This window comes from Lytechinus variegatus, chromosome 6 (genome assembly GCF_018143015.1).
Source record: "Lytechinus variegatus isolate NC3 chromosome 6, Lvar_3.0, whole genome shotgun sequence".
In the NCBI taxonomy this organism is placed as follows: Eukaryota; Metazoa; Echinodermata; class Echinoidea; order Temnopleuroida; family Toxopneustidae; genus Lytechinus; species Lytechinus variegatus.
The window spans coordinates 35326738-35398826 of NC_054745.1; the positions used below are offsets into that span (position 1 = coordinate 35326738).

General features: G+C 36.8%; 3 protein-coding genes across 3 annotated transcripts; 1 reads left to right on the plus strand and 2 right to left on the minus strand.

Moving 5' to 3' along the window:
* Positions 1-4017: 4017 nt before the first annotated feature.
* On the minus strand, positions 4018-5835 carry LOC121417764. Its single transcript, XM_041611497.1, has one exon. It carries the CDS (start codon positions 5833-5835, stop codon positions 4018-4020), a length of 1818 nt encoding a protein of 605 aa, XP_041467431.1.
* Positions 5836-6042: 207 nt separating this feature from the next.
* On the minus strand, positions 6043-8275 carry LOC121417765. The gene is made up of 2 exons (XM_041611498.1): positions 7876-8275; positions 6043-7571 (listed from the first exon to the last, which is right to left on the minus strand). The coding sequence occupies exons 1-2, from the start codon at positions 8273-8275 to the stop codon at positions 6043-6045; spliced, it is 1929 nt and encodes a 642-aa protein (XP_041467432.1).
* Positions 8276-27589: 19314 nt separating this feature from the next.
* LOC121417766 (C4b-binding protein alpha chain-like) lies at positions 27590-45327 on the plus strand. Its single transcript, XM_041611500.1, has 7 exons — positions 27590-27632; positions 30376-30564; positions 34352-34483; positions 35126-35302; positions 36437-36613; positions 44326-44502; positions 45311-45327. Exons 1-7 carry the CDS (start codon positions 27590-27592, stop codon positions 45325-45327), a joined length of 912 nt encoding a protein of 303 aa, XP_041467434.1.
* The last annotated feature ends 26762 nt before the right edge of the window (positions 45328-72089 follow it).

Below are 72089 nucleotides of genomic sequence, written 5' to 3' on the forward strand. Positions count from 1 at the left end.
GCGTAAATTATCGAAACGATGGACTAAGAGATCCCTCCCGAAAGAGATCATCTATTAAAATCGATCGAACTTGATATCCATCTCACCCTTACATGTGACAAAGAAAGAGAAGAAACATGAAAAATACGATTTCCCCCATATTTTCATGTCTAATATCAGGTCTCTATCGAACAAGTTTGACGAATTTGAAACTTTGATTCAAATAAACAAACTGGAAGTGTGCGCCATTACCGAGACATGGTTCACAGCGGATACAGCAAACTCTTTCAATGTGGATGGATTCTTACATTTCTCAAAATGCCGTACTAATCGCAAAGGAGGGGGTGTCTCTTTGTACATTAGTGACGACATGCAGCCGAGAACTGTTTCCATACCCGTCCGGAAGACTTGGAGGTTGTGTGGTGTAAAATCTGCCCTTTTCGGCTTCCATGGTGTATCTCGCTGCTGTATATTCACCTCCCAACAATGACAAAGTTGACATCTCATCATCCAGATGCCGGTTTTGCTATCATTAACCAATTTAAACCGACTTAATACGGATGTGATCTGCTCCAACACGAGTCTTGTCCAGGTTGTTAATTCACCAACGAGGGATGAAGCTATACTCGACAAGATACTGACGAATATGACGAAGTTCTACGATTCACCAGTGATTGCCTCACCTGTTGGCATGAGTGACCATAATTCTACTATTTGGACACCATCGTCAACTAGTGAATATAGGTCAAACAAAATGTCCACACGTGTTGTCAGACCGATGCGTGACTCCGATCTGACATTTTTCGGTCAGTGGATATCGTCGAATGACTGGTCAAGTGTTACAGACGCCTTGACAACATCAGGAAAATGTGAGGCCTTTTATTCATCTCTCTTTTCAGCCATGGATGCTTACAGGCCCTCAAAGATGGTAAAGATTCATGTCAGGGATAAACCTTTGGTTACACCAGAGATAAAATCCCTCATAACAAGACGTCAGCACCTTTTTGCTAGTGGCCCGGAGAAAGACTGGGAAGCCTGCAGAAACAGAGTTATAAGATCCATCAAAGCAGCAAAGGGTCGTTTCTACCATGATCGTATTGCCCAACTTAAGACCGATGACCCTGCTTCTTGGTATAGGCATATCAAGGTCATGACCTCCCAACAAAAGTCCAGTCAAATAATTCAAGCTCCATTGATTATTCAGCTGGAAAACTGTAAAGGTAGCTAACGCCAACAAAAGGCACTTTTCTCAAGTTGCTGCTGATATTCCTGAACTGGATCTTTCGAAAATACCAACCTTCCTCCCATCACAAACGGCGCCCCCTGTTGTCCAACCGTGGGAAGTGTATCGTGAACTTAAACATATCAAACCAGGAAAGTCGTCAGGTCCAGATGGCATTCCTGCCAGATTGATCAAGATGTTTGCCTGTGAACTCAGTTCTCCATTATGTAGCATACTGAACAGTTCGTATATGGAGGGTGTAGTGCCTACTAGATGGAAACAGGCAATAGTAGTGCCAGTTCCTAAAGAACAACCTGCCAGAATCGACAAGCTGAGACCCATAGCTCTCACCGACCACTTCGCGAAGGTTGCAGAATTGTTCATCACGAAGTGGCTAATGACTGATATATCACCAGTCCTTGATGTGAAACAGTTTGAAAGTAGGCCGGGTAGACCAACAACCCACTGTCTTATTGACATTTTGAACTTCCTAGCCAAACATACCGATAAGTTATCAACTTCTGTTACACTAGTCACATGACCGAGTACACATTCTATTGTCATTTCGAAGCTTATGGATCTCTGTTGTCGTCCATGTATCATCCTTTGGATCATAGACTTCCTCACTGGTCGTACCCAGTGCGTCCGCTACCAAGGTGTCATGTCAGACATTACTCCTATGAGCGCAGGTGTACCACAAGGTACACGGCTTGGCCCGGTGCTCTTCCTAGTTCTTATCAACGATGCTCTAGCATCATCCAAAATGGAGTTCTGGAAATATGTAGATGATATGACACTAGGTGAAGTGAAAACGAGGGTGAAGCCAGTGTGGTACAAGACACTCTTGATGAGCTAAATGTATGGTGTAATACAAATAAAATGAACTTGAATGCCAGTAAATGCCAAGTGATGAGAGTGTACTTTTGGAAAAATCCACTCCCACCACTGGTTGTTGAAATAGGAAACCAGACCCCTGAACGATGTAAATATGATGAAAATATTTGGTATCCTTATCCAATCAGACCTGTAATGGAATGACCACATTAGTTCAATGATAGCTAAGGCAGGCTAACAGTCGAATTTAAATGTTGGGGCAGCTCAGACCTTTTGAACTCCAACAAGGTGATCTACTGACCATTTATTATGGTTACGTGAGGCCTTTGGTGGAGTATGCCGTGCCAATTTGGCACCGAGACCTGACTACCCAACAGCGAGCACAAATCGAAAGAATGCAGAAACGATCTTCCTAATCATTCTCGGCCCACTGTACATCACCTATGACAATGCCCTACAAATCACAAACCTGAAATCACTCGAATAAAGACGACGGGACTGGTGTATCAAATTTGCCAAGTCCCTACAAAACTCACCCACCTTCATATCCTGGTTGCCTAATCCTAGACTTAACACAAAATCACTCCGAAAAATTGCTCCCTACGATCAGATTAAATACATAAAAACACAAAGGTATAAACTTAGTCCAATCCCATATGGTTTATGGTTTATGAAGAAAAAAATTCAATCTGTAAAGAACAAACAATTGAACCGGAAATTAGACATATTTTGTCTAAATTAAATCACACTTTGAATTGTACTTTATCAAAATAAATGATGAACCTGAATGAAACATCAAACCATGTCTCTTTGTGTGATTATTGACTTTTGCCAGCTCTATCTTAACTTGAAAAAAAAACATAAAATTATCAGTAGTAATCATAATTATCTTCATGAAATATCTGCATTATTTTCCTAGCAAATATTCAAGAAAAAGCTACACCAGTAATCCTTTTGATGTTTGTACTGGAAAATAAATATCCAGGAAAATACAATAAATTCAACTTGAATTTAAGTATAAAAATTTCACTTGACAAATTGTAAATCCTACTCAAAACAACTCTTTAAAAGTTTGCTTAAATTCTTTTGACTAACCACATTAAATTGCTTTGGTCTAGTTTGATTCATAATACACTCAATTATTTCATAAATCTGAAATGCTTGTATAATATCTCTGTCAATAATATTCCATAGATATACTGTATAAGCTTTTATAACCCTGGACATTGCTACTCATTGCTTTATATGACAGTGCAAATTTAGTGTGCTAACTTCAGTTCTGGTTTCATGTCCCAAATCTACGTAGCTTACATAGGCCTATCCCTCTTTCTATGCAAAGAAACTAATGTTATTTCTTAAATAATTATCATCAAAATAATTTCTCAACTCAATTATTTCTTTCCGTTCTCCTTGTCATTGACAAGTATAACACAATTAATTTTATACCCTTTTTCATACAAGTCTTGTCGCGTTCTGTTATCTATACAGCGACCTCACAATATGCAAAATTTATGCAAATGAACATTTAACCACGTGAACCTGAAGGTTTTCTTCACTTTCATTTTTACATTTTAGATAATTGGTTCAGAAAACCTTTTAAAACAATACCTAAGCACACTTACTTCTTTGGCAGGAACTACGAACTTTGTTTACATAATACTATTTGGACAAGCTTCATCCTAGCCGGAATCTGCTACTTTTCGGAGAAATTTCAGGCCCTCGGTCGAAACTTGTTGCTCGATGTTTTATGACATGTTTCGAAGCTGACATTTTAGACCAAAACCGATTTTTTGCAACAAATAAATAGTTTCGATCATCGAAACATCCTCCCGCCCCACCGGATGAGGAGACTTTTTGAAAACTTGAAATTTCTCAAACAAATATCTATCACATGACATGCAAATGAATAAATACATGTATAACATATCAATAATTTTCAATGAATTGAGCTCAAATGAAAGTTCAGTCTCAAAGTCTTTAATTTAGTCACTATAACCTTCTGTTGGGTAGATAACCGCTAGTTTTGTAATGGGTCTACGATACTCTCCGGAAACAGTTTTTAGCTTCACATTTCGAACTTTACCATCAGGTCCCGGATAAACCTGAATGATTCTTGCTATAGTCCACTTTCCACGGATTGCATTGCTCTCTGCAGTCATTACAACGTCACCAACTCTAACATTCCTTCGATCTGTGTTCCACTTTCTACATGGTACTAACAGTGGTAGGACGTTTTGAGACCACTGCTTCCAAAAAGAATCCACTATTAGCTGAACAAATTCTACGCGATCGCGAGGATTCTTGGTTTGCTTAAATAGACCTTGTGGGACATTTCTAGAAGACCTGCCTAACAACATATCATTTGGACACAAATAATTTCCATCATCTGGGTCATTGCATTTCCGTCCTATCGGTCTCTCATTCATAAGGTTAGCTACTTCAAGAAAGCATGTATACAACTCAAATGGTGTGAGCACTTGCTCACCAATTGCTTTCTTGATTGATATTTTGGCACTTTTAACAAGAGATTCAGCGCACCCATTTTGGTGGGCTGCATTAGGGGTGATGAACTTCCACTGTATCCCCTTATCTGCACAGAAATCTTTGAGCTCATCTTCACTCCATCCCGATATCATCTCGCGAAGTTCGCGTTGAGCTCCCACAAATTGCGTTCCATTGTCGCTAAGGATCTGAGCTGGTCGTCCCCTCACTGATAAGAATCTCCTTAGGACTTGGAGAAATTCCATTGTTGAACAGTCAGTTGCCATTTCCAGATGAACGGCACGCGTATTTAGACATGTAAAGATTACACCATAATGCTTGGCCCTCTTATTACGACCAACCTTTACTTGAAAGGGGCCAAAATAGTCACAGGAGGTGTAATGAAATGGTGGAGTGTGAGGTGCGACACGATTACTAGGTAAATCAGCCATCTTCTGGGTCTCACGCTTGCATTCTGTTGACCTGCATTTAACACAACGATGCTTGACGGTTTTTGCCAAACGATGTCCTTGTAAGATCCAAAACTTGCGTCTCGCCTTGGCGGTTGTCGTCTCAACACCTGGGTGTCCAATCTCATGAACGTGACGTGTGAAAAGTAGAGCTATGTGATGGGAACCTGGGAGTAGAGCTGGATGTCTAGATTCATATGATGTCACTAAGTTCTCAACTCTTCCTCCTACTCTGATTACTCCTTCGTTATCAATGAAAGGAGTAAGGGTTCTGAACTCTCCTCTCTCAAATCTGCTTTTCAGACCCTTTTGCGCTTCCTTTGTCCAATATAGCTCAGCTTTCTCCAACTCTGCTGGGGCTAATGTCACATCAGCTTCTGGCATGGATTCTTTATTGAGCTTTGACTTGAGAATCCGTACAAATCTGAGAACGTAGGCAGTCACTCTGACTAACTTTCGCCAACTTGAGAAATGTTCGGATTCGATGGGGGCAATTGATGTGCTGTTGACAACTAACACTGTCTGATTAATCTTTCGTCTCTCTAGATTCTCAAGACTCTGGTCGATATTCACCTTGTCTACTGGCCACTCTGTTTCGTCGAGATGCAGGAATCTAGGACCGCACTTCCATTCTTTCATAAGGTCGTTTACTGCGATTCCTCTTGACACTTTGTCTGCTGTGTTATCTTCACCAGGTATATGTTTCCAGCTTGAGGGGTCAGTGAGAGTCTGAATCTCCCCTATTCTGCTTGACACAAAAGGCTTATATATCCTGGCCGAAGACTTGATCCACTGTAGAGTTATCATGCTGTCCGTGAAGAACATTACTTTCTCAACTTCTAATCTCATCTCTTCAGTGATCGACTTGTACAGTCTGGCAGCTAACACGGCAGCCTGTAGCTCCAATCTGGGTATTGTCAATGTCTTTAATGGTGCTACCTTTGACTTGGATGCAACAAAGCGAGTCTCGAACTTGCCAACTCCGGTTTGCCACCTTAGATACGCACATGCACCATAAGCATTTTCTGATGCATCAGAGAAAATGCACAACACTCGTTAACCTTGAGCTTCAGGAGGTGTTAGACATCTTTCGAGAGATACTTCATTCAATCCTTTCATTTCCTCGAACAGAAGCCTCCAGTCCGCATCTTCTTCTTCAGTAAGAGGATCGTCCCAGTTGTAGCCTCTTTGCCACAATTTCTGCATCCCTATCTTGGCTCTTACAATCACTGGGGCAGCAAATCCTAGGGGGTCATATATGTGGGCGATTTGACCTAGGATTTTTCTCTTGGTTAATCTTTTTTGACTCTCTCCATCTAATCTTGAATTCAGTACACTGTCTCTCAGCTTTACTTTGTAAGAGAAGGTGTCATTTTCTCTGTCCCAAACTACTCCTAGGACCTTCTCCTCAGCTATGTCATCTAGTAATTTCATCTTTCCTTGGGTGAGGTCTCCCACATCAGATTCATTGGAAATCCACCCTTTGACTTTGAAGCCTCCGTCATTTAACACTTCATCTATCTCTGCACTTAGTTTCCTGGCTTCATCTACAGTCTGTACAGAGTCGCATATGTCATCCATATACACATTCCTTTTCAAAACAGAAGCAGCATGAGGATGTGTACACTCTCCTTGTTCTGCTGTAAGCTTCAGAGCAATCTGGGCGATTGCAGGGGCTGGTTTGTCACCGAAAGTGACAACCTTCATCATGTAGACATCAGGTTCTCTGTTTCCATCCATGTCTCTCCATAAGAACCTATGGACATGTTGATCTCTCTCAGGGATTGACACACGATGGTACATCTTGGAGATATCCCCACACAAGGCCACTTCATTTTCCCTGAATCTCAAGAGCACTCCGACCATACTGTTCAAGAGATCTGGACCTTTCATCCAGTATTCATTTAACCGATGACCTTGGTAAGATGCAGAAGAATTAAAAACAATTCTGATAGGGGTGCTCTTTTTTTCTGGTCTTACAACAGCATGATGTTTTATGTAATGAACTGGTCCTTCATACTTCTCGATGTCTGCTGCTGTGAGTTTCTTAGCAAACCCCATTTCTTCCAGTTCATGGATTTGCTTGTTGTACGCTTCCGCGTGCTCTGGGTTTCTATATAGTCTTTTTTCAGTTGACTCAAGGATTTTCACTGCTTGACTCTTATTATCTGGGAGTTCATTAGGATCCCTTTGCCATGGATAGCCAATTTCCCACTGCTTTCCTTTCTTCTGTGAAGAAGCTCTGATGATCTCTTCCTCTTTCTGTTCATCAATGGTCAATTTAGTCTCTTGGCACTGACAACTTACACCTTGAGATTCCTTTCGCCAAAACTCTGACAAGTCTGGACTCTGAACTGCTACATGAAGGACATGGACACATGTGGTTCGCTTCTCTGTGCCACCAAAGATCACCCATCCTAATGGAGTCTTTCTTGCTATGAAGTTACCTCTCTTCTTTAGTTTACCACCTACTATGTATTTTGGATGATCTATTCCAATCAAGATCTCCACTGGCCCACTATCTCTGTTCAGGTTAGGGATATGAAATTGATCTGCGAGGTCTTTCAGACTAACAGCTTCTTCCTCTGTTATTGAAGGGACGCCGACAACTTCAATAATCTGGTGTTTCTTGGTTGTGTTTGCTTCTCTAATCGGCACTCTATATCTGAAAGTTTCCAACTCTTCTTCAACGTCGCCAAGCTTTTTTGATTGTGATGCTCGTTTTGGTGCCTTTCAACTGGAGTCTCTCGGGAAGTGAATTTTTGATCAAACTAACTTGTGAGCCGCTATCTAACAGGACGTTTGCTCTAGTATCACTGTCAACGTCTATGGATAAGATTGGCAGCAACGATGCTCCGACTGTAGTCGCAACGTTTATGTCATTTTTACCGCTCTCATTTTCCATCTGTTGACTGGCTTCAAAGTGCAACAAAGGATGGTGATAGTAAGTGCACCCTTGCTCTGAACATTTCTGCCTTCTCCTAAAGTTTGTCATGTAGTGGTTTTTCCCTGCTTTCTTTAGGCAGCTAAAGCAGCATCTATTCTCCTTGAAGAATTTCAGTCTTTCTGGGGCAGCCATAGAGATTATACGCTTACACTGATCTACCCAGTGCTCATCAGTCTTGCAATGCCAGCAGCGATGTTGTCTCTGAGCTCTGTCTCGTGGCTGCTCTTCATGGTATCTATCACTATGGTCTGGTTTGCTCTTTTCTTTGTATGACAAATGATGAACATTTGCTGACTTTCCTTCACTTTGCATCTGTGATCTCAATGGTGCTGACGCTCTCATCCTAGCTTTCATTTCCAGGTTCAGCCATGTCAACAAAGTTTCAAAGCTTGCAGCTTGCTTCTCTGATTCTTGGTATCTAAACCTATTCCTTTCTATCAACAGCGCACATTTTTTCTCTCTATGGTTGCTAACATGTGACTGTTGTCCATGTCACCCTTCTTTCCTACTAGCTTAAGGATGTTATAGCTTCTTCTAACAAGGTTGACAAACTCACAAAATTTGTTGTCTTCGTTCTCTTTCAGTGGTTTGAATTTGCTCAGGTCGTTGATTATTGTATCTGCAACAATTCTAGCATCTCCATACATGGAATCTAATAGATCCCAGGCAGCATCATAATCCTGACCTATGCCTTGGATTAAGTCGTGTGCACGGCCAACGAGACAGCTTCTCAGGATTGTCATTGCATCACGTTTTCCATAACGCGAATCAACCATGTGAACGAAGTCTGACTTGAATATCTCATAGTCCCGAACATCTCCAGCAAACTTGGGTAACTTCGGCTTCTCCACCTTAAAATTGCATCTAGCATCTGACATACCTGGATAAGTGTCTGGGTTCTGCAGTGGAGGGGAATACAACATTGCCGATTCTGGAGGTATAGGAGACCCTCCCTGCATTGGCGGCATCTCTAACTGTGGTAGTACTTGTTCTGTTGGCGTCTTGACTCCTGAGCTGGTTTGAGAACAGTAATCTGTAACCTCTATCTGCAGTTTCAGGAATTCTTTCTGGCAATCATTCATCCACTGTTCCTCTATCTCAAACTCAGCATCATCATCAATAGTCATAGTAAAGTTCTCATGGGCTTCTTGTAGGTCTCCATATGCTTGCTCAAACTTGCTGTATGCAGACTGAATTTCTGGCACTTCTCTGTTATTGTTAAGCAAGATCTGAAGACCGTTACTGTGCCTGGTAAGCCTGGCCTTCGCTCCCCTTCTCTTGAGTTTCAGCGACTTCTTGTCCTCCGCCATCGTAGTAACAACTCAGCGAAGTTCCACCAGAAATTGAATAGTATGGTTTATGGTTTATGAAGAAAAATCAATCTGTAAAGAACAAACAATTGAACCGGAAATTAGACATATTTTGTCTAAATTAAATCACACTTTGAATTGTACTTTATCAAAATAAATGATGAACCTGAATGAAACATCAAACCATGTCTCTTTGTGTGCTCTATCTTAAATTGAAAAAAAAACATAAAATTATCAGTAGTAATCATAATTATCTTCATGAAATATCTGCATTATTTTCCTAGCAAATATTCAAGAAAAAGCTACACCAGTAATCCTTTTGATGTTTGTACTGGAAAATAAATATCCAGGAAAATACAATAAATTCAACTTGAATTTAAGTATAAAAATTTCACTTGACAAATTGTAAATCCTACTCAAAACAACTCTTTAAAAGTTTGCTTAAATTCCTTTGACTAACCACATTAAATTGCTTTGGTCTAGTTTGATTCATAATACACTCAATTATTTCATAAATCTGAAATGCTTGTATAATATCTCTGTCAATAATATTCCATAGATATATAAGCTTTCATAACCCTGGACATTGCTACTCATTGCTTTATCTAACAATGCAAATTTAGTGTGCTAACTTCAGTTCTGGTTTCATGTCCCAAATCTACGTAGCTTACATAGGCCTATCCCTCTTTCTATGCAAAGAAAATAATGTTATTTCTTAAATAATTATCATCAAAATAATTTCTCAACTCAATTATTTCTTTCCGTTCTCCTCGTCATTGACAAGTATAACACAATTAATTGTATACCCTTTTTTCATACAAGCCTTGTCGCGTTCTGTTATCTATACAGCGACCTCACAATATGCAAAATTTATGCAAATGAACATTTAACCACGTGAACCTGAAGGTTTTCTTCACTTTCATTTTTACATTTTAGATAATTGGTTCAGAAAACCTTTTAAAACAATACCTAAGCACACTTACTTCTTTGGCAGGAACTACGAACTTTGTTTACATAATACTATTTGGACAAGCTTCATCCTAGCCGGAATCTGCTACTTTTCGGAGAAATTTCAGGCCCTCGGTCGAAACTTGTTGCTCGATGATTTATGACATGTTTCGAAGCTGAAATTTTAGGCCCAAACCGATTTTTACCTATAAACATATATTATGGTATCTGCAACAAATAAATAGTTTCGATCATCGAAACACCATATCTAATTAGCTTATTGGATGAATCCTAGATAAAAAAGACAATCTGTTTGTTATGATCTGTATTATGACCTCTTCCTATTTTTTTTCTCCTCTCTCTCTCTCTTTCTTCCTTTTCTATCTCACCCTCCATCTCTTTATCTCTTCCTCTCTCTCTCTCTCTTTCCCTCCTCCATCATTCTCTCCAAATCTTTCTCTATCTTCACCATGCAATGTGACTTTTTATTATTATTATAAAATTAGAATAATCAGCGACTATCTGTAATGTTTCAATAGACGAAATAAGTATACAAAACTCTCTGTATATAAAACTTTATTCTAATTACTAACCCATTGTTACCCACTTCCGTTTCTCTTTAAACTCTGAATACTTCACTAATTCAAAATCTCTATATCCTCAAGTCAAATTTATCCAATCCAATTCACTTACATCATAAATCCTTCCAATTCGCTTTCTCGTATACATGTACTATATCTCAAGCAAACTTTGAAAGCTCTGCAATTACTTATATTTGAAAATATTCTGTTGATTCATATTAACCCCCAAAGTACAATGATAGTACATTTGTTCATGCTTTGTTTATTTTTATAATTCTAATTTGATACTGTTATGTTTTATGTTGTTTTTATGTAAAAGTTCTGTACAATTCAGCTTTTGCTGCGAACAGTCTTCAAATAAAATACCATTATTAGTATTATTATTATAAAATGCTTTCATCAGTAGCGTAATGACCCTTACATTATGAGGTTGCTGCATATGACAAATATTTAAAAAGTTTTAAGCAAGCAAAGCGAGCAAGCAAAAATTTCAACATTTTCATTACAGATTTCCAATTTTGTGATAAATTCTTTGCCCGCCACATACAGAATAACTCCTGCGCCACATTAATTTCAGAGTGCAACCTTAAGGGGGATTTGCATGGACTTGGCTAATTCAGCTCATAATATTTTATTGGTTTATTGTCACAAAAATCTTTGTGTGTACACAATACAATGCGATGCATTCATCAATATTGTTTATGTGTGCATGAACAACAGACTTAGCACATTCTGTGTGTATTGTGAATGGACTGTGACTTGAGTCGAAGTTGGCAGCCTCCTGTATGTGAATCTAGTCGAACAAAGCGAGCAAAGAGTTAATATTGACAAAATAATATCATACTTCTACCTTCTCTCTTTCCTTTTCTTTGGTGTTCTCTTTTTTGCATAGTCGTGTTTCTGGGGGGGGGGGGTAGGGAAAGCGCCCTCAAGCCCTCCTCGATCTTAAAGCCACTGCCTTTCATAGAAGGACCACAATAATTACCAAATAATAGCCCTAAAATGAATGAATCCTGATGAGTGTTTAATGAAAGGGCTTGCTATCCGACAGTTACTATAATAATGGTCGATCGATTGTGCCTCTATGCCATCTTATAAAGTTTCGATAAACAAAGGTTCATGAAATGATTCCCAGTCGGGGGTTAGACCAAGATCAGTACAATATATCATAAAATACATGACATAATTTATCATATTCATTACAGTCATGCTTTACTTGAGATGCGACTTTGGGGGATTTTTTTTATCACAAAAATTAAATGTCTCTTGACATTCAAAGCATGAACACCTGGTCTCTAAATAATGTCAAAGAAGATATTTATTCTTGACAGTGAGTTAATGAATTTAATTTTTCTATACATATTTCATATTTCCTTTGTGTCTCTGATTTATTTCACTGATTGTCTGGTTTTCCTTCCCTTTTCCTTTCGAGGACTTTATCAATTTCAAGTTCTAAGCCTAAATGGAGCTCTCTCACATTTCAAAATTTATTATTTCGATATATGTATTTATATTTTTCTGCTTTTTGTTTTAATAATTAAAAGAAGAAATTTAACAGGTATAAATATATTTCAACTAGAGTGTTAGAATGTATGTATGGGTATGTTATTCATTATGTCATTTGCTTATTGTTACGTTATGCTGAGAAAAAAATATTACACTGGTATTTACTTTTGTTATTGGAATGTGGAAATACACCCTCGCTCGCTCAAATTAACTTGCAACTATGTTAAAAAAATCTATAACAAGCGTTTCACTATCTAGCCCTACATGCAGAAAGTAGCTTGCTCTCATGTAATAAAACAGGTTAAACCTTTTTGTGAGCATGATGTAAGCTAATTTTGTATCTAAAATTATCTAAATATCTCAAATTTAAATATTTTTTTGCAAACTAGCTTATCGCAAGCAAGTACGTTGCAAGATGATTATGTACCAAGTTAGTTTTACGATGGCAGCTATACTGCAGAACGAAGGACTATTAGTTTCTCAACAAAACTCACGCTTTATAAGACTGTGATAAGCTAGTAAATCCAGGGGCTTGTTGGAAGAAAAGTCAGGCCTACGGTTATAAACGCTGGAATGGTCGCTTTTGACTTTGAAGTTTCGTAAAATATAGAGTATCGTTTAATCAGCCGTCTCTGCAACAAGTCCTGCATGTGACGAATAATAGTTAGTTTTCAAAGGCGATTATAAAAACTTCCAAGAATTAATGTGACCTGATTGTATACATAAATGATTTAATTTCTTTTTCTTTTAATTTCTGCAGCAGTTGCCTCACAATGTAGCCCTAATGGTAAGTGTTATTCTTTCGTTTTCGTAATGACAGTAGTTATGTTACATATATATATACATATATATATGCATAGAGATATACATATGAAGACCTCACTTGCAAAAGGGGTTAGTTGCATTTTTCATCAAATTTGATTTTTTGGTCTCAATGTATAGATTTTTAGTAGCTCTATAAGATGACACCAAAGAAAAGTTGAAATTCCTATTCAAAAGTGATCAAAAATGGCAAAGAAAAGATCACGTTTTTTCAAAAGGGTTAGGTCCATTTCAGTTTAATGGCAAAATGGGTATGGTCCACACCGATTTTTTTTGGGGGTAAAGAATATTACAAAAATGATGAATAAAGGTAGATTTCTTTTATACCCAATTGTATGTTCACATGATAGGGTAGTACTCATGACAATTTAGTTTCTCATAAGAATATTGCAGTAAGTGAGAATAAAAAAACATGTTTTTTCTCAGAATGGTCAAAAGTGGACCTTACCCCGTTTGCAACTAAACACACACACACACACACATATATATATGGGTGTGTGTGTGTGTGTATATAGATATATATATATCCATATATTATATAAATAGTGTATACTCTATTGTACAATATGCTGGATTATATGTACGACAAATATAAAATTATCCCGAGTGCAGGTTTATTTCACCGAGGCTTGCACGAGGGATAATTTTATATTTGGAGTTCATATAGTCCAGTAATATTGTATGATAGAACGTTCTATATTTATCATAGTAAATAGATCCCTCAATCTAAGCTCCCTATCATGGATTTTACCATAGTCTAGATCTAGATGGCATACGTTCTTCCTACCTTATATCTGTGAAATTCCAATTGAACACGATGAACTCCTAATTACAATTAGCAACAAACGAACTCCAAACAGTCGATGAACTCCTATAGGCCAGTTGAATGAACTCCAAACAATTAACTTAAAACAAGAATTCCAAAATAATGAACTCCAAATAGACAGTCTAGATCCATAGATTCCAATCTAAAAGTTTAGAATGACAGAAATATTTACACAAGTCTTGGTCTAACTTAAAGAGTTTAGGCCTAGACCTAGTCTAGTAAGTATGTTGAAAGTTAGTTATTTTTGATTACATACAATTTTGACCTTACAATTGTTGAAGTGGAGGTGCATTTTAGAAGAAACTGAAGAGTTGATATTGATAGGGGAGGAAGTCGGCTGACTGTTTACCACAAGTTGTGATGACTGTGCATGTTCCTGTGGTGGTGAAGGCGATCGAGGAACGTTGCTAGTAGTGGCAGTGCTAGAGAACCTGACAAACTTAGAAGATCTAAGTACCTCTCTGGCAGAGTCAGAGGTTGAAGAACATGTTGCTATCTCTTCATTGTTACTGGCGATGGTTAAACTCATTCTCCTCTTTTGACTCTCTCCAACTCTTGAGTAATGTTTGATGCTGTTCTCGGAGCGATGGCCAGAAATTGCCATTATGTGGCGAGCTTTGTGCTTGTTTCGATATCACTGACATCTTGTTTCCAAGTGTATGTAAACCCACAGGTACATTGTCATACCAAGGGCTAGCTGACTGAGCAGGCCTTCTTGCCTTTGGTCGCTGCCATAGTGCATCACAGTTTTCATTCAGGTGAGAGAGATATTCAAGAAACGAGTTTACAGGGCAGTCAGACTTACCAGTTGCATACATCCGTCCACCCTGGCTTTCTTCATCGTGATTAAGTTCGCCGCGATGGTTCTTGGTAATCATATCTCAAACAACATGGACATATCGTTGATTAGCTGAATCTGTCTGTACAGCGAAATCATCTTCATTTGGCGAAGATTCTCCTTGCCCCGGTTGCAGAGATGTAACATGAGGTCTAAGAACACCTTATTCTGCAAATCCCTGATTTTATTCATGTCCTCAGGTGTAACCGGGTCCTTCTGTCAAATTGCACCTTTTCCCCAGCCTTCAATTTGTGGAGTACGGCTTTGAACATTTCATTACATCCATCTAATGCAGCATCTTTACAGATAACTAACTGACGGTGCTTCAAAAAGAGTGATCATCGACCTCTTCGCATAAGACTCCCCGTTACCTTGGAGGAGCTCAGCGTAGAAAGACCGTAGACCGTAGAAAATCGTTCAGTTCTGGGGCACTGCATCGCTCAGTTAGTACTGCAAAATCCATTGCTTTCTGCCTACAATACGACCTCACGAAGTTCAAAGAGTAGCTTATTACTCCTTTTGTCCGCGTGGAATCCTTGTCATCCATAATGGAAGCAAGATCCTCTTCCGTAAGGGAAGGAAATCGGCAATTATTATCCATTTTGCATTTCTTCGCGAAATTGTTCGCCGGTGAAGAATTGACAGAAAAAGTGTCCGATATTTTTAACCTATATACGATAGGCATGATAGCTATCGATACTCAAAATTTGTCGTCTGCTGCAACGGGTTAAACCACGTAAATTTGTATTTCTATCTGTGATCGGAAATTATAAAAATGCTACTTTGGGAAATCGATATACAAATATATCGATTGAACACAAATTAATCGATATTCTCCCTATTCATTTAACACGGGTTTTGCCATCCCAAAATCGAAAGTTATATTGTACATATGTACAATATAACTTTTTGAAGGGAGGTCACGTGGTACCAATCCAGCCAATCACAGCTCGTATTTTACTACCACTATTGACTATATATATATATATATATATATATATATATATATATATATATATATATATATATATATATATATATATATATATATACAGTATATGACATCCTTGCCCTCGCTCACAGGTACTATTCCGTATTTACTATGTTTTCTAATTATATGTTCTGTAATTTGTATTTCTTAGATAAGTTACCGACCCATGCTGCATTATCTTCATATATTCCTTGTGCAGAAAAAGATTGATATATTGTCTATAACAGGTCGGTGCACCATATCATGGAGGTAGTAAACATGAATGTATTATATATATATATACCACGCGTTATAAACGCAATTAGAAACTACCTTTTTAAGGCACACCTCGTTTCAACCGACTATCATTTGCTCTGTTATAATAAGTTCTATTGTTAGATATGTTGACTACTATGCACATACAATCTTTTATTATAAATCTCTATAAATATTTATCTCTGTATATATACAATTATACGGCAATTGTTAAAATAAGTCTCTTATCATAAAACATGTTTTCTGTCTGCATTTCTTTAAATATCATGGTGGCACCTATACATGTATACATTTATAACAAATCTATATATAATTACATAAATATCTCTTTCTATAAATATGTATCATTATCTGGCATTTGTCAAAATAAGACCTTTTTATATCATGTAATATGTTCTCTTGTTTATAATTCCTCAGATATGTTGACTCCTACACGTGTATACATTTATAATAAATCTCTGTATATATATATACATATATATATATATGACAATTGTAGTAATATAATTACATCAAATTAATATCTCTTTCTATAAATACATATCTTTATCTGGCAATTGTCAAAATAAGTCTTTTTATATCATATAACATGTTCTCCTGTTTATATAGTGTAAAATAATTAATAATTATAAGTAACCATGAAGCATGTTTAGATTATTTTAGAGGCCATCATATTGTATTATTTTATTATTGTATTGTATTTGTACTTTGTTTATATATTTATAGTCCTGAAGAAGATCATGCATTGATCGAAAGCTTGATTAAATGGAGAAGCAAGGAGCAACGACCACTTCGTAGTCATTTTTTCCTCTATATTGACCCTCACCACTATGAATGACCACCAGTGTTACGAGGCTTTTGGAAAATTTCTTCCGATGTATATATATATATATATATATATATATATATATATATATATATATATATATATATATATATATATATATATATATATATACATACACACACATGACAATGTTTGACCATTTTCAATTTCATTACAGAGTGCAGCTACGATTCTTTACCTGCCATCGGCGGTGAAGGCCAATCCACATATGATCCAGTAAAGGAATGCTACATAAATGGGGAACATGTAGATATCACGTGTTCCGGAGGTCTGATCGGGCCATTGGATAATGTATGTGTCTCAGGGGCTTGGCTTTATAGCTTTGGATCAACTTGTGAAGGTATGCTTGACAATAAATTGCTTTCAATAAAAGCAGAACAATATTTGCGAAGGTTTTAAGAAAATCAATCAAAGAATTATACATAATTTCCATTGCATTGACGCCATTTATGGCGACAATGCCTTGTTGTTCTTCCGTATTCCTATTTCGTCGTCTTCTTCTGTTCCTTTTCCACAAAATCCCATTCGCTTGACAGGTGGTTCTCCCAAATTTGTCCATGACCCGTTGTTGTGCACCTCTTATTTCATTTTCCAAAAATCACTCGGGAATGACCGTGCAGGTGCCATTTTGTCCATTTCAAGTCCATTTGCGTACCATTCTTTATTCTTTCATATCTCCATTATCCTGGATGCTACATACTTCTAACAAACTGCTATAGATTAGCAAAGACATGCTCTATCACTCTTTATGCCCTAAATTCAAATCCAAAATAGTTTTCTCTCTAAAACTTCATATTTATTGAAATGTAATGTCAGAAAATCGAAAATGGCACTGACTTTCTTGTGTATATTTATTTCGATCTCATATTTACAAAAATTGTTTATTGCATTATACCATACATGTACATGTTATTCAGTTTTTACGCATCAGTGACTATCATCTTGAGTAATAACGCCCTTTATTGCAAAGATGGAAAATAGCTAAATGGACTTAAAGGTCAAGTCCACCACAGAAAAATGTTGATTTGAATCAATAGAGAAAGATAAGACAAGCACAATGCTGAAAATTTCATCAAAATCGGATGTAGAATAAGAAAGTTATGACATTTCAAAGTTTCGCTTATTTTCAACAAAATATATGAAATAATATGAACGAGCCAGTTACATCCAAATGAGAGAGCCGATGATGTCACTCACTCACTATTTCTGTTGTTTTTTATTGTTTAAATTATGCAGTATTTCAATTTTTACGAATTTGACGATTAGGACCTCCTTGCCTGAAGCACAAAATGTTAAAATAATAGAACTCGATGTGTTCAGGGAGGATTGAAATTTTATTTTACATGACAATGACGAGAAGATAAAATATCTCATATTTCATATAATAAAATATAAAAGAAATAGTGAGTGAGTGATATCATCAACTCTCTCATTTGGATGTTACTGGCTCGTTAGGGAGCTTGTCAAAAGTCCATGCACCGTTCTTGATCGTTCTTCCCGCATCCGGGTTTTCGCTTCGGCTTTCCCGCCCAACGTTCCCTTCTCTTCAAAGGAACGGCCGCCATCAAAGGCCCTTTGATGCCACCGTTCTTTTGTTCGTCTTTCCTGCAAGTCTTAATTTCTGTCGAAAGGCCGAAGAATCTATTCTAAATAGCTCCCTCTACGACCAAAACAAATGGGCGCCTTCATCATGTTCATATTGACTGTCGGATCGAGAGTTCGCGTCACTGTTCTGAACTGTGGTTCGCATCTATAATGGAAGTTCGGGTGCATTCATAAAACCACGGTAGCTTAATCAAAAATCACGCACATGTCATAAATCGTTACTGATCTTACGAATTTGCTGCAATAACCATGAAAACCTCTTTTTTTGCAATTGGAAGAGAGTCAATTCATGATGTTTTAGGTGGGAAAATAAGATTCCACATATTTTCGTTTCGTATATAGGCCCAAGCCATTTGTAGAATTCACGTCGACTTAGAATATTAATTTATTATCGCATCTCAAACAAGTGTCGAGAGCCCCCCCCCCCCTCAAAAAAAAACCAGAAGGAAATAGAATGATAAAATAAATATGAATTAAAGATAAATACCAATTGTGGTAACGATCAGAAAATTAGTTCGATCAGAATCCAATGAATTTTATCAACGAAGTGTTTGTATAAATGAAAAATATTTGCCAAATAGCCCTGTGAAAGAAAATCGTAAAAGTGCTGAGAAATGAGCGATATAAGCACAGAATTCCATCAAATGTCAGGTATTTTTGAGGCAATATTATAACACATTGTACCACGTATGCTTTTATGTTTTAGCGATCATCAGAATTATCGATATTGAGCGGCGATTTCATTATTCTACAAAGATAAGTGCAGGCGCGGATCCAGGAGGGGCCGAGCCGGCCCCCCTATTTTTTGACAACCTGCAGAAAAAAGTGTTTCTTGATAGAAACTACGAAAAGCAGGAAGAAAAGTAAGAAAGAGCTATTATACCCATGATGTGTAATTTACAGCCTCGTAACGGCCGGCCCGACCCCGAAAGGAAACAAGAAAAAGATGAGGGGAAGAATTGGAAAACAGACTTTATATTAAAAATTTCGCTCGCGCATCGCGCTCGCATTACCTGTGTAATGAATCCCATTCTAGAGGATTAAATGGCACTTTATATATCCAGTTCTGAAATCAATTTGCACACAATATTTTAGCTCACGCATCATGCTTTCATTTTTTTGTTTGATTTACACAAATTGTTATATCAAAATTTTCAGCTCGCGCTGCGCGCTCGCATTGTTTTATTTGTGAGATACCTATCCTCTTTGGAAATTCTTTCCAAAATTTGTCGAAATGCTCCTGTATCATGTCAGTATATCAAAAAATAAGCTCGTGCTTCGCGCTTGCATTTAATTGTTTGAGACATGCAAACAAGCTTGTTCTTTAATTTTGAATAAAAACGCGCTTAGACCGTCCAGTTTTCAGGTCGGAATATCACTCTCATTATTTAATTGGTGATACTTTTATTGGTGATTCACTAATCACTAAAAACAGTCCTAATTGAGTCCCTTAATTTTCACGTTTCGGCTCGCGCTTCGCGCTCGCATTGTTTAGTTGGATACTTATCTTTGTTCATAATTATAAAAACTGCTCAGAATCTTCAGTTCTAAGGACATAAAATATCAAAGAATTTTTGCACGCGCTTCGCGCTCGCATTATATATTATGACCACATGAGATACCTTATCTTGTTTATAACAATAAAAACTAACATTTACTTAAAACTTCAGTCTTCAGTTAGGACTACCCCCTGAAAAACCAACAAAAAATAGAATTATGGCGGCCAATCGAGAAAAATGTTGCTGAAAATATTTTTCGGCCCCCCTATTGCTATAGCTGGATCCGCCCCTGAAGTGTACATTAATGTACTAGATCTAGATTTATGATAAATATTTCGTATCGAAATCGTCATGTAATCATATTTAAAATTGCTCCTGATATCTTGTGCTGTACATGGTCTATAACCTCCCATAGTTATCGATATCGTCATCACCGCTGTTACTATCGCAATCATCTTCATTTCTCTATTATAAGTATTATCTTCGTTAACATTTCTATTATTTCATTATAATTTTATCTTCATGAATCGATGGGGTGGGAGAAGGAGGAGAAGACTGAGAATTACCAAGGATCGAGAAGCAGACGTACATGTAGAATGGGGGAGCAGTAAACAGGGATGAGAATAGTAATGAGGGATGAGGAAGGATACGGAGAGGAAAAACAAAGATAGAGAAAAAAAGGAGATGCAAGAAGAAAAAGAAGAACGAAGGAAAAGCAGTAGGAGACGTATAAGAAGGGCAGGTGGGCAGAAGAACAAGAAGAGAGGAGACGTAGAAAGAGAGGGGGAAAAAGAAAGAAGCAGCAGAAAAGAATGAGGTGGAGAAAAAAAGAATAATGAGAGACGACTAAGGATATGAAGAAGAAAAAAAAGGAGGAGTAAGAAGAGTAGATGAAGAAGGGGGCGAAGGATGAGAACAAGAAGAATAATAAGGTGGAAAAGAAGAATAACGACGGAGAAACAGAAGAAATAGAAGAGGGGGGGGGGGTGGAGTTCGTTCTAATAAAATCAATGTGAGTAGAATTAAATTTATGTTTTTATCTATATTGCAGTGATTACATCATTACAATACTAGGATGCCATTATGTTCAATAATTTAAGCTTCAAAATTCTGTACTTCACGGGTGAAGATATGGGGCCGTAAGCTGCAGGGAGATATGTAGAGTGATATATTAGCATTAGATCATTACTCTTAAATAGATGGAACGTGATTATTTATTTATAACTAATATTAGTTAGTACACTTACTGGCCTAAAAGCCAAAGCAAATAGGGCCATGATATAAGCTTCTCCATCAAGATAATTGAACTTTATTGACCTTTCAGGATTGCTTGGCATTGATACTCATCGAACTGTTCTTAGTCATTGCCCAGGCCTATGATCATGAAAGAGCAAGATCACTCACCCGTATAGTAGAGAATCATTGACAATAGCATGCTCAGCGGGTTCGCCACAGAAAACAATGGGAGAGCTAGACGCTCGCAGTCTTTAATTCCCCATATCCGCTGTCGTGATTATTGTCGTAATTTCAATAGATAAACCTACTTCAAAAGACCGTTGGCCCGCCCGATGGGGAATCTTTTGTAATAATGTAGTGTATTAAAGTACGTGTATGCAGTAACTACCATCCCGACTTCTGTTGTGCTATTTAAAAGATTTCTTTCACCATCATCGAGGAGCGATTAGCGTGTAAAATCGCATAAATTATCTCACATAACGGATCTTATGTTCATGATTACCAACATCACCCTAATCATTACCATTATCTTTCATATTTTTTAATGATATAAACTATGAAATTGATACTGGAGAACGATTGGAAATAGATAATGAATGAATGATGATGATAACAGTGATGATGATGGTGATAATTAGAACTTGAAGTGATATTAATGGACATGATAATACGAATAACATGAATAATAATATCAGTGATAATGTAAACATTAACAAGCAAAGATGATTAGTATATTTGCGGCAATGAATCATGTATAACTTGAGACGCGTTTTTCCTTTATCATGTCTGTTATAAAAGGGTTTTCATATCATGATCCTGAAAGACATAGATTATATTTAGATTAAAAAGAAAGAGAATGGATAGCAATCTAATTATGGAAAAGATTTTGCGGGATGTCAAGTCCGATGCAGTATAAAAATTGATTGCATATCGAGGTCGATGCGATTTTTATATCAACGATATCATCCCCCAGAGTCTATAAAGTTATGAGTTTATGTGCGTTTTTAGCTAAATTGACATTTGTAATACGAGATTATTCTAATTTTAGAGTGCTGTAACATCCGAACTGCATGGCATTCCTGCTACGTACGTTTTGAATTCATCGGACATTTCGATTTCTGGATGCATGTTATATCAGTTAAAGCGGTGTACGTCTGAATCATATTGATTGTCATTTGTATTAACTTTATGATAACGTTGATATACAAAAACAGAATTCATCAGGTTCTTTATCATTACACCAATGATATGAACTTATGCACATATAGGTCTACGTTTTTTGCTTGATAGAACACTGGCTGACCCCCCCCCCCCCCCCCTCCATTAGAGCGAGAACAATATTGTGCTCTTTCATTAATATTGATTTCGATAAGGAGATCGGGAAGCGCACGCCATTAATAGGAATTTACATTATTTGTATACCACTTACAAGTGAAGCACAAAACATGTATCTAAACGCTACGGAACAAATAGAAAGAGAGAATGAATTTCACCAAAAAGTTAAAGAAGTTGCACAGTTCACAGTAGGCTGTAAACGATAGGGGGCTTCACATGCGGCGGGAAAGGCTATTTACCCCCCCCCCCCCGAAAAAAAAAAAAAAAAAGTTTTAACATGGATTTGAATTTCTCTCTTGAATCTGCTTGTTTAGTACTTTCTGTTAGATTGTTCCTGAGTTGGATCTAGTGGGGGGGGGGGCAAGGGGCCCGCCCCTCCCTCCTCCCTCTTTTGGCGGAGCAAAAAAAAAGGAAAAGAGAGGAGAAAAAAACATAGGAGGAAAACGATTGAATAAATAAGATGAGGGAAAAACAATTTAAAACAATTCTTTCATGTCATTATATAAAATTTTCGCTCATGCTTCGCGCTCGCATTGCCTTTTAGGTGATTTACACATATGGAACTTAAAAAATCAAATTTTTAAGTCAATATACATAACATATTTTAACTCAGAAATCGAACTTTCATTTTTAAAAAGTGTTCTGAAAAAAAAATTATTGTCTGAATATTAACATTTTCTGCTCCCGCTGCGCGCTCACAAAATTTGATTTGTCAGGTACCTATTATTTTCCTGTATTCAATTTTAGTTATCAAAATATCCCTATTCATGTCAGATTGTGAAAACATATTAGCTAGCGCTGCACGCTAGCATTTTGATTGGTGAGTTATGAAAAATTCAATATTATATTACAAACTAATTAAAATCTCCATTTTATGACAGTTTATCAACAATTTTCGGCTGGCGATTTGCGCGCACATTGATTTTTGAAAATATATCAACTCATGCATCTTATTCATAATTATAGAAGTGCTTTAAATATATAATATTGACAGATTTTGCGCTCTGATTGGGCTTATTAGATTAATAAATTAATTTAATGATAAATTGTCCCTTTTTAGAATGGAATATCAAAAAGTTTCATCTCGCGATTTGATAAGAAGAGAAATAGGAAGACAGTCATAATTTTCATATGATGGAATATTGTTCTTAGAATTTTCCGGCCCTATGTCAAAACTCAAAGTAATAATAATGAATCATATATGTTCCTTTTTATGTGATCCATATCCACTCACAATTCTCCTACAAATCTCAAATTTTCCGCTTGCGCTTCGCGCTCGCATCGATTACTTAGTTATGTATGTACCTTTTTTCATGATTACAAAAATTGCTTAGAACTTCCATTCTTCAGGTAGCAAAGTAAATATTTTCAGCTCACGCTTCGCGCTCGCATTATCTAATTGTTGAAATATGTAACGTTTTAATTTACGGATAATTACGAGCAGCCGTTAACATATTCCTTTTTTATCAGAACGATCAATGCGTACTAAATTCATTTATCTCGTTTAGGATCAGAAGCATTGCCAGAATGCTATTTTAGGACAAAATACGTGAAATAAAAATTTAAAAAATAGCGGGCGCTTCGCGCTCGCACTATTTAGATGAGGCTCGTGAGATTATTTTACATTTATTTTTACATTTGATTTAAAAGAATAAAGCTTAAAAGTGACAATATTTGGTTTAAATATTATAAAGCGCCTTCTTATATTCCAATTTTACCTTAAACGTAAGTATTTTATTTTCAAACGAAGTCTATGAAAAAGGTGCAGTTAGGCTTTCATTTTGATGCCAAATAGTCTCATAATTGGGATTAGTTGCAAACACGGTTTTCGAATAGAAGGCACATCGGGGAACATCAAAGTAACAAGACAGTCACCAGCGCTGACAAAGTGATAATCTCCCCTTGACATACCCCTACCAATCAAGAGGTCATCTTCCTATTGAAATCCGCCACCAGTCAGACCACCTCTATGTTCAAGAATATAGGGTAATCTCCGCAATCAAGAATGGGGTAATTTAAATCTACCTTGACAATGGGGTAAGCCGTTAAATACAGCTTGCAATGCACTGGCCCATGTCATTTTCGTAATGTGCATTTTGATATGGTTTCCATTATATTTCTCAACATTTCGACATTTAATGTAGTTTAATGCTTGTCTTAAAAAAAAGCAATATTACATAAAACCTGCTTGGCGAAGCAGATTATAACATAACGTTCGAATGATATTTTATCAACACATTTTTAATTAAGCATGTAACTTCCCTCTTTATAGGTATACTCTTAATGTAAACATTCGAGTTATATTTATTGCCTACCATCTCTCTGTGCATTTTAATAACCAAATATATTTTGAAAAGGGGTGTTTACCAGGCTAAAGTGAAGGTCCTCATTTGGGTATGAACGACATATTCTCATTAAAATACATGTTGGGAGTTTCAAAGGGGGCACACTTGTCTAAATGGCATATTTACATTAACAAAATTGATAATGGCTCTGAAAGGGGGGGGGGGCCGGCACACGGGTCGGATCCCCCCCCCCCGGATTCACTACATAACTGTACCCTCCATGTGCAGAATATAGACCCCCGTATAGACCCACTACTTCTTTTAGTAGAGGTCACAAAATAGACCACAATACTTTTGAGAGCCCAACTATTGTTCAAAATAAATACGGCGCTTATTGGATTGTATTGTGTTACTCCGGCAGGATCCGCACCAGCATGCACTCCATCCTTGTTGATCTAGTATGCTAAATACCTCGGTCACAATTTTGTTCTAAGGCAAGTCGAAAACAGTCATTTTAACAGTTTTTGTACCAGCTAAATATAGGAAATTTGAATAAAATGAATAAAACGGCTGTTTTCGACTCGCTGTATGGCCGCCGTAAAGCAAATATGACCGAGGTATTACCATTTCCTGTACGTTAATTTATTTTTGGTGCACATTTGAATATGCAAGCTATACAGAATGCAGCTATACAATTAAGAGGTGAGGTACAAAGTTGGAAGGAAAACTAGGCCAAAGAGGCTTTCGTATTACGTCGGTAAATTATGTTTACCTTAGACACTGGGAATCTAATTTGCAATAATTTGACAGACACACATTGCAGATTAATTCAGATATTTGATAGGAAGAAGAAATCAACGGCAATATACACGTATTGTTCAAGTCAAACGTGAAGGTTAAAAAAAAATAGGTATAGAAAAGTTTTAGAAAAATTCAAAAGAAGAAATGAAGTTGGATAAAAAAAGGAACCATCAGAATTAAGTTGACAAAATTGAATATTGTATGTAGAACAGGAAAATTGAAAGAAATAATTAAGTCCCCTCCCCCGAGCGGACTGGTTTGAAGGGGTGGGGTCACCATGCATAAAATTATGGTACTCTTGTGGAGGCCTCAGCCCCAGATCCCCTTCGGTTCTGTGGCTCCTGGATGGTAATCAAGAACACTAGGTCACAGAGCACTCTAGATCACAGGGGAAATTTATATAAGAGAATAAAGACGGATCCCAGGTAAAAAGATATAGTATAGATATAGTATAGATTTTCCTGTCCAGTGTCATGTCGGAGTCACTTCAATGTGTTAAGTTTCATTTTAATTCACGTGATATTTTTCATCGGTCATTCAAAGTTTAGAATGGGATTAATAGAAGACGCTACAATTCCTTTATAAACACTCAACTCTATTCATGGTCAAGACTACCTCAACTTTGATAATTTCAATATTTATTTTTAAGTGCTTTTGATTTCGTTCGAAGGTAAAGATTTTTGTAATGATCTTAAAAAGTAACGAAAGTACTTTTTGTTCTGAATTTCGGGTAATGAAATTCAAGAATTGTGCATTTAAGCTACAATTACCGATATGACAGCTTGAGCATCCAATTTATTTTTTAAAGTTCAAATTAAGGATATTTTATTCGTTTGTTTTGCACGGCATCTGTATTATGTGCGAATATATAAGTTTCTAGAATTCCAATGTTTAAACAAATGCAGTGGCGTACCTCGGATTTTCCACAATGGGGGGGGGGGGGGGGCAAAATCGCCTAAAAAGAGTCCTCAACAGGATATAAAGGACATTTCACAGCTAAAACAAATTGACAAGCAAAAAAAAAGGTCTTCAACTTCTCGTCGGGGGGGGGGGGGGGGGGGGGGGGGGGGGGGGGGGGGGGGGGGGAGTCTGCCCCCCGTAGGTACGCTAGTGAACATACATATAGTAAGAGGGCTAAATAAAACATAGGCCTATGTTAAGCCCAAATTTGAATTTCAACGCTGCCCTTAGTTTTCAACCTTTTTTCCAGAAAAACGGTTGCATTTTATGTATTTATTGTTATTTTTTGTCACGGTAGCGTTTCAATGTATTACTTTAAATGCCATCATTTTTGGACCAAGGTATGATTTATATTGCATCTTTTGCGTGGGTTTTTGCATTTCGTTTACAAAGATGTTAAGGACAATTCCATATTTTTCCTCTTCACCCGACAATGCTGACTGTGTGGGCTCAGTGTCATGAAAAAAAATCTTACCCTCGCCTGAACACTTACTTTCAGAAATTCAATGTGTTAACGGTATGTTCTTCAAAATAAAACAACATGCTCGTGCTAAAGGGCTAAAGCTTAATTGTTCTATTAAAGAAATGAAATCTAAATCTAATTGAAATTTGTCATATACTGAAACTTGAAACGAAAATTTCTCCCCAAAAAATGAGAAAGCGTAACTTTTGAAAATTAGTCACTGTGACTACGCACAAAAATCTTTACCTTCGAACGAAATCAAATGCACTTAAAAATGAATATTGAAATTATCAAAGTTGAGGTAGTCACTACGCACACCGATACAAGGACACAACAATATTCAGATCAGTGACTGGAGATCGGGCGTTTAATAGTTTGCATAAAATGCCGATATCGTGGACATAGAGGGCGCTCATGCAGAAACATCTTATCGGAAAGCCAACCGGGTGGTGTCAAAAGAAAAGATCAAAGCGCACGCTTCCGTTTTCGCTGCAAAAGGGAACGGTGGCGTCTGGAATGGCAAGAGCACTGACCCGTAGGAAAGAAAAATGGTCAATGGAACGTTGAGCGGGTTCGCCGTGGAATATAAAGGTAAAGAAGCACGCACACCTTTGACAAGCCGCCTTAATATAACTATTTTGTTGAAAATAAGCTAAACTTTAAAATGCCATAACTTTCTTATTTTACATCCGATTTTGAAGAAATTTTCAGTGTTAGGGTGGACTTGTCCTTTGATTTCATTGTCTTCATTCGTTTCGGTCTCATAATTTCAGGGTTTGCTAAAAGTATTATCCCTCATAATTCTCTTGTTTTTTACGCATCAGTGACCATTTACCTTAGCAATAGCACCCACTATTGCAAAGTAAAATGAAATTAAAATGGCCATAACTTCTTTCTTTCAATTAATCCGGTCTCATATTTTCAGGACTTGTTTTAATGGTATCATCCATCATAATCGAATTATATTTCTGCATCAGTGACCATTGCCTTTAGAAATAGCACCCTCTGTTGCAAAGTTGGAAAATAGTGAAATGGCCATACTTTTTGGTTTTCATTAATTTCGGTCTCAAAATTTCAGGGTTTGCTATTGGTATCAATATTTTGTGTGTGTTGTCAGGACGTGTTGTCAGGACCATGATGTAAAACAGCCTCGGCTGATCATGTTTTATCTTTATCCTGATTAAATATGTTACAATAAATAAAAATCTATCCTGTAATACATGCATGTACGCATATAGTAAGTCGACTATGATTTCTTCTTTTCCAAGGGGATCCACAATTTTACAAGCTTTGCTTTTTAGTAGATCCCCCTCATTTCCATTTCCATTTATGCTCTATACAATTATACTGTTGTTTTTTACGAAGTAAGAATGCCCTTCTGTAAAATTGTATTCGATTTATATTGTTTGATATGAGATTGTATTATGTTTTGAATGGAAATGAAATAAAAGAATTGAGTTGAATTGAATATCAATAGCGCCCTCTATTGCAAAGTCTGAAAGTAGTAAAATGGCCATAACTTCCTTGTTTTTAGTTGTCTTGGTCTCATATTTTCAGGGTTTTCCGATTGTATCATTTCACATAATCCAACAGCGTTTTAACCATCAGTACCCATTGCTTTACGAAATCGCGCCCTCTGATTTTTGTGAAAATATATATCACTTATATAGATTTATATCTTTATCTCCTTCTGTTTCTTGCCCTCTATTAAATCGCAATGCATGCACACCTTTCTGATACGATTGCAGTTTTAGTGTCATTTGTTTTTGTTTCTGCTAAGTGATACAGCTTTTCGCCGCATCAACTTTGGAATGTCTCAAGTTTACCCCTATTCATTGTAGTGACCTTTTTTGACGTCATAATTATATCATGAAACGCACTTGCACTATTCAATTCAATTCATTTATTTGTTTTCTGATGCTACAATATAGAATGTACAAACATGACAAAAGTGATATCACGGATGGCACCTCAAGAAGCTAGCAATAAAATAATGAATGACCGTAGATGCATGAGACATGCAAAATCATAATGGGAATAATAAAATCATACAGACAATGAAATGCATACATCGAAAATAAATCTAAATACATATAAACACATCGAATATAAATATAAATGCATACATCCATATGATAGAAACATATTTATAAATAGAAAGAACCACGGCAGGTAGGACATCAGGACAGATTTCTTCAGGCTTCTTTTGAATCCGGAAAATCGTAGAACGTTACTCGAGTTATTATTAGATTTCCAAACGTTTATACAATTTTGGATGATCAACTGATTTCGTAAAGAGGTGAATTTAAAACGATTAGTTTGGTATTCATTATTTTCCCTTGTGCTTATGGAATGGGTAAGATTTTGTTTCATGAAAAAGAAAGTCATTTAAGTTTTAGCATAAGACCTGCCATAGCTTAAACATGAATAAAACGGTGTTAAAGTACAACATATTTTACTACGAGGGAATTCAATCCATTTGGAGAATTTCCTCAAATATACAGAAAATAGGGAATTCAGTGCCTGTGAATTAATCTGATTTCAGATCTTTATCGTTCCTAAGAGGAAATGTAGGACAGTCCGTTGTGACTGAGTGCGCGTGCGATCAAATTATGCAGCAACAAACACTTTACGCATGTTTTTGCTCGGGCGAGCATACTTCACGACGTTGAACGAAGTGATGCGAGAACCAGTGGTAAACTAGTCCGGCCTCAAAGTCGTAAAAAGTGAAAACCGCATATATTCGTAATTCCGAAGCTTCGTTTTTCCGAAGATTCGGATATTCCGAAGGTTCGTTATCCTGAATGTTCGTATTTCCGAAGGTTCTTAATTTCGAAGGTTCGTTAGTCCGAAAACAAAATGAGGTTCGTAATTCCGGAGGTTCGTTAATCAGAAAACGAAATAAGGTTCATGATTCCGAAGGTTCGTTAGTCTGAAAACGTAATGATTAACGAACCTTATATCGTTTTCGGACTAACAAGCCTTATTTCTTTTTCGGATTAACGAACCTTCTGATGAACGAACCTTATTTCGTTTTCGGACTAACGAACCTTCGGAACATCGAACCTTATTTCGTTTTCGGATTATAGAATCTTCGAAATAACGAACCTTTGGAATAACGCTACAAATGTTCGGATTAACGAACCCTTTTACGTTTTCGGATTAATGAACACCGAGGTACAGGCAATTTACGTGTTTCGGAATTACGAACCTTCCCAATTGCGAAGTGTAACCGTGAAAACCTCGTGTCATTATTTATTAGTATGCCATTTATTCAAGTCAGTATTTTATTACTTTGCATGGTCTGTGTCATCTGTTCTTGTATCTCTTTCAGATCAAGTGACACAATGCAATACAACGGGTGTGCCAGAGCATGGGAGCATGTATCCAGATAAACCTATTTTTGACTATACCGACAAGGTCTACTACTCTTGTAACGAAAACTACACCCTAGTGGGGCCATCGGAGGCAGTATGTGAGTTAGGAGGGTCGTGGAATCCACCAACACCTCCAACGTGCAATGGTAAATAGGGAGAAAATATTGATTTGAATAAAATTATTGGTGCTAGTTGACAGCAAATGAGAATTTCATGTTTGCTTTCTTATTACAAATGGATAAAAAACTTAAATAACCGTGAATTTTTCAATGTAGAATCTTTAAAGATATGTCATTGCGTATTTCATGATTTCATTATGTTCGCTCTCAACAAGTTGTGGTTGTGAACGTCATTTAATACATATTCTTTGTAATACATACATGAATGTGCTGGGATTTGTGTGTGTTGATTCAAGGGTGAGTGTAAAACCTGAACTCTGAGTTGCCTTGCAATGACTTAACAAATGTGACAAGACCCTTTTTTACTGTATGCCAATTCTTTATACTTTTGAGATAACACTTTGATATTTTGGTAATATATTTATGAAAATAAAGATAGATTTTTGGAATGGTCTGTAAACATTCATTTAAGTATAAGTCTATAACGAATTCAGGCTTTAAAAATAAATAGAATCAGATAATCATCACCCCCCTGTATAATATACTAAAATGAAAAACAATTTGAAATTTAATTCCCCTTTTTTGATGGGAAGTAAAACATACGCTCTTCTCATAATGTGCGCGATGGCTTGCTGTTGGTGTATGATAAATCAGAACCAAAGAAAACAACAGCAAACAAACAAACAAAACAAACAAATCCAGACTGATGTCAAAAAAGATTTTTTAGCTGCTGAGTTGGTCCTCGCATGTGATACGGTTTAAACTTGAGCTGGTCACGAGTTGGACAAGTGGCGGTTACCAATGAATTTTATCGCCAGCGATCCACCAATAACACGTTAGGTGCAGCTTCGATTCGATAGACTGTAACTATATCTAATCCTTAATTAAGCATTTTTTTTTCTTTTATATGTACTCCAACCACTTACTTATCCTTCCCATAATGCACCATGTAGCGCTTCTCAGGACGTCCGACCCGGTGGAGTGGCTGGGCGCGAAGAATATTTTTTTCCCCAACAGAGTTCTGGACATCAAATAATATTCATGACCTATTGCGTCTTCGGAATAAAAGTACGCACGGACGTTTCTAAATTGTGGTCGTTCGCGTTGCATGCCATAAATGATTTAACACCCTCATAATGCAGGTACAGGCCTTATCCCTAGATCGAGAGATCAAAAATTGAACAATTGCAATTATGACAGTAAACAAACTGCTAGGCTAGGCTAGGGCTTGCCGAGGCCAGCACATTAAATAATCTGGACCTATCTAATGCCTGCACTGCAGCTGAATAATCCTGAGGTTAACTTGAAATAAGACAATACATCTAGTTGCAGCAAACAACTTTCTTTATTCATGAGAAATCCTTTTAAATCAAGGCTTGTTCTGAAAAGAGTACCATAATTCTAGATCTGGTACATTAATGTAAACTTGTCTTTGTAAAATCATGGAATATTAGCTCAAAATCGATAGATTTGATGATCACTAACACAACAAAGCATAGATGGTACAGTGTATTAAAATTGCCTTGAAAAATACCCGACATTTGATGGAATTTCGTACTTATTTTGCACATTTATCAGCACTTTTACGCATTTTCTTTCAGAGCTATTTGGCGAATATTTTTTTTTATCCATATATACACTTTAGTAGTAAATTAATTGAATTATGTTCGAACTTACATTTAGTTCTCTACCACAGCTGGTATCTATGCCCTAGCCTACGCTAGCCATAGCCCAGCAAAGCATTTTTCTTGTTATTAATTGCAATGTAATCATTGTTTATGAATTTGATCTTGATACACATGAGGATTTAGGCATAAGGCCCAGTAGAAGAGTTCATGCGCATGCGTATTCTGGTTCTAAGGACGCAAGTCATGAATGTTCATATCGGGGTCCAGAAATCCTGTGGGAAAAATAATTTCGCTGTCGGGGCTGTTTGGTTGAGCAGTCGTACTTGAAAAAATAAATTTTCAATCCGTCCACTGCCATCTCGTCCACTCACCTAATGGTCTACCTTCATTTAGTTTAATGCCATTCTGTCCATCAAGATTTTCTCTAAGTACCACTTTATCCAATCATCACTTCGTCTAATCTACATTTCGTCTATTACCATTTCGTCTAAATAACCAGTTGGCGTAACACTCATGTTCTTTGCCTTTATATTACACAATTAACACTTAAGTTTGATTTAACCGAATAATACACGGACTAAATGGCTATTGGAACAACCGGTTATAGACGGAATTGCACTTTACTAAATGAAAGTAGACCATATGGTGAGTAGGCGAACTGATGCTATACCAAATAATAGTAGAATAGATTGCAATTGGTATTAGACAAATTGGAAATAAACCCTTTAAAGCACGGGAGTTTCTAATGTCACAACTTGCGTTGCAGAATTTGCGAAATGTTTATGGCATGGTGTCGCTTGCGTTGATCGTCATAGCTTTAAGGCAATCGTTTACGTTATAGACATACGAAACAAAACAACAAACAAAATAGATAAACAAGGAGAGATGAAATATGTACATGGATGTGTTTTCGCTTCAACCTTAAAACTCTAAAACCACCCCCCCAAAAAAAAACAATAACAATAAATACAAAAAAATAAAAATGAGAGAAAGCAGCTGCACAAAATTCTTCTCTGTACCAATTTTCGGCTGTGTTATTCCCTCCCCTCCAACACATTCCCTTAGCTCCCAACATGGGCATATTTAAGAATAGTGTTACATATTTCATTAGCTGGATGTAAAATCTGGTACGTTTAATTTGAATATGGTTTTACGTGGTAGTCTAGGAATTTTCATCATTTTATGATGGCAAAATCAGACACTAAGAACAATCTAAAAAATGAAAATGCTTTTGATACGTTATAATCGGAAATTTTGTGTAATTCATAAGGCACCGATAATATCAGAACACAAAATATATGATATGATTTATTTGGTGTTTCCGGTCACCTTGTATTTCACAAAAATATTTCAAAAAAATTATGATTTTGGAAAGCATTTTTTTCTGGGCTTCATTTTTGGTAACATATCGCAGACACAGGTGACAGGTGGGACCTCGCAGCTCAGATAATTTAGGAGTCAAATCGATGTTGGCCAATGCCTTTAAATTCCGCCTGAAATCCGTCTGCATTTTTTTCTCTCTTGGAATTTGACTACTCCTACACAAACGACGAGCCATCATGCAAAGGCCATGTGCATCGTGGGTATTGAGTTCTACCCCCCATGAGGCTTACCTGAATCCATTATATACCTATATTCAGAGGAAATATTGTTTTAATGGAACAAGTCAAGAATCATTTTGGGGCATAGGTTCCCTGTACAGAGTGTAAGAATATGAAATCCTATCAATGAAGCGACCCGACTGACCGTCGTTTCCATATTACAGAGGCAATGTCGGGCTTTACGACGAGGCCCACGCATGCAAAAATCGGAGCTGTAACTATTCCCACAGAAGCAGCTGTAACTATTCCCACAGAAGCAGCAAGAATTTTGTAAAGGGATCGCAGATCCAACACGTAACGTTCCAATTGCTGTGGATGCGATAAGCTCGGATCATATATCCAGATGCTGAATTAAGTACTGGGACCATCCGTTATCATCCATCACAGTGATCTCTTCCCCCCTTTTTTAAAGATGTTACTTTCAAATTTTCCCTCATTCGTTTTTTTCAGAGTTTTGCCTGTTGAAAGAAAAATGTCAAAAATATTGTGAATGTTGGTACAAACTATAACGTTATTTTAGTTGACTACCACTAACTAATGAACGTTTTTCTGTATCAATATTATTTTTCTTTTCCTTATTTTCAGCGGGCTGTATCACTCCTGTCATTGATAATGGTATCACTATTCCTGATACCAACACCGTTACAGATGGCCAAGTGATTACTTTTGATTGCCACGAAAATTTTACCATAGGAGGACCCTCACATACAACGTGTCGTAATGGGATTTTTGATCCACCAGAAATTACATTTTGCTACGGTAATTGTCCTATTTTAAATTTAGGACAGCTTGTTACGTCTACTCAAGTAATCAAGTCACGGTGTGCGATCACGTTTCCGAGAAATTAGTTTAAAACAAATACCCATATTTTACGAAATGTTGGGTTATGTGAGCCAATTTTGTCATTGGCAACAGACAAAGTGTAGACTCTGCTCTTTGCAGATCTCTTTCACGTTGCAAGCCATTTAAGACTGACTTCCCCACTCAGTATTCATTTGTAATAAAGTGGAAATATATTAATTTTCCACCTTCAAAATCAATATAATACATTGTAGTAATAAGCCAAACAACTTCGTAAAAAGTACACACAATATGGGACAAATATGTCATAGAAGGCAAATTTAGGTTTCCAGTCTCCAATTTTTTAAACAAAGCTACAAATTTGAACGAAATACAAACAAACTAGAAATTAGAAACGCCCCCTTGATGCATATTGAAGCCTGTTTCATTACAGCAAGTAAATGAAACAGGCAGTAATGGTAATGGAATGTAACAATAAAGCTTTGTCATTAACGAAGAGATCAGATAATTTCATTTGTATTTCTCAAAATGAATTATTCCCAATCCTATGCTCTACAGCCGACTGTCCATTGGTCAGCGAAAGCATTGTTAACGGAAATATCATTGGAGAAGGTCCACCATATATCCACGGTCATCAACTGCTGTACGAATGCAATGCAAACTTCACCATAGTTGGACCGACTGAAATCACCTGTCATGATGGGATTTGGAGTGACGCCGAACCGACATGCAAAGGTTAGTGTAGTCTAGATTTGGACGGTAGTAGTTATTTGGTCGAGAAACCCTACACGGGGGGGGGGGGCACTCAGGATATAATGCATTGTGGGTATGTGCCGCGGAGGGGACCCCCATTTGACACTCAAATTTCCGTTCCAAGGCACAGCAGTTTTGTCTTATTGAGAAAAAGAACTAAGAAAGCCGCTCCGAAGCATAGCATTTTCTTCTTATAGATAAAAAAAGAAGAAAGATATCCTCTCCAAAGCTTCGCATATTTTCCGTTAAGCCAGCCATTCCGGTCGCATTGATCTGCTATACCATGAGCCGCAAATTTGGTGAACAGCGGCCGGAGAGTGCTTCCCAAATATCGCTTCTGCGAGAGCGCAGCCGGCGCCTGTGCACCATGTATGCCCGTACGTATGCCCGTTCCATTGGGATGCACACGCAGGCGACCCGTTCCAAGGACCCCAATTTTCACAAAAATTTGTAGTTCCGAAGCCCGTTCCGAGGACCCTCCTTTTAATACTAAGCCTGCTCCAAGGCCCCCGTTTTTTTTCTCGCCCGCGGCACAACCCTACCACTTTTTTGGTCGAGTGCCCCCCCGGGCCTTACACTCACTGACGGTGAGTCACCGCGCAAAGCTACTCACACACACACACATACACACACCCTCACCGTATTTTCACTGTGCGCGATGAATGAAGGGTTTGCGAACAAATAACTACTAACTTTCAAATCTATATAAACTAAGGTTAGTGCCGAAAGGCATAGAATATATATTAATTTGGTCACCCATTTTCTGTAGGCCCACAGGTATATGATCATTATCCTGGGTTTTTGCTCTGATAGCGAATTCTGCGGATACGATATTGTGCATTTTTATTCCAATTTCCCATGCATGTTGTCAACGCATACCTTTCTTATGATTACTCTAGAATGAGTTTGATGTGTTCAGAAAGAACTGTTTATCCTTTTTTAAACAAAGATTCTGTCATGAACTCAGATGTTTGATAAAAATGAGTTTCATCTTGAAAAGTATGATAATCTATATGCTTGCAATATAGCGGAATGGGGTTCTAGATTTTGTAGTTTGTAAGATGAACTTTTGGGTAAAATGATATCGGGGGTATGTCTCTATTATTCTGTACACAGCCCAGTGCTGGTTCGAAGAAGTTCCGAATTCCGATTCCTCATCGGACCATATGTTGCCTCATGCTGAAACATTGCGGATCACATGCGACTACGGATATTCGAGTGGGACAGGTCAGACAACAGATGTGACTTGCTTTGAAGGCGTATTATCTCCCTCAGAGCACCCTCAATGTTTAGGTAATGTAAAAAATTATCACTGTAAAAATGAATCACTGCTGCTGAAGATAATTACACCGGTTGTCAATCGTTTTCCAACAATCTGGATTATCTTTTCATAGCGAAGCATTGGAAATGGATACCATTCACATTTCCTTTCATTTCGGAGTCATCGTTCTTTACTGCTGCAACATCCGTTCTTTGACCATTGGCCGTGATCTCCCTCTGCGTTTTCATTCTTTCTACATCACATATAACGCTCTATAGACCCTATTTGCGATTTAATATAGATATTAATTTCTGCATCTGCTGTGTAAATTAAAATTTTAAAAGTTTTCACACGTTTGACTGCAATTAATCCTGGATGTGATTCTAGGACTTTTTAGCACAGTTAGCGAACTCGACTTCATACAAGAAAGAAAAACAAATGAAAAATATTACCCGAAAATTTCTCCAAATCTAATTAACGTTTTTTTTGAGAGAGAGAGCACTTAATATACAGCTGCCTTCCTGTCCAAATATACATTTTGCATGAGCGTATGATATTTGAAACTCAAACATAAGTAACCTAACTGCATCCTTAGTTGTTTATTCGAATGACTGAAATTTCATAAAACAAGTGCCATGTTTTTTTCCATTTCAGCTCAGTGTAACCGGCCAACAATTCGAGCTTCGACCGCAACGTCCCAAACTCCCTTGCTCCATCATGGAGACGCTGTCACGTTCCGAGGAGCCTCCTTTTTATAATAAGCCTACTCCAAGGCCCCCGTTTTTTTGTCTCGCCTGCGGCCAGTGGCGTACCGTGGGTCATGGCATGGGGGGCACCAGCAAAAATTTTGAGTCACTAGTGAGCGCGCGAAGCGCGCCCAGTTGCCAGGTATACTGACCTAATAGAGTCACTTTAAGGACAGTGCCATTAAACGGATATGTATTTCATTGGTCAAATAATGCGAGCGCGAAGCGCGAGCTTAAAATTTTTGATATTCAGACCTTAAAAAGGGAATATATAATTAATCTTTTGTAATCATGATACGTACCTGTCTCACTAAATAATGCGAGCGCGAAGCGCGAGCTGAAATTTTTGTAAATATTGACCCCAAACAGGAAGATTTTAAGGACTATATTTTAGGAATCCATTAAGAGTATACACATCTCACCATAGTCATCTAATGCGAGTGCCAATAAGCGCTTGCTGATTTTGTTAGAATTACATCTAAACATGCACATAATGCACTTGTAATCATGATTAAAATACCCATCTCACCAATCAGATCTTGCAAGCCCGAAGCGCGAGCTGAAAATTTAGGAAATTCAGACCCGAAGAGTGGCATTGTTTGTAGGAATTCACGAAGACCATACGTAGTTCACTTACCATATGATGCGAGCGCGAAGCGCGAGCTGAAAATTTTTGATATTCAGATCAGAAAAAGGGACATTTTAAGGACTGATTCTAGGAATTCGTGGAGAGCAGACATATTTCACCAATCCACTACTGCGAAGGAAATGTTTATATCAAGACCTTAAAATGGGGCAATCACTTTGAGTAGTCATGAAAAAGAAGCATACTATTGTACATAAAACAATAATAACTCGAAGTGCGAGGAAATATATTTGGCAGTATGTTGTATATTGACTTGAAAACGGGAGGATTTAGTATAACAGGGTTATATATCTCGTTAAACAGACAATGCGAGCACCAGGAACAATGAAGACATAGGCCCTGAGCAAATTATGTTTCGTAAAGTTATGAAAAAAATGTTTCTTATGTAATATAACATTACATAATTACGATATAATATGACATTATACATATAATGAACAATAATATTTTTGTTCCCACTACGTTTATCTTCCTTTCTCCCTCTTTTTCTCCTTTTCACATTATTTTTTGGTCAGCCCCCCCCCCCGTAGTTACGCCACTTCCTGCGGCACACCCCTACCACTTTTTTGGTCGAGTGCCCGCGCGCCGGGCGCGCGTTTCCGTTTTACACCCTGGCGAAGGCATTTTCCGGAAAAGTAGCCAAAAAGCGACTAGTGAAGAGTCTACGTCTACGTTTGTTTACATTATCAGCTGGGCGCGCGATCCAAAGTCCGCACCGAAGTTAGTTATCCGCAGAACATAATGCAGCTGAGCTTATACTTTCCAGGTTCAATACGGATGTTTGCCTTGATCATTTGCCTTGCCGATTTGCTGATGTCTGTCTTTCTCTCTATCTGTCTATCTCTCAAATTCTATCTCTATCTATCTATCTATCTATGTAACTGCAGTATCTATCTATCTATCTAATAATCTTCTCTGTCTCTCTCATTCTTTATCTAACATCTATCTATCTCAAATTCTCTATCTCTCTCTATCTATCCATCCATCTGTCTGTCTTTCTGTATTTCTCTCTCTCTACCTACCTATGTAACTACAGTATCTATCTGTTAATTTGTCGCTCTTCTCTCTCATTCTTGATCTATCTGACATCTATCTATCTCTCAAATTCTCTATCTATCTCTCTATCCATCTGTCTGTCTTTCTCTATTTCTCTCTATTTATCTATTTTTTAACTAGAGTATCTATCTATCTGTTAATTTGTTAATAATCTTCTCTGTCTCTCTCATTCTTTAATTATCTATTTAACGATCTATCCATCTGTCTGTCTTTCTCTTATTCTCTCTATCTATTTATCTATCTATTTTTTTAACTTATCTATCTGTTAATTTGTTAATATTCTTTGTCTCTCTCCCTCTTTATCTGTCTAACATCTATCTATCTCTCATCTATCTATCTCTATCTATCCACCTGTCTGTCTTTCTCTATTTCTCTCTATCTATATATCTATCTATCATATCAATTTGTTTGCGCTCCTTTTTTGCAGTGCGTAGCGTGTTAAATTATTTCCCTATGGAGAATAATAGAAAATACGCAGTTTTTGAGGGATTTACTAAGATATCTCCCAAACGCGTCAACAAGGTGATCTATCAAAACAGAATAGAATAGAGCAGATTCTCACCTTGAACATGATATGATTTTCAGTCAATTTTAGTCAAATTAAGTTCTGTCACTTTTGAGGTTTTTGGAACCTTTCTTGATGATTTTGGAAATCCATTTGTACATGAGCCAATGGGCAAGTGCGGGAAACGAAACGTTTGGTGCGACTTCACATTGTTGTAAAAAAATATATACGTCACAATAGACCCTATCAAAAAAAGACATTTTGCAGAAAATGCTGTAGATTGCGAATACCTAAGAATGATTTTGATTGGATAAAAAAAACCTCTGTCACTTTTCACATTTGCAAAAGCTTTTGCAATTTTGGTCACTATAGTTTGAGTTTGGCGGCCGGTTCAGCCGATGGCATTGTGTGTACACAGTACAGTACACAGTAAACACGCATAGCTAGGCAACGCAGCGCGTGAAGAATTTCACTATTCGTACAGCGACGACTTGAGTGTATGTTGGATAGAACCGTACCATTTTTGACCGGGGGGTGTGCCAATGAATGCAAGTGATCAAGAAGAGTTACAAAACTGAAGGGAGTGAGAAAACAAGGAAAGTGAAGGGGAATTAATTTATGAAAACAAGTAGGAAAAATTACAATAAAAGGAGAGAAAGGAGAAGTGAAAACACGCAGCTGAGTGCGCTCACCGTAAGTTGAACACCCCTGCACCGCAATGTAGCAGCCCGCCACTATACACGTAGACTGCCTGCACGATGCGAAGACAGCGGCGCGTATTAGTGACTGTGCGTTAAACGTCCTATTTCTATCAGTGTTGTAGTCAAGGCTCAAACCTCCAAGGCCAAGGCCAAGGCTTTAATACCCAAGGCCAAGGCTTCAATAACCAAGGCTGAGGCCAAGGCATGGAAACCCAAGGCCAAGGCCAAGGCCTGAAAACCTCAAGGCCAAGGCCAAGGCCAAGGCATTTCAATTGTACAATATGGAAAAAAAATTAGACAACAATGCTTAGGCGGCATACATGACACACAGGACCAAATGTATAAAAGGTGTGAGCGAGCAAAATTTTTTACCCTTGTACATTTAAAATGAAAATAATTTCATGATAGATCATGTAGATTTAGACATAAAAACATTTAATTATTGTTCTAGGCGATTCACATTGCAATAATTATTATTACCAAGGTGATCTGATCCTGGCATGCCCATTCTCAACATATGTCTTTCTCCTCTACCTGGTACAGGGGAGGCAGAATGTATTTTTTTTTGTGGAGGGGGGGGGGGGGGGTCAAAGCCAAAAATGCACTTACAATATAAGTAAAAATGAGAATTTTGGTGCAGTTCAGCAAAGCTTTTTTAAGTGATTTCTAATTGATAAGACAGATATTTTGATTTAGGCTTTAATTTCCCGCTATAGAAAGCATAGCGAGCAAGTGGTTTTGAAAAAAAAATTGAAGTTGTAAAACTCGATTTTGGGTCAATTATGGTGCTAATCACTGTTAAAAGGGCATCCTTGCGAGATGTTGTAATAAGACGTAATAAGAAATGAAATTTAAATATTTCGAGCTGTTTTTGTTATCATGAAAAAGGTGTGCATCTTACTAAACAAATTAACGCGAGCACAAAACACAAGCTGAAATTTTTACTGACCAGAAAAGGAAGCTGTTCTGGACTGCATTTAGTGACTCATAAATAGGATACATAACTCACCAGTCAAATAATGCAAGCGCAAAGCGCGAGCTCAAAAATTTGTAATATTCTGACCTAAAAACTAGACATTCTAAGCATTTTTTGTGTTGAATGCGAACCTTACTTAACAATAATTTATGCAAGCACAATCCAAAAGTTGTTGATTTTGAAACCTAAAATTTTGCTCTGTATGCCATGCTTGGCCCCTCAAAAATTTTGGCTCATCATGCCATTGATGCCATAGCCCATCTGGCAATGACAAAATTGAAGTTTGTGTTCAAGTTTACCGAATCTTTTCAGAATATCATTAAGACTTAAAACATTCTTGTTGGTCAAAGAAAATAATACAAGGAAAACCTAATGGAATAGAAATCAACCTTGTTATCATTCTTTAGAGTAAGCTATTTTTAAAGTATGAAAATTGCTGTCAAAATTGCAGTCAGATCTGTCAGAATGATTCCTGTCATAAAATCACTATAATCAGTGGCGTACCGTGGGTCACGGCATTGGGGGCACCAGCAAAAACTTGGAACTGCCTAGTGAGCTCGCGAAGCGCGCCCAGTTACCAGGTATACTGACCTAATAGAGATATTTTTATAAGGACAGTGCCAATAAACGGACATGTATCTCACTAGTCAAATAATGCGAGCGCGAAGCGCGAGCTTAAATTTTTTGATATTCAAACCTAAAAAGGGACATATTACAATCAATCTTTTGTAATCATGATACGTATCTGTCTCGCTAAATAATTCGAGTGCGAAGCGCGAACTAAAATTTTTGTAAATATTGACCCCAAACAGGAAGATTTTAAGGACTATATTTTAGGAATCTTTTATCTATTAAGATTATACACATCTCACCATTGTCATTTAATGGGAGTGCCAATAAACGCTTGCTGATTTTGTTAGAATTACATCTAAACATGCACATAAAGCACTTGTAATCATGATTAACATACCCATCTCACTAATCAAATCTTGCGAGCGCGAAGCGCGAGCTGAAAATTTAGGAAATTCAGACCTAAAGAGGGGCATTTTAAGGCTTGTTTGTAGGAATTCAAGAATACGTACTTCATTAACCAAAGGATGCGAACGCGAAAATATTTGATATTCAGATCAGAAAAAGGGACATTTTAAGGACTCATTCTAGGAATTGATGGAGAGCAGACATCTTTCACCAATCCACTACTGCGAACGTAAGCACGGACAGGAAATGTTTTATATTAAGACCTTAAAATGGGACAATCACTTAAAAGTATTCATGAAAAAGAAGCATACTATTGTACATGTAAAAGAATAACTCGAAGTGCGAGGAAATATATTTGGTAGTTTGGTGTATATTGACTTGAAAACGGGAGGTTTTAGTATAACAGGATTATATATCTCGGTAAACAGACAATGGGAGCACCAGGAACAATGAAGACATATATGCCCTGAGCCAATTATGTTTCATTTATATGAAAAAAAATGTTTCTTATGTAATGTAACATAACATAATTATAAAATTATAATGAACATCGTCTTCTTTCCCACTACGTTTCTCTTCCTTTCTCCCTCTTTTCCTCCCTTTTTTTAGTCAGCCGATTGGGGAGGGGGGGGGGGCACGTGCCCCCATGCCCCCTGTAGTTACGCCACTGACTATAATCCTAATCATAATTATTATCATTATTATTGATATTGTCATTATCCTTATTAGTCATGATTACATCATATTACCAATAAATAATATTAATTTTCATCACTTCTCTTTGTTACACAATTATGTGATGATAATTGCAATTGATGGCACTGCTAAGTACACTTACTGCTTCTGCTGCTGCTGACTGGTAGTATTTAGTGTCATTAGATGTACAGAACAATTGAAACATTTATAATTACTTTTATAAAACAAATGAAAGTACAAAATACAAAATGCCTTGAAAAAGCCTTGAAAATGCCTTGAAAATGCCTTGAAATTTCAAGGCTCAAAATCCTCAAGGCCAAGGCCAAGGCCCTCTCAAGGCCAAGGCTTGAATGTTCAAGGCCAAGGCTTTGAAAAAATAGGCCTTAAGGCGCCTTAAGGCCAAGGCCGAGCATCAAGGCACTACAACACTGATTTCTATGCCTTATAAAAGGAGCGTTTTTTGTACACAACAAATTGATATGGTATCTATCTATCTGTTAATTTGTCTATCTTCTCTGTCTCTCTCATTCTTTATCTTTCTATCTATCTAACATCTATCTGTCTCTCAAATTCTCTATCTCTCTCCTTCTCTAGCATCTGTCTTTTTTTCTCTCTCTATCTATCCTTCTATCTCTCTTTCTCTCTCTCCCCCTCTCCCTCTATATATCGACCTCTCTCTCTCTCCCCCTCTCTATTTATCTATCCATCCATCTCTCCCTCTTTCTCTCTCTTTCTATCTATCTATTCACCTCTCTCTCTCTCTCTCTATTTCTATCTATCTATCTATCTTGACTCTATCTATTTATCAGTCTTCTATATCTATCTTTCGGCAGCTTATAAGTGTATCAATCCATCAAACTTAAATTTGTCTTTCCATTGAAGTATCTGTTTATTTTGATTTTGTCTGTCATTCTTTTCATTTAGTTAATAATTTATTTTTAGAAAAAAAAATCATAAACAACGCGACTGCCGGCAAAAGCATGTTCGATTTCACTCCTGACTGCCGCTCTCCCTATACATGAAGTGCCGAGGAACTCTGTGCTCTGATATGATCAGTAACTGTGCAAATTGCATGCGGTGGTGGACTCGCCTGTGTCGCACGCTGCATGCAACCAGCGACGTGTGTAGACTCTTCACTAGTCGCTTTTTGGCTACTTTTCCGGAAAATGCCTTCGCCAGGGTGTAAAACGGAAACGCGCCCCCCGGGCCCTACACTCACCGTCGCGACGGTGAGTCACCGCGCAATGCTACTCACACATCCTCACACACACACATGCACACACCCACCGTATTTTCACTGTGCGCGATGAATGAAGGGTTTTTTGCATGAGCGTATGATATTTGGAACTCAAACAAAAGTAACCTAGCTGCATCCCTAGTTGTTTATTCGAATGATTGAAATTTCATAGAACAAGTGCCATGTTTTTTTTTTCATTCCAGCTCAGTGTAACCGACCAACAATTCGAGCTTCAAACGCGACGTCTCAAACTCCCTTGCTCCATCATGGAGACACTGTCACTGTTGCCTGCGATGAGGGATATTCAAATGGCGAATCACAAAGCATGACGTACGAATGCAATGAGGGAAAGCTTGTGCCACCAGTTTCATTTTGTTACGGTGAGTGTAAATATAGATGAATAAAACAATGTGCGAGCTGAAACTTCGGGAAAATTCATGTATTTTGTCCTGCAATTTGTTTGCATTCTGGAAAATGTTCATGATAATGATCAAGATGCGAATGTAACTACATGTATGCAATTAGTGCGAACAGAAATCTCTAATATAAGTTCTGGCCTGCTCGAAAAAGGGCATTGTTAATGACCGTTTCTCTTTGCAGTTAGCAATGTAGATGATGCATATTCAAACAATCAAATAATGCGAGCGCGAAGCTCGGATATTATAAGCATTTTTTATAATCAATATAACGGGAAACATATATAACTAAACAATGCGAGTGCGAAGTGCCAGAGGAAAAAAAATATTTTAGACGCCAAACGACACTCTATTCATGTTTTACAAATCACGAAAAGGATGGTTAATTGGGTATTTCCTTACACTATTAATGCGAGCACGAAAGGCAATCAGATTTTCTTTTCATATTCTGATCTGAAACTAGAAAATTTAAGAATGCTTATGAAAAATATGCATATCTCGATAAACATGCGTGCGCGTTTTTTAAATTAAGACCTAAGATCTGGGCATTGTAAATACATTTTCTATCATGATTATCAATAATACTAGCCGGAAGCACGAACTGAAAATATATGAAATTCAGATCTGAAAAGGGTCATTTTAAGTACTAATACAAGCACTGTCTAGGAAAATTGTGAAGTGGATATGGATCGCACTTAATAACTGATGCGTCCACACTTAATAAATGATGTGAATGCAAGCTTATATTTTCTTTATTATTATTTTGTCCTAGAACCAGAACCATTCTGAGGACATTTTGTCATCCTAAGCGCGAGATAAAAAATGTCGATAATTCTTTCTGAAAAAGGACAATGGTTAGGAATTCATAACAATGTTAATATCATGCTATATAATAAGCCTAATGAAAGCGCGAAATTTGTTGATACCAAAGGCTAAAAACTGGATATTTTAAGCAATTTTGCTATTATGAATAGCAAACACCGGTTAATATATTTTTAACTATAATGCAAGCGAAAATCACGAGCCGATATATTTGATAAACTGTCCATAAAAAAGTAATTTTTAAGTAGTTTTTCTGGAATTACTATGGGGGTATGCATTACTCACCAATCAAAATGCGTGCGCGCAGGATTAGTTGGTAAGTTTTGGCATCCAAATCTGAAAAGGGATATTTTGAGAACTTCATGGAATACACGACGAGAATATGTACTTGACAAATCAACCAATGCGAGTGCGCAGCGCGAGCTGAAACACTCTGACGATAAAACGGACATTTTACCGAACGCCTTTTCAAAAATCAATGAGAAAATCTATCAAAATAATGAAAGCTCGATGTCCGAGCTCAAAAACATTGATTAAGATATGTATCTCGTCGAATATTTTTTTTTGTACCAAAGTATCCCTGCTTCCACAAAGATACCAGGGTATGCCCCAATCCCCAATTCAAAGGATGTTTTGATTCGTTTATAGTCAAAAATATAATCATACTATAAATTCAGTGCTGGAGTCACGTATTTATAAATGGACTTTTATACCACACTCCCGTAATGTAGTAGATATACCATTGTAACAAGCGAAGTGATTTGTGAAGGAAACTTTCTTGTAAGAATAGATTGAGCGAGAAATTTGGCATGTTTAGAATGAAAATTTTGCCCTTAAGGATTAACTGCATTTTAAAGATGAATCCACCATAACATTGTATTATCCATTTGATGATTAGAAACAAAATCTGTCTTGAAGAGTGGTGGGGGATGATTGTACATGCCAATATTTCACAACCGCACGGAATTTACGCCAGTGGTTCTCATAATCTCTGTGTTTCATGGGTTTTGTAGCTCATGTAAGAACCTTACTGTTTTGTGCTTACCCTCGTTTTACACCGAGAAATTTAAGGTAACAAACTCTGTAATTCAAATCCTCGTGCAAAGGGATCAAGATGACGCCTGATTTGTAATCATGGGATATTTCCGAATACAATAAATTTCGCATTTTCATTCTTTCAAAAAAGAGAAACCAGGCACTTTGAATAATGGTCAAAGTCCAATCCAAAATTCCAAAAAGAATTATTCTTGCCCACCTCGCGGTAACCGTGTTTCATTGCACACTTTCCTGTTTGTCTTTCTTATGTATAGCTCTATGTGATGCACCGAATGTACCAAATGCAACGATCTCTTCAAATGACACTGTCATTCATCATGATGAAACCATTACAGTTACATGCGACAACGAGTACTCGAATGGACAATCAGATAGCTTTTCATCTAAGTGCAGTGACGGCATTTTCATTCCAACAATACCCTTGTGCTATGGTAAGCTAATATTAAAAAAAACACAAACAAGACCAAGTAATCAAAGAAATGACGGGATCTTCAAACGCGAGGTGATTTTTATTTATCGTACTGACTCAAAAAGGGAACGTTTTCAGCAACATTTAACATAATGTAATGTCTTATTTCTCTAAATAAATAATGTAAGAGCTAAAAACTATATGTACATGTATATATTTCATTTTAAGATTTTGCCCTAAATTGAAAAGTTTGACATTATAAAGGAAGAAACCAAAACAGTTCACAAAGATTGAGAACTGCAAAGTGATTTATTTTATAAATATTTAGACCCCAAAACGGTACAGTTTAAATAATGTTTGTAAATTATTTACATATTACGCGATCCGCTTGAAAATTACAAGACCTCGAATCGCATGCTAAAATATGTTGGTAAAATGACCTAAGAATATCTTAAACGCAATGAAATCTTTTTAAGTCATGCATCTCATTAAATAGCCACCGCGAGTGCGATGTGCGAATAGATCAATCATTTGTTTTCATACTGACTAAAATGTGTTCCCTTTTCCCGATTCTTATCCTCAGTTATTTCATTCCCAAACTTTTTTCGTCGTTTTTATTTTTTTTTTCTTTTCTCCATTCCAACATTTGTTTTATTTTTATTTTCATTATTATTAGTAGTATTATTTTATTTCATTTCATTTTTTTTTGGGGGGGGGGCACTGACTTTGAGAGGGGGTACCTGTATCCACATAAGCAGAGTCCGTGCCATATTATGATTCCTTGCTGCCTCATGTTCAGATGGGTACGCTTGTATAATGGGCATATTTACAATTTTTCAGATGCGTAGTCAAAGATTACCGTGCTATCTATTATACCTAGAGTCGACTGGTTATAATCGAGCAAGGTGCCACTTGGAGAAGGAGAAATTTTCATATAGTGCCTCTAAGCCAGTTTCTTACGCTGAATATGAATATATGAGGTTAAACAGTCTGTATCCTGAAAATTAACCTGTGAGGGCGCTTTTTCAAAATGACCGCAGGGGGTGGAAACTCCGCTTCTGCATCCGGTCAGAATTGAAGACAATTTTGGAGGGTCAAAAGTGCACACTGCTCCCATGTTACATGTACAAGCCTATGGACGCCGCCACTGTTTTGGTACACCAGCGAAATCAGTCAGGGAAACTCCCGGTTTTCCGAGATCGTTTGAAATGTCCCTTTTTCGAGATAGTTGCGTTCACCGAAGCGTGAATCACCGCTGAAAACCTTCGCCCTGTGTAGTCTTTCTCGGCTGTTTTCAGACCCTTATGTATGTGTGCGAAACACTCGGTAAGAGCGGTGAAAATGTGTACGCGTGTATACAACTGTGCATTGTTGTTATCTGTAAAACATGTGCCTCTCTCTCTCCCCCTCTCTCTTTCTCTCTCTCTCATTTATTGTCAAGCATTCAATTTGATTTTCGTTCATCACTTACCCTTAATCCGGACGTTAAATGTGCCGTAATTAGACCATATTTTTGGATCCACCGTCATGTATATCCGTAATATCCAACTTTCATGTTAATTCCTGAGCATTCATCTTCAGCTTATGATCTGCTGCACAATCCATGATCAATACATTATAATATTATTTCCACTAGTGCCGGCGGAAGTCATGGAAATTATCAAGTCGATATGCAATTTCAAAACATGACAAATACAGGTCTGTACGTCGTATTAAACATGCAATCATTGGCTGGTTGACGAAGCCAACGAATAGGAAAAAAGTATACTGTATTCACCTTCAAAACAAACATACTGCAAAGTATTGGGGCTATAGCGGTCACCAAATAAAGTGCATTATAAAAGTCTGCCTGTCAGCTCGATCCATTTCCAAACTTCCCCCAAACGTCCAGCCCAGATGAGTTAAAAGCAATATCATGATGGCATGTCATGTCATTGTGATCATGACCATTCTCCATTCGACATGATCCATGCTAGCAGTGAATAGGACTGTGAGATCAATGGTCACACATTATCGAAAACTGCATGTCCATTTTTTATTTAGCCCATGATAGCACTAACCGCCGGAGAGCTGGGGCCCATTTCATAAAGGTAGAGCGTCAGCGTCAAGTCCCAAAACAGCGTCAAATTTTCACTTGCAGCGTCAAGTTTAATATTTGACGCTGCAGCGCATTTCATAAAAAGTTGACGCTCCAGTAAGAGCGTCAACTTTTTACTGAAGCGTCAAGTATGGTTACTGGAGCTTCAAATAGGGTTAAATATTTGACGCTGGTCATGGGGGAGCGTCAAGTTGACACTGTAAACTGGTGTTTCATTGTTAAGATTGGTGTATGTTGTGCTCAGGCATGCCCACAGGGCTCTTACATGAGAACGAATATTTAGAGCAATGTCTGATGATAATAATGCCAATAGTAATAAAGAATATTTTAAGGTAATGCTTTCTTATAGAAATGCTTTTTTTTGTCCTGAATACCGAAAAAATAAAATGCTGAGAAATTCCTCCGAGACAGCATATTTTTCAGTTTATCCCAGGGCAGGTAAAAAAAAAGGAAGGTTAGGCCTATATTATCATGACTATAGACAGACTTTAAAAGAAAATGACAAATGGAGAGGACTTTTTTTGTGGGAAAAAATCATGAAAATAGTCTATAGAGGAAGGTGGATCTATTATGTGGAAGTGTTTAATTTAAGGCCTGAAAAAAAGCCCTATGCCATAAAAAATGATAAATTGCTTTTTCCCCGTTTGTGACTTTCTCAAAAAAAAGTCGTGGCTGTTGGCGTTGTTGAATCCATTTACTGAATGGTTATTCGCCGTTGAAACTGACAACTTAAAAATAATTTCCATTATGAACAAAAATATTCTTTTTAGGTCATTTTCGATGTTTCATGCATAATTAGAGCGTACAAATTTACTTGCTTCAGGTGATTTTTAACAGCACTGCACCAGCAGTGGCCTGCGCCTGCCTTGTTGTTGATACAACCTTGCATTACTAACACAAATAGTCAAGTGTGGGACTGGGATTAAAATTGTACGGTAGAAAATTTGTTGTTGGTGAAATTTCGACGGGTAATAATGAGACCTCATCTTTTTCAAAATAATCTTTTCCCTGCCATAGGGCAAATATAAATAAATTCTCTTTCATAAAACATACCCACTGGAGAAACAATGCTATGTGATCACAAGGAAAATAACATTTTCTTCTACTCTCTACCAGAATTGAAAGCCATTACCGTGCACCAAAGAACCATCACAGTGCTTCATCGGCTAGTCTTATGCTGCAGACCCTGTTTGCAGTTGCTAAATAATAATTTCGCTCCCGAAAAAGTTAACAAGCAAAAAAAATATATATATTCTCTTTAAATGTTTTTCTTCTAAATTTGCTTCTCAAAGGTGGGGGGGGGGGGGGGGTGGCACAACCCGGCTGTACCCCCCCCCCGATCCGCCAGTGCTTTCTACCTTAACTTGGTACTTGAATTGAAAACAAAAAAAATGGAGAGAAAGGGGATTTCCCCCTAATCAGCCTCGTACATGACTATTCAAATAATTCGCTGGAAAGTCAAGCTGACTTTCCAGCGAATGTGCTTTTATGAAATGCAAAGTTGCTAGTATAGCAAGTAAAAGCTGCTATTCTACCAGAGTTGCTATCATAGCAACTTGCTATGATAGCAACTCTTTATGAAATAGGCCCCTGGTTAGAGGTTTTATATATATACTGTACCATGGGAACGAATATATTTTCCAAGTCTTTCTTATCAGATATTATGTAATGCCGTACCAAAATAACTTTCAACATGGTCACGGAAGGTCCATGCATGGTAGTACCATAGCTCTATGCACACTTTGTACACTCAGTACACACACACACCACACGTTCGGCTACTACATGTATCGCGGCACAAAGGCTGAACGCAGAGACTAACGTCCTCTTACGAGAACTTTTACTTGCATTTTTTCACCATAAATGTGTCTTCTTTCTTCAATATCATCTAAGCACCACGGTGGCGAATTCTATTTTTTCCAATATAGATGAGAAATTTTGTTTTCTTTAACATATTTGAAAATAAAAATCCGCCACCGTGGTGCTTTTTTTATATGAATTTCTTAGTGAGGGTATGTCAGAAAACCCCATTCACTTTGTACAGGAGAGCTATTCGGTGAGATCCTAAAAGATTACGTCATGCGACCACAAATCCCTGTTATTCGAGATTCTGTCGCTCTCGCAAAAGCGGGAGTTTCCTTGACTGGAAATGGAGGCGTGGTCATGGTACGCCTTCGCGCATAGCGTAAAGATATGTAAATTAGCATTTGGTCTTTAATTAGCATAGTGCGCGACCGTTGGTGTACGTGTCTAAATAAAATACATCATGCATGCCACGGCCACTCATTCATTCTTCATAAGTACTAGAATTTTTATTGATCTATTTGTTCTTGTCTGTCACGATTATTACTGCATTATTTCAGCTGCAAGTTGCTTGGATTTTTTCTAAGGCAGTAACTGGAAACTTTATGGGAGGGATTTAAATTGAGCTTGACTTGCCCTCTTTTCTTACAATTTTCATTCTATTAATTACATTCACTATTTATATTACAGAAAAGGTCCCCCCCCAAAAAAAAAAATGGTGCCATAATATTTTTTTCCCTTAAATCGTGTAAGCTGAAGCCCTTATTTTAAGAGCTCACTTGCAAATGGGGTTAGGTCCATTTTTCATCAAATTTGATTTTTTTTTGTCTCAATTTATACATTTTTAGTAGCTCTAGATGATGATACCAAAGAAAAGTTGAAACAACCTTGCATTACTAACACAAATAGTCAAGTGTGGGACTGGGATTAAAATTGTACGGTAGAAAATTTGTTGTTGGTGAAATTTCGACGGGTAATAATGAGACCTCATCTTTTTCAAAATAATCTTTTCCCTGCCATAGGGCAAATATAAATAAATTATCTTTCATAAAACATACCCACTGGAGAAACAATGCTATGTGATCACAAGGAAAATAACATTTTCTTCTACTCTCTACCAGAATTGAAAGTCATCACCGTGCACCATAGAACCATCACAGTGCTTCATCGGCTAGTCTTATGCTGGAGACCCTGTTTGCAGTTGCTAAATAATAATTTCGCTCCCGAAAAAGTTAACAAGCAAAAACAATATATATATTCTCTTTAAATGTTTTTCTTCTAAATTTGCTTCTCAAAGGTGGGGGGGGGGGGTGGCACAACCCGGCTGTACCCCCCCCCCCCCGATCCGCCAGTGCTTTCTACCTTAACTTGGGACTTGAATTGAAAACAACAAAACTGGAGAGAAAGGGGATTTCCCCCTAATCAGCCTCGTACATGACTATTCAAATAATTCGCTGGAAAGTGAAGCTGACTTTCCAGCGAATGTGCTTTTATGAAATGCAAAGTTGCTAGCATAGCAAGTTGCTAGTATAGCAAGTAAAAGCTGCTATTCTACCAGAGTTGCTATCATAGCAACTTGCTATGATAGCAGGTTCATTCTCAAAAAAATGATACAATTCACAAAAAACGTGTCTCGACTATCTTATGGCCGCTAGCTTCACAACCCTGAACATTTTCTACAAAATTTTTATCAAGAAAATGACAATAATAGACTAGTTTCACAAAGCATATGCGACCAGTGACTTGTAAAGCTCTAATTTTATTACAAAAGCCTTTTATTTTTGCTTTTTGTTAGAATAGATACTGTCTCGGGTCAGTTTTAGATTTTACTATCATTCTCTTTTATAAGTACTCTGTATTTCTTACCTACATTGATGTCTGGTGAGGGCAGCATGGTGTAAACGTCTGACATACTGCGCTTATCCTAGTATTTGATGATCACTTTGTGATTAATTTCACTTTTAACTTTGTCCCAAATTTATTTTAACCTCCGTAACGAATACTGCCACAAGTTTTTTCTCCCTTTCAAACTGAATTATATTACATGATAATGTGTCTGCAAGTAGAGTGATAATCAATAATAAATAATTGATAGGGAATTATCATATGTGTTTCCTGTTTTACACGAAAATAATGGACTATTCTTACAAAATGAAATGTATGACTAAACAGATTTAACATCCGTAACGTACTTTAAGAAGATATGCACTTTAGCAGTTCTGTTGAGAATTCAGCATTATATAGAATAAGAGACACCTTTCATAATAAATACAGTTTGCAAAGTTAGGGCTGCTACATAAGGACCACGTTGGGCCTTAAAGCATAAAGACATTAACTTCCGTAACGCATTAACTTCCGTAACATTTTTTCTTGAATATGCTACAAATTTGTGCTATAATGAATCACTCCGGATCATACAGATATAAATCATGTAAGGTACCCTCCACCTACTCACCCATAGAAATGATAGCTATTCATCCTTGTAAAATTATTATTACACACCTTATTTTCGACATCACTTTGTAAAGAGGGAAAATTGCCAGCGAAAACAATTTCCCGCGAATTATATACGATATTTAATGCTTTTGGAATTTTAAATAATTCATACTACAAATTTGGAATATTGGCATCTTCTTTAGAACTTAACAATTTTAACTTCCTTTGCTATATAAAGTGCATTAACTTCCGTAACAATTATTGTTACGGAAGTTAATACACTTCTTTGATGTACTTTGCTGAGATTGATAGTACGATTCTAGTTCCAGAACATGTGACATGGCTTTGTCTAATGCTGAAGTCGGCAGAAACGGTGGAAAGAAGGGAATAAGGAGAAACAATAAAACTTTCATGGACAAGGAAACAGAACGGAAAACTATTTGCAATGACTCATGAGCAATGATGAGGAGGGTTATTTCACCGATCAAAAATGTGAGCGCAAAGCGCGAGCTAAAACTTGTGTATAGTCTTACCTGAAAACTTGAGATTCTAAGCATTTTTTGTAAAAATGATCAGGAGGATATCTGAATAAACTATTAATGTGAGTACAAAGTGCTAGCTAATTTTTTTTAGTATTCTGACTGAAACCTTGACATTCTAACAGTGTTTGTACCAATTACAAGGATGGGTATCTTAATTGATGCGACTGTAAATTTGTTAAATTTTGATCTGAAAACAATCATTTTTGGGCGTTTTAATTTGAGAACAAGATATATATCCAATAAACAATTATTGAAAAGTTAAAACGCGCGCTTTTTGAAGTTTAGAACCCAAAACGGGACATTCTATTAACTTTTTGTAATCATAAAAAGGATGGGTGTCTTGCTAAGGAACTGATGCGCAGCGAGTGCAAAGCGCTAGCTGAAAATGTGTCATTCCAATATAAAATACAGACATTTTAAGCACACTTTCAAATAAAGAGGATATAAATTGAATAAAAAAATAATTTCATGCAATAGAATACAAAAGAACAAGTGGGGTTACATGTATGTACACCATCAATCAACTCTTTAGATATTCATGAAGATATGCATAGACCAAACTGTTCCCCTAAAATAATGCAAATCTTTAAAATGGCATAACTTCGTTATTCCTTGTTCGATTTTGATCATATTTGCAGTATTTTATTTTTTCAGATTATTATCTATTCAGAACATATTTTTTGAGCCTGGATGACCCCTTTAATGCGCATGAAAAGAGCTGAAATATTTTATATAGGTCTACCTACATGAAAACGTAGAAAGGGGTATTCAAACACTCAAGGTTTGTTGGAATTTATTAATGAAATACGTATTTCGATAATCAAACATTTTGGCTATTCATCATTTTTGTAAATCATTTTTGTAACAGGATGCGTAATTAGGTATCTCGATGAAACAAAATAATGAAACGAAAATTGCGATTAGATCATATAGATTCCATTAATAATTTATGTATTTCTGATATTTTAGCCTCTTGTTTCATTCACGTCACTTTATTATTATTCGTTTCCCCATGTCCTTTTAAACGTTTTTTTTTTCTCTCTATCTTTTTTGGCTATTGGCAAGCGGCTGGATCCCTCGTAACCCAGAGAACTCATCCCCGTTACGGGACAACGATTGTTTTATTTTGTTTATTGCCAGAAACTTTTAAGATGAACTGCAATTCTGTGGCCCTGTTATTCGGTTTTCTCATTCCAACTTTGAACAAGAACGACAATAAAATTACAGTTTCCGTAGTTTCCGTTTCATGTCATATTTTCACATTTTTAGGGGGTGGCAAATTAAGCTATGCGCGTCACATTTATCTTTATTTATTAAAAAAAAGGTAATACGAATACCTAAATATGGATTTTCCTAAGCTAACAATAAATATTGCAATTTGTAACTTGATTTAACTTCCGTAACGAAGATTGACAAAGGTAAAGGCCACTCGATGATTTGATGGTAAAGTATCTTGGGATTCCCAGAGTTGGTCATTCATTTCTTAGGATCTTGCTTAGGATTACTTGAGGCCAGAAACTTCTAAGATGAACTACAATTCTGTGGCCCGGTTATTCGGTTTTCTCATTTTAACTGTAACCAAGAACGACAACAAAAATGGCAGTTGTCCGTTTCCTGTTCTATTTTTAACATTTTTTTATTTGGGGGGGGGGGGTGGGAAAATTAAGAAAGGCGTTTCACATTAATCTTAAAAAAAATGATATACGAATACCTTGATATGGATGTTCCTAAGCTAACAAAATAAGTATTGCAACTTGTAACTTAATTTTAACTTCCGTAACGAAGATTGACAGAGTTAAATGCCATCGAGAGAATTTAATGTAGACTATCTTTGGATTCCCAGCATTGGTCATGTATTGCTTATGATCTCAGGTTATGGATGAAACTTATTTTAAGGTTCACTCATTCAAATTATGAACATTATACTGAACGAAAGATGTGCAATGATTTTTATGGTACATTTTTTATATGTTATTTGGTAAAATCCTAGTTCTGAAAAACAATATTGAATATTTTTCCATCTTTCAAACATTTTGGCTTCAGAGATAAAATTTTTGATACCACACTGAAACTAAATTATGTGCATTTCAATTCCAATCATTTCAAACGTGATTTAATCGAGTAACATAAGTGGGCAATACTAACGATTAACCTCCGTAAAGTTGATATACAGTGCTCGAGTTAATCCGGTCAGTACTTCAAATTGACGCAACAGCGACTTGCCCCTTTTCTGTTTCCACTTTCTCATACATGGTACTTTCACAATATGCATCTTTCAACCCATTCTGTAGACTTCATTTTTACGATTTTTCCCCATCAATTGGTGCATTTTTCTGAGAATGACCCAGCAACTCTTTATGAAATAGGCCCCTGGTTATCAGATATTATGTAATGCCATGAACTTTCAACATGGTCATGGAAGGTCCATGCATGGTAGTACCATAGCTCTATGCACACTTTGTACACTCAGTACACACACACACACCACACGTTCGGCTACTACATGTATCGCGGCACAAAGGCTGAACGCAGAGACTAACGTCCTCTTACGAGAACTTTTACTTGCATTTTTTCACCATAAATGTGTCTTCTTTCTTTAATAGCATCTAAGCACCACGGTGGCGAATTCTATTTTTTCCAATATAGATGAGAAATTTAGTTTTCTTTAACATATTTGAAAATAAAAATCCGCCACCGTGGTGCTTTTTTTATATGAATTTTTTAGTGAGGGTATGTCAGAAAACCCCATTCACTTTGTACAGGAGAGCTATTCGGTGAGATCCTAAAAGATTACGTCATGCGACCACAAATCCCTGTTATTCGAGATTCTGTCGCTCTCGCAAAAGCGGGAGTTTCCTTGACTGGAAATGGAGGCGTGGTCATGGTACGCCTTCGCGCATAGCGCAAAGATATGTAAATTAGCATTTGGTCTTTAATTAGCATAATGCGCGACCGTTGGTGTACGTGTCTAAATAAAATACATCATGCATGCCACGGCCACTCATTCATTCTTCATAAGTACTCGTATTTTTATTGATCTATTTGTTCTTGTCTGTCACGATTATTACTGCATTATTTCAGCTGCAAGTTGCCTGGATTTTTTCTAAGGCAATAACTGGAAACTTTATGGGAGGGATTTTAATTGAGCTTGACTTGCCCTCTTTTCTTACAATTTTCATTCTATTAATTACATTCACTATTTATATTACAGAAGAGGTCCCCCCCCCAAAAAAAAAAATGGTGCCATAATAATTTTTTCCCTTAAATCGTGTAAGTGTTCCTCGGTTGATCTCTTTATGTTTCTGAAGCCCTTATTTGAAGAGCTCACTTGCAAATGGGGTTAGGTCCATTTTTCATCAAATTTGATTTTTTTTGTCTCAATGTATACATTTTTAGTAGCTCTATAAGATGATACCAAAGAAAAGTTGAAATTCCCACTAAAAAAATTATCTAGAATGGCCAAGAAAAAGGGGTTAGGTCCACACATTGTTTTGGGGAAATGAATATTTTACAAAATATGAAGACAGGTAGATTTCTTTCATAGCCAATTTTATGTTCGCATAGTAGGGCATCATGAAAATTTAATTTCGCATAAGAATATTGCAATTTAGTTTCGCATAAAAATATCGCAATATGGGAGAGTGGACCTAACTCCTTTTGCAAACAAACTATTCTGAAGAGCTCATTTGTCAAAAGTGGTTAGGTCCATAGTTCATAAATTTTTATTGTTTTCTGTCTCAAAACCTCTATATTTTTAGTCGTTCTAATGAAAACAACAAAAATTTGAAATTCACATGAGAAAGAAAAATCACCTTTTTAATCAAAATTGATTGGATTCATTTCAGTTTAGTTGCAAAAGGGGTTAGGTCCACAATGATATTTTTTTAAAGAATATATAGAAAAAAATTGAAGACAGGTAGATTCCTTTTATACCCAATTTTATGTTCACATGATAGGGTAGTACATCATAACAAATTAGTTTCTCATAAGAGTAATGCAGTATAAGTGAGAATGAGAATGGACCTAACCCCTTTTGCAACTAAACTCTTCATTTATATTTTTATCTTTTCTGTTCATTTTTAATTGCAGAAAACTAAACGAACCTTTATTTCATTATTTGAACAAAAATAAGAACAAATCAAATTATTTTATATAATTATTGTACAGTCTCCAATATAGGTCCTATTATGAATAGCAGTCGGGAGCACTTAATTTTAAATGGCGACTTCTATGTCACTATCATATATCAATAACCATGACCTAGGTACAATATTTTAGGGGGATTCTCAAAATTATCTAGGCAAGAGAGCAAGCCGATCGTAGGCTATAGGATATTTATTTTTTTTATTTTCAACTGGAAATGAATCTGGTAAATTTTGGTATGGAAAGAAAAAAACATTTTATATACAGGTTCCATATTTTGTAGAAATAATTCCCCTCCCCCGTATACCCATCATGAACAGTAAGGTCTTATGATTGCTTCCTCCAAAACAAACAACTTTCTCTAACTGCCCCACCCCAATTTCCTGCCTCTTCTCTCTCAGAAAATGACACACACAAATATATGCATAAAGGCAAACAATTCTCCTGTCATTTTATTACTTTCCCACTCTTATCCTTATTTCTCTTGAAGAATATTTTAACTGCTGTTTGCTCTCATGATGTCACAGTAGTATCATCACATTTGAGTACAGAGTGCAACATCTTGTGCCATTTGTGCATACAAATTTTTGGAAGCAGTATATCAAAAATTGGTGATTAATAAATGAAAATGACCAAGATCAGATAATTTAATTCAAAATTAACATGTTTATTAAGAAATCCATTCTCTAAAACATTGAAAATAACATAAAAAATAATAATTAGAGTCTACAAGCATTAACTTAGATTTAAAAAATAAGGGATTGTGTACATTTTTCTACACTTCAATCAAAATATACAATGTTTATTAAAATTTCATTCAAAAAATGTCGATGAGCCTAATAGTTAATATGAGGGATGCATCCAGGATTTCATAAAGAGCATAAAATCTGTGATATTCTGTTTATTTTCCCACAAAAGTTTGTCACTCAAAAAAAGGAGGTAAATCCTTCCAAATTTGCTGACAAGGAATATTCCATAATGTGAGAGCACTCCACATAAAGGGGGGGGGGGGGAGATAATTCCAGAATCTCCCCAAAGAGTGCCTTTCCCAGTCAATACATTAGTGAATCATTCACAAAATTTGATATTGTCTACTGTCACTGTGGCTAGAATTCAATCTATTTTTAAAAATATAGTCTATTTATATATTTTTGCTGAGGTTATCCATGTCAAAACTTTTTAAAAAGTAAGATAACAATAAATGCAATTTAATATTCCTACATAATTATTCAGCCATTCTATGAAGACTTGCAATTATGGTAACTTTGTCCAAGCCCATTGCAGCTACCATAAAGACCTTGATTTCTTGCTCAGCCCTGTTACCATGGTAATTGTCATAGTGAAGATAATAATAGTAATAACTTGTTTATAATGGAGGTCCAGGAATGATACTAAAATTATTTCTTAATCCTCTGATCACCTTTATTAACATTTATCTACGCATGATTTTTATTTCAAAATATAAATTTTTGTCTTGTATACAATAGGCCTTTAAACTGGAAATTATATTTAATTTCACAAAAATTTCTAAGAATTAGTAGAAGTATTAAATATTAATAAAAGGTAATACATTTGCCCATTGGAAAAAATATTTCTTACTTGTATTTTGGGTGAGATTTTGTATACTTTAATGTCATTGCCCGCTGATGAACCTGAACTTGTACTACACTCTTTTCTACAGATTTTGATATTTTTGTTTATTACTGTTTATTTATCTGTTTTTTATGAATGAAATAAATTGAAAATTGAAATATGCAGTTTAAAGAACATTGAATGCTTTGTTGATATACCTATTCAAATTAATTTGAAGTAACTACTTATTAACTTGGCCTACATACTTCTTCCGTCTTGGTACTTGTTGTGATACCGGTACTTAAACAGCTTGGGCAGTGGGAAACCTGCATTGTAAAAAATAGAGAAAGAACAAAATGAGCTGCTGATGTAAATTATTCTTACTCATCTACATGTAGTCCAGTTTTATTAAGATTTAAACTCTATTTAATACTTTTGTCACTTTTGTTCTACATCCAAATAAATTGATATATCAATATAACTATTTACAGTATGTTTTGATAATAAAGAGTGCAAATTATTTCAAATATTTTTTATCAGATGATAACTGTTAATATCAGGGTTTTTTATGTACATGTACATGCACATAGACATAAGGTATGGTCGGTGAAAATGGAAATACTGGTGAATCTGAATTCAAGCAAATATTAACTATCAATGGAGCTTTAATTTTACATGACATCTCATCTTTATTCAGCTCAATTGGCCATACCCCCCCCCCCCCTCCCCCAAAAGAGGGAATATTTATTTATTTAGACTATTTTTTTGGGGATGAGCTTAGATACAACCTGTATTATTATTATTAAAATAACAAGCATACCTTGCAATTTTCCAAGTCAGATGTCCTGTTCCTCATTAGAGTGTAACTCACACTTGCAGCTGATCTGCATGGTTCTCAATTTTGTCACTCTGAACTGCTAAGATCTTCATCCTATTGGATCTGCAATAAACATTTTTTTAGTTTGAGAGTATTAGAGATAAATAAAACTACTCTTCTTAAACAATATTTTAAAAAATCCAGCTGCCCATATCATTGAAGTATGAATATTCCAAACTAAATTATCTGGTCCAAAAACTTCATTCTCTCTCTATTATGAAATTTCACAAAGGCATACGCATACCAGGTACCCGAATGTTTATTAAAGTAAATGAATGTAACCACATATTGCTCCAGCTGTATAGCTGAATCAGGACCTGGTCAATGCTGGTCCTGTATATAACTAAACGAATCACATCACATTTGAATGAAGTAATAACTATGTAATAAAAACGTTTTCAGAATACCACTCCAGGCCAGGCCCAGGGCATCCTGTTCAAATAGAAACTTGATAATACGTCTTAGTCATTTTATTCAAAATCAAATCCTAACACTAAATCAATTGGATTTCATTCATGATTACTCTGAAGTAAAAAAGTTTCTGAATAAAAGAAGCTGCTGAGAATTATACTTATTCATATGAAGATGAAATAGCGTGGACGGACTAGGCCTAAACTTCAACTTTCAAGCTTGAAGTTTGGGCCTAGTCCGTCCCCGCTATTAGTACTTTCATACCCCATGACTACATCGACAATCTCGCTAGCCGGCTAGTGCCGGCGATATCAAGGCTGGATCTCGCTCTGAACAAAATCGACAGTTTGTCGTTACTAAAACAGGAGGTCGGAAACAAGTCCACATCTACCCCTGATAATTGACAATAAAACTGAAATACAGGTTTACTTTTTGCCTACATGAGGCATTCCGATGACGGTCTACGACAAATGGTAACTTAGGCCTATTTTTAGGAGAAACTAACTAACTTACAGATGATTTATTTGGAATTCAGGCAAAAGAAATGGGAGTGTATGGAAATGGAGGTTTACGTAGTAAAGTAATACGTGATGGGCCCCGAACCCGGCAAACACATCACCATTGCAAGTGAGATCAAAACATGAAAATGAACTTAACTTACTTTTATTCTTATGGAATGACATTAAATTAATATTGATGTTCCCTCCAATATTTTCTGCTCCAATGAAGTTCACTCAGAAATCACGATTTCGAACATCAATTCTATAAACAGATGATTAGTCGAGCTATTTCGTTTTTAAAACTTGAAATTCGCAGAGTCCAAAAGAACAACACTTCGCACAGATCTCGTAGGGAATTTTGGGAAGGAAAAAACGTGTTTAATTCATAAGATATGAATAAAACATTAGCGTCTTAGCCAATCATAGAAGTGTATTTTGCGTAATTTGACATCATTGTTATGAATAAAACATTGACCCTCCAAAATCACCCTTCAAATTGTCCGCCGGCAGCCATATTGGCTGTGTACAAAACCTATGGGAAATAAAAACGCACGAAAAGAGTTACCTCTCTAGCTCCCTTCGGGAGCTTACGTATACGTAAGATCGTATCTCTGTGAATGGCCGTCGAATTTTCAGAAAATCTGAATATTCGTACATAAATTTTGACATAAGCATTCAATTGCCATGAAATTAGTGTCATATGAAAGCCAATTAAATTTCCTAAAATTTGATTATATTTATAGGGGATAAAAAGGTAGTTTGGCTGAGATTTTATGTAGAAAACTGCATTTTTTTGTAATTTTGTCCCATAAATTAAAAATTTTGCAAATACATGCTTTTACATAATTCTAAGAAAAATTAATCAATTATCTTGAGGTTCGTCAGAAAACTGTATTAAAATACTATTATGTGGATGAAATTCCAACTCTGTATCTTTCGTTTTCCCCCCTTTTTTTAAAGGTATCAAACTTGAAAACTTTCAATGTCAGAAATGTTGCTTTTTGTATGCATTTCCATAGACTAATACGTACAACATGTATAATACATGCATGTTTAATGTCTACCGGTAATTAAACATTAAATGCTATTATTTCCGCTTTTAAACACTTGGAGAGTTAAGAGTAGGCATTTCTTTATTAGCTTCATGAAAAAATGTTGGCACATGAAGGCCAGACCCGCTCATTGGGGTAGGGGTGTCGAAGTCACCCCCACACTTCCCTTTGCTATACCATGTTGTTGTATATTGCCCATTTATTCGAAAAAACAGGCATTTCTGCTATACAGTACAGCCACTTTGATTGCTTTGAAACCACTTGGAGAGGAAAGAGTACGCTTTGTTCTACAAGCTACATATAAAGAAGTGGCAAATCCAATCCTACCCCTCTCGGGGGGGGGGGGAGCTTTTCCTTAATATTGCCAATTTATTTGAAAATTCACAATTTTGGACCCAACATTGAGGCCAAAAAGTGTTTTTGCTTTTTTAGACACTAGTCGATTTGACAGTCTCATTGGCTCAATACACCAACCTAGAAATATTTTTTCCGATGATTTTTTTTTCCTGATTCGTGTTCCTATGGGGTCCTAGAACAAATTCAGCTTGGTTGCCCAAAGTTGCCGTTTGGGCAATTTTGCTAATTTGCATAAATCCAAAATGGCCGCCAGATGCCATCTTGAAAACCTAACTTTTGAACCCCTGTCCACAAAATGATGAGTAATAACTCGTTTTAGGGGTTTAGAGATGTGTAGAAACCGATTTATGTAATCATTTTTGCAATATAAGGTTATCGTCAGGTCAAATCCAAGATGGCCGCACGATGCCATCTTAAAAAATTGACTTTTGATCCCCTTGCCCCAGAATGACGAGTAATACCTCTGTTTAGGGGTTTTGGGGTGTGCAGAATCTCTTTCTGCTTTCTATTTTGCAATATAATGTTATCTTTAGGTCAAATCCAAGATGGCCGCCATATGACGCCATCTTGGAATATCAACTTTTGAACCGTTTGCCCCATAATCATGAATAATAACTCTATTAGTAAGTCATTTGGTATGTTGATTCAATTCATGCTGTAATTTTGCATAATGGATAATCTTCAGATCAAATGCAAGATGGCCGCCAACCGCCATCTTGAAAAATTACTTTCCGAGACATATACGTGTTAAAACTAATGTAAAGGAATATCAGTAAGAATACTCATTTCTTTTATAATTCTCAAGTTTTTGTCCCAGAATCATGAAGAATCCCTCTTTCGTGAGTTATTTGGTATTGATTCCATTTCTGTTAATAATTTTGCAATATAGGATCATCTCCAGGTCAAAATAATCCAACATGACCACTAACCGCCATATTAAGAAAAAAAAATACTTCCGAGACTATTGAACCTTGAAGAAGTGCTCTCCCTAAAAAGGTTGTTGTTATGTATTGGAGCTCATGTAAGGGGACTTCAGTGAGAATGATTCATTTCTTTTAATCACTCCATTTTTAGTTCGAGGTCAATTCATGTCTAAGATCATGAATATGGTCAGATGGTTGATAGATTTTGTCATCAACCGCTTACTTTAGAATGAAACCATTCAAGGTTTGGGCTATGATTTCGAGAGTTTTGATCCTTTTTATTTCTGTGCAATCATACTTTTCCAGTGAAATGACTTTAAAGTATTATTTGAATTAAACAGTGATTTCTCCTTAATTTTTTTCAAAAAAATTAGTTAACTTATTAACTTCCTTTATAATTATTGTTGGACTTTTTCTCCTGACAAGAGCCATTGACTTGGTCAGCAGGAGTGCACTCTTTAGCCTCCTGCAGAAGATAGGCTCCCCCAAGACTGTTCCACGGTCAGGATTGTTCTCATTCGTGAAATGTTTTACGGAAACGATGTCGCCCCTGCCTCTCAAGAGGAATATACATAGCGGCTGCCTGTCCTGTGCATGTAAGGGGTTTGGATCATCCATCAGCCTTTGAGACAGTCAGAAATCCTGATAGACTCAAGACACCGACTGTCCTCCAGATGTGTATATCAACAGCACAGGCACTTGTCTGGTTGTGGTGGACTCCTCACCTACCTTGGACCGACTATATGTCTCTTGCCCCCTTTCACAGGACCAGCATATAAGCATCATGTAAAATCTGTCACAGTCATGGCCAAGCTCCTGCACGGAAGTAAGTCCTGGAAAACGTACGCCTACCAAGAAAAGTGGCTACACCTTCCATGTCAGCTGCCTCAGACGTATCATGCACGTTAAATGGCAGGACAAAGTGAAAGATACAGAGGCCCTTCAGCGTACTTGCTGAAAAGCCTATTCTCGCTCCTTAGTCAAAGGCACCTCGGGTGGTTGGGGCATGCGAATCCAAGAAGGGATTCGCCAAGGTTTGCCACATGAAACCGTGGCGAATCCCATCTTGGATTCGCCAAGGTAAGGTGAGCTGTGCGATTGGTCTCGCCCCATCGGTAGATCACACCTCTGTTATAAAGACCCCTGCAAACGTGACATAGAACTTGCCGGTATAGACACTAACACTTATGAAGGTGTAGATGATAGTCGTCATTCTATGGAGAGCTACTCAGTACAGGGGTCAAGACGTCAGAAAATAATCGGAATGCTAAATTGGCAGACCGAAGGCCTAGGAGGAAGGCTAGGACAACTAGCATCTCTATATAAACGTGTCTCAGCGCCATCCTCCTTCATCTGTAAAAAATTGCTCTAGAGACTGCCACTCTAGAGTGGAGCTCTGTAGTCACTCTAAAAAATGTAAGGTCTAGAGCTGCACCATCGTCTTTTAAGGCGAACTGATGCTTACCAATCATTGGACACATTGAATTAGAAAAAAATATTGATAAAACACTTTCAAATTCAAATAAATCCCTAAAAGCCTCTTCAGTACAAAGGTATGGATGGACCTTAAAAAATAAAAATACACTCGAAATGGATCATAGCCCAAACCTAAAGAGGATTCATTCTAAGTTGAGCAATAAATGTTGAAATCTGACATCTATGATGTAACTTCACCTTGACCTTGAGAATTAATAAAAGATTCAGTATTCTTACTGAAATCCCTTTACATTAATTCTAACACGTATAAGCCTCGGAAAGTAATTTTTTTCAAGATGGCGGTCGGCGGCCATCTTGGATTTGATCTGAAGATTACCCTTTGTGCAAAATAACTGCATGAATTGAATCAACATACCAAATGACTTGCGAATAGAATTATTATTCATGATTATGGGGCAAAGGGTTCAAAAGTTGATATTGCAAGATGGCGTCATATGGCGGCCATCTTCGATTTGACCTGAAGATAACATTATATTGCAAAATAGAAAGCAGAAATTGATTATACACACCCCAAAACCCCTAAATAGAGGTATTACTCGTCATTCTGGGGCAAGGGGAACAAAAATCAATTTTTCAAGATGGCATTTGGCGGCCATCTTGGATTTGACCTGAAAATGACCTTATATTGCAAAAATGATAACAAAAATCGGGTCTACACATCTCCAAACCTCTAAAACGAGTCATTACCCATCATTTTGTGGACAGGGGTTCAAAAGTTAGGTTTTCAAGATGGCATCTGGCGGCCATTTTGGATTTATGCAAATTAGCAAAATTGCCCAAACGGCAACTTTGGGCAACCAAGCTGAATTTGTTCTAAGACCCCATAGGACCACGAATCAAGAAAAAAAAAATCATCGGAAAGAACATTTCTAGGTTCGGAAAATGTCAAATCGACTACACCCCATTTTATTGAATTGAAACCATGGAGAGACGAAAAAGTAGAGTAGACTTTACCAGCTACATATAATGTGCACCTCGAAACCTAGCCCTCTCAGGGGTTGTCTAAGTCGACCCCCTCTCTATCATGTATATTGCCTATTTATTGGATATTTCACAATTTTTGATCACCCATTGAGGCAAAAGCGCGTTTCTTGTAATATACAGTGCGGATCAAAAAAGTTTACACTTAGAAAAAAATCCTCTACAATTTTACATTTGTAATATCTTGAAGATTTTTTCACATTCTAAGATTGGTACAGATCCATTTAATAAAATGAACATGTAACTGTCTAAAATGTATCCGCTTCAGTGAGCACCATTTACTTTTGAAAAGCTGGTGAAAAATGATTTGCACAGAACTTTGAAATAGTTATGCAAATAAAAGTAGACCTTAATCATAAGAACACGTGGAATTTAACTAGTAAAATTGATTTGAAGATATCTTTAACCTTTTTTAACTTGTTTCCTTTCCCGAACCCTTTCGAAGAGTGCATTGCACCCCACCCCACTACCCTACACACCGAGGCCATCGTGACGATATTTGCTTTACACTGAGCTGTGAATTATATGAAATAACTTAGGCTTGATTTTCATTGTGTTAATCATTTTCAAGCTTAAGAAAAGTCTGGAGAAACAAGTATGAATTGAAAAATTAAATGTAAACCCATTCTAAATGATAAAAACTAAGTGACAAAAATGCTGGAGATGTCTGATATTACCTTTTCTTCAGATTGAGTTATGTCCTCAGATCCAGCTGGTATAAAAATAGTAAAGGTTGTGCTTACTAACTGTTGAAATTTCAATTTGGGTGAAAAATTGTTACACAATGGTCGAATGTATCCGTTTTATTTCAATGGACTGAAAGTGCAAGGGAAATGTATGAGAAATATTTCGCAAGGTAAGTTTGATTTCGCCCTTTCCCCTTGACACAGCGTGAAAACGAGCATTTCTGCGCAAACAGATTTCTGCGAGCATTACAAAAATGGACAGTGCTCAATCAAGTGTAACATTCTGTCAAAACTATTATTCTCCTTTGATAGTTGAGGCCCAAACCCAAGATTACACTCTAAAAGTTGAAGTGCTAATTCAGCTCTTAAAGAGCGTGTATAGTGACGGAGTGCTGAATTGTCTAGTTCAAATTTGAACGAGAAAAATCAGCACTCCGAAGTGCAGTCACTAAACACCCCCTTTAAAGAGAAATTCCAGTAGTTGCAGTAAACACTGATTTCATGAGAAAGTCTGTAAAACAAGGTTTAATTGTCAGTATATCATCGAGGATCTAGATCTGGTACTGTTACATTAACTGAACTTTGTGAAATCTTGAAATCTATGCTGAAAAATGTTCACGCCGAAGATCCCCAACACAGATAAGCGCACGTGGGACAATGTATAATTATTGCTTAGGGCGTCGGCCCGACGCCCTACCCGATTCCTGTGCTTATTTGCTGATTTCTCAGCAATTACACAATTTCTTCCAGAATTCTTTGGCACATGCGTTTTATTTATACAAACAGACACTTTGGTGGTCATTTCATTGGATTCTGTACGAACTCATTTTGATATCGTTACCAAAACTAGCATTTACCTTTAAGAGCTGAGTTAGCACTTCATTTTTTAGAGTGTATAAGTCAAAAATACCAAGATGTTGTATACTTTTTAATTCCCGGAGCTTTTTCAAAGTGTAAACTTTTTTTATACGCACTGTATGATACAGCCAATTTTTCTTTTTGTTATGACTTGGAGAAGAAAGAGTAGGCTTTGCTTTATCGGCTATAAAGAAGTGTTGGCAAATCGAAGCCTATCCCTATCAGAATGTTCAGGGAGCTGTACAATTTACCTTACCAATTTTCGGTATTTGAATATATATTGGACATTCACAATTTTGGATCACCCATTGAAGCAAAAGGGCGTTTTTACTATACTAGTACACCAAATTTTATTTTCTTGCAATGACTTGGAGAGGAAAGAATAGGCTTTCCTCTATTAGCTCCATATAAAGAAGTGTTGGCAAATTGAAGCCTATCTCCTTCAGGCGGCTGTAAAAGTTCCACTACTAAATTTTCGGTATTTGGCTACTTGTTGAAAGTTTACCACTGTGGAGCCACCATTGAAGCCAAAAGGCGTCTCTGATATATAGTTCTGCCACTTTTATTGCCTTGAAACCGCTTAGAGAGGAAATAATAAGATTTGCTCTTTCAGCTATAAAGAAGGCTGGCACATTGTAGCTCACCCATTTGGGCTGCTGCCAAACCATCCCACCCTTTTTGCATTATTGCCTAATTATTTGAAAATTCACAATTTTTGAGCCCCCATTGAGGCAATATGCACTTCTGCTGTATGATAAAGCACCCGATTTCATTTTCTTGAAATCACTTGGAGAGGAAAGAGTAGGTTCCCCTCTTTCAGTTATGTATTTCCAATTGTTGCCATTTCCAAGCCTGACCCACTTCAGGGGACTTTAAATGTTACCCCACCTTTTTTTAAAGATTTTTGCCAATTCATAGGAAAACTCGCCATTTTGGAGCCCCCATTGAGGCGAAAAACGTGTTTCTGGTATATAGCAGACCCAATTCTTTATATATAGCTGATAGAGGAAAGCCTACTCTTTCCTCTCCAAGTAGTTTCAAGGCGGTAGTAGTGGCAGAATTATATATCAGAACCGCCTTTTTGCCTCAATGGGGGTACCAAAATGGTGAATTTTCCAATAAATAAGCAATAATGCAAAAGTGATTTCAACTGCACCCGGGGGGGGGGGGGTGGGCTTTTATTTGCCAGCACTTGTTTATATATATAGCTAATAGAGCAAAGCCTACTCTTTCCTATCCAAGTCATTTAAAGAAAATAAAATTGGCTGTATTATATAGTAGAAATGCCCTTTGCCCATTTACTAGTCTTTGATATGGAAAGAAACATTTCATCCGTTTGCTTTGTACAGAATATTTGAATCAATAGAAGTTATTGTGAATTGTAATGTATTGGAGGCATAAATAAAAAAAAGTAAACACATCGATTGATCAGTGCTTCCAGCTCGGAAGAAGATGCCTAATATCTTCTTTGGACTAACTTGCGACTAAGATAATGAGGTTAGGATTGAGGATGATGATAGGTAGGGGTTCAATTGTTCCTTAATTATTAAAATGTGTGACGTTACTTCTGACAATTAAGAGGGAACTTCGTACAGGCATGCACATTGTAATCACTCATGGGTGTCCATCATGCTGATGTGATATATTCTGACCATTACTCGATCTCTGGAGCCAAGAAATACTACTACACATCTCTAATTATGTGCTGCCATTAAACACGGCTTGTACTATTCTATCCCGGATTTTATCAAGTGTGTTTTTCCCAGTGCATACAACATGAGACTATACTGAATACCAGTTCTCACAGCTGCCCCTAGAAATTGTGAAGACTTGCATTTTACTGGTAAATAAACAAAATTGACCAAAAGTATGCATGGAATGCATGCAAAAATGACCCAAATGATAAGCTCAGAACAGCACATGCACCAGAAATGGGTAGTCCTTCCTGGCTCAAGAGATTTGAGTAATGGTCAGAATATATCACGTCAGCATAATGGACTCCCATGACTACTATGAGCATGCCTGCATGATCGATGTTACCTCTTTGCCAGAAATAATATAATCGTCATACATTATAATTAATTGAGGAGCAATTGGAACCCAACTTAGAATCCTCGAGTCATTATCTCATAACCTCATTATCTTATTCGCAAGTTAATCCAAATGAAATGTTAGGCAACTTTCTTACGAGCTGGGAGCACTGATCAATCGATGTGTTTATTTTGTGTTAACATAGTATTATACTCATACCCTAATACATTACACTAATTTCTCAATTAAAATATTCTTTACAAAGCAAATGAAGAAAATACTTCTTTACATATAAAAGACTATATAGTAAATTGAAAATGAATTGAACTTGAAATGAATTCCTACACTCTAAAAAATGAAGTGCTAATTTAGCTCTTAAAGAGCGTGTATAGTGACTGCACTTCGGAGTGCTGATTTGTCTAGTTCAAATTTGAACGAGAAAAATCAGCACTCCGAAGTGCAGTCACTATACACGCTCTTTAAGAGCTAAATTAGCACTTCATTTTTTATAGTGTAAATAAATAAAAAAATCGGAAAGAGCTGGTTGCACTTGGCCATGATAAGATTTTAAGGGCATAAGGGTTTGTCAAGTCGATTCAAAGTATTAATGCAATACCATGATACAACACTGAATATATTCGACGTCTATCTCTGTTTATCTGTTTTGTTCCTAAATAAACGCATATGACCTCTTTATATGTGATGTCTTCTTAGATAGAGACTTTTTAAGATAAAGAACCCACGGGAAATAAGACTTCTAAAATTCTAACCACTTTGTATTTTTGGATTCTAATGAAAGTTTGTTTACCTTTTGACCTTTCCCTGACCTTGTTTGACCCTTTATATCTTCTGGATAAGCACCACTGACGATGGACTTATCAAAATCTAAAATAAAAAGAACGCACATGCGTAAATCACGGAAAAGGAATTTTCTGAACAATTTCAGTGTAATTACTATTTACCGAAAGTTCGTTGACCTTTCCGGTCATAAATTTTTAACGGGAGGTCAAGAGTATATAGTTGTGTACACTTTTTTGTTCAATATAACAAAACGATCAATTTGATATATGACCCGACACAGTCGGGACAATAAAAAGAGACCCCTATTGACCACACTTTGACCCCTCACATGGTCAAAATGACCATTAGAAATTTGTCACCTAGCTTAAATCTGTTCCTTGTGATGTCACCAATCACATAAAAGTAACAAATTAGACTTAGCCAATTTTTCGAAGTAGCCGGTAAATCATGACATATGCTGCTTGACTAATGCTTATGTCAAAATGTATGTACAAATATTCAGATTTTATGAAAATTCGGCGGCCATTTTGAAAAAAAGAGCCATCACAAGTTAATTTTCAGGATACAGCCTGTTTATCTCATATATTCATATTCAGCGTAAAAAACTGGTCTAGAGGCACTATATGAAAATTTTTCCTTCTCCAAGTGGCACCTTACTCAATTATAACCCGGACTAGTAAGGATTGAGGCAGAGGTGGAATATGGCTGTGAACCACGTCAAAGTTTGAACATAATTATGTTGCACCACGCAACTCGTCAAATGAAGAATTACCGTGTTCCTTTCTCGTTTTTGTTGTTGTGGCCAATTTAAAGGAAAATTTTACACCTCATAATAGTCCAAGTAGGACACTCTGGATCCTCGCCTGGTCGATGTAAAGCTAAGACATAAGGCAAAATTAATCATCATTGTTTATCTATCTATCATAATCGTGATAAGATTGACTTTCAGACAGCCGTTGTTCCCTTTTCAGAGAAATGTAAACGAATGATTATCCCTCATTCTGACGCTGCTGCACCAGGACCTAATATACATCATGGACACTCCATCACTGTGACTTGTGACCAGGGTTTTTTCAAATGGATTAACGTTTAAGTCTACATCGGTCTGCAGTTACGGAACATTTTCCCCATCCCTCCCGGCATGTTACAGTAAGACAGTCAATATATTCGGTATAAAAAAATAAAACTTTTGGCTAAGAGATAACTGGTATGGGGAATTATGTATGTATGTATATATCTATATGTGTGTGTGTGTGTGTGTGAAATTTCTTTAAAAATATACACTATATATATATATATATATATATATATATAAATGTGTGAAGCTATACATGTACAACAGCTTTGGCAACTCTTTTATTTAAATATTGTAAAGAAATGGATGAAGAGAACAATGGTAGACGTAGCTTAAATCAAGGTTCCCCAGAGCTATCTACCCTTTGAAAAATTGGTTATGCCGAAAAAATGTCTCTGCCGGGAATCGAACCCGGGCCCCCAGCTTTGAACGCCGGTGCCTTAACCACTAGACCACAGAGACGGGCTAGGCCGACCGAGATCCGATTGACTGTCAGAAAGACAGATTTTCGACAGCCGTCTACCCTTTGGAAATATTTAAATAAAAGAGTTGCCAAAGCTGTTGTACATGTATAGCTTCACACATTTGTATACTTTCTCACATACGTGTACTGTATCGAAG

Coding starts and splice junctions, on each gene's coding strand:
- LOC121417766 (XM_041611500.1), top strand. CDS start 27,590: ATGGTCAATGGAACGTTGAGCGGGTTCGCCGTGGAATATAAAG. Junction 27,633..30,375: donor GTTCGCCGTGGAATATAAAG/GTAAAGAAGCAC, acceptor TATCTCTTTCAG/ATCAAGTGACACAATGCAAT. Junction 36,614..44,325: donor AGAGCACCCTCAATGTTTAG/GTAATGTAAAAA, acceptor TTTTCATTCCAG/CTCAGTGTAACCGACCAACA.
- LOC121417764 (XM_041611497.1), bottom strand. CDS start 5,835: ATGAGATTAGAAGTTGAGAAAGTAATGTTCTTCACGGACAGCATGATA.
- LOC121417765 (XM_041611498.1), bottom strand. CDS start 8,275: ATGAGAGCGTCAGCACCATTGAGATCACAGATGCAAAGTGAAGGAAAG. Junction 7,572..7,875: donor ACAGATGGAAAATGAGAGCG/GTAAAAATGACA, acceptor CTTCAATAACAG/AGGAAGAAGCTGTTAGTCTG.